We start from the raw sequence: 72,089 nt of genomic DNA, 5'->3' as shown, positions 1-72,089 counted from the left end.
CTATTTTAAGGTCTTGGGTTTTAATTGAAGCCGTGGTTTTCTCAGACAACATATCTATTTACCAAAAGAATTTTTAATATACCAATTCACCCTTCTCTTGGTGTGTGCCATAGCTTTTCTATTTTATCAATTGGTATCAGAGCCAAATTCTCATTTCTTTAAATAGGTCTAACAACCTGGGGACAAGATCCATCTATGGCTCATTTTGCTAGTTCATCCCATGCCGAGGGTAAAAGCATAGCTCATCCACCTTTATTTGATGATACTAACTATAATTATTGGAAAGCAAGAATGCAAATTTATCTTATGCAAGATTCTACTCTTATGCAAGCCATCAAGAAGGATATTAGATTGGCCGATATGGAAAAAATGGAAACTTGGACGGAAGAAGAAAGGAGAAACATGGAGATCAATGAAAAAGCAATGAATGCATTGATATGTGCCCTAAGTGTAGAAGAATTCAACCGTATATCAACTTGCAAGACTGCCAAAGAAATATGGGACAAGCTAGAGGTAACACATGAAGGTACAAAATAGGTAAAAGAAACAAAAATTAGTTTACTTGTTCATGATTATGAATTATTTTCCATGAAAGAAGATGAGTCTATAAAAGATATGTTTACTAGATTCAATGATATAGTTTTAGGTTTAGAATCTCTAGGAAAAACATAGCCAAATGCAGAAAGAGTTAGAAAAGTGTTAAGGAGTCTTCCGAGAATTTGGGATCCAAAAGTCACTGCCATAACGGAAGCCAAAGACCTAGATACCCTAACCTTTGATACCTTGTTAGGATCACTAATGACTCATGAAATTTTGATGAAAAGAAATGATGAAGATGATTCAAAGAAAAACAAAAATGTAGCTTTTAAGATAGAAACCGACAACCAAGATTCACAAGACAGTGAGGACAAACACTTTGCAATGTTTACTAGGAGATTTAATAGATTCATGAAAAATAAAAAATTTACTCAAAGAAGATGCCTTAAGAAAGATAATGAGCAAAAAGAATAAGGTACTAAAGAAATTAAATGTTATGAGTGCAAGAAAATAGGTCATGTAAGCTCCGCATGTCCTTCTTTGAAGAGAAAGGAATGGAAAGGGAAGAAAAAATCCTTAGCCGCATGGAGTGAGAATGACTTCTCCTCGGAAGATGAAGATAAAAATGAAGAAGTTGCCAATCTCTGTCTGATGGCCAATATTGAAGAGGTAAGTTCTTCTAAATCCCTGAATTTTACTCGTGAAGAATTACAAGATGCATTAAATGAAATCATGAATGAGTTTGAGGAAGTTAGTTTCAAATACAATGTTCTTAAAAAGAAATCAATATCATTAGTTAGTGAAGTAAAAATATTGCAAGAAGAAAAAGACTCTTGGATGGTTGAGAAAAATGACCTAGTAAGTAAAAATGAAATTCTCTCCAAACAAAATATTGACTTAAAGGAATCCTTAGAAAAACTTGTTGAAGGGAAAAAGAAACTTGAAATGATCTTAGGAGCTCAAAGAAACTTTGGAGATAAACAAGGATTAGGTTTTGATCCATGTCTAGATAATCAAAACAAAATCGTTTTTGTAAAAGCTTCCTATCAAAAATCGAAAGATCATTTTCGTAAACAATACTTTTCAAAGAAAAAGAACACATGTTATTATTGTGGGAGACATAATCACTCTATCAACAAATGTTTCATAAGAAACAACCCACATAGATATAAGAAAATTTGGGTACCAAAAAGAGAATTATATGCTAACATGGATGGACCCAAAAAGGGTTGGGTACCAAAGGAAGCAACTTGATTGTTTGTATGACAAGTTGCTCTTTCTACAAATGTTGTGAGAAGCAAGTGGTTTCTTGATAGTGGTTGTTCAAAACACATGACCGGAGATGAACGACTCTTCAACAACATCACCTATAAGCAAGGAGGTAACGTTATCTATGGTGACAACTCAAAAAGGTAAATTCGTGGTATTGGTTCTATATGTTTTCCAAATTTTGTTCTTGAAAATGTTGCTTTGGTAGATGGTCTTAAACACAATTTAATTAGTATAAGTTAATTATGTGACAATGGAAATAAACTGTGCTTTAATACCTTTGCATGTGAGGTGTCATGTTTGAAAACAAATGATATAAAAATTGTAGGAAATAGAATTGATAATGTATACATAATTTACCTAGACTTATCTCTATCTAGTATAGAAAGATGTCTAGTAAGCACCATATCTCAAAATGCTTGGTTATGGCATAATAGACTAGGTCATGCTAGTATGAATCTTGTAAACAAATTATCTAAACATGATATTGTTAAAGGGTTACCTAAGTTAAAATATGGAAGAGATCACATTTGTGATGCATGTATGAAAGGCAAGCAAAAAAGTATATCCTTTAAACCTTCAAATGTAGTCTCAACATCTAGACCTTTAATGTTGCTTCACTTAGATCTTTTTGGACCTATGAGAACCCAAAGCCTAGGAGGAAAACATTATACTCTTGTCATTGTAGATGATTTGTCTAGGTTTACTTGGGTAATATTTCTTGCTTCTAAAAATGAAACTTTCAAACAATTCGAAATTTTTTGCAAAAGAGTTCAAAAAGACAAAGGAATATGCATTTCAAAGATTAGGAATGATCATGGGGGAGAATTTGAAAATGAACACTTTAAATATTTTTGTGAAGATAGTGGTATTGAACATAATTTTTCTTGTGCTAGAACCCCTCAACAAAATGGAGTAGTTGAAAGGAAAAATAGATCTTTACAAGAAATGGTTCTATGATCATGGGGGAGAATTTGAAAATGAACACTTTAAATATTTTTGTGAAGATAATGGTATTGAACATAATTTTTCTTGTGCTAGAACCCCTCAACAAAATGGAGTAGTTGAAAGGAAAAATAGATCTTTACAAGAAATAGGTAGAACCATGTTGTGTGACAAAAATCTTCCTAAAAATCTTTGGGCTGAAGCAGTAAATACAGCTTGTTATATTCTAAATAGAGTATCCATAAGACCAATCTTAAAGAAAACCCCATATGAACTATATAAAGGAAGAAAACCTGATATTTCATACTTTCACATTTTTGGTAGTAAGTGCTTCATTCTAAATAATAAAGATGCCTTAGGTAAATTCGATTCAAAATGTGATGAGGGCATATTTTTAGGATATTCAGTACTAAGTAAGGCATATAGAGTATTCAATAAGAAGACATTAGCAATAGACTAATCTATTCAAGTAAAAGTTGATGATACAAACTCTATTGTTCAACAATCCCAAGAAGAAGATGAAGATGAATTAAGAAAACTTTCATTAGAACATCAAAATAATCAATCCTCTAGCAACAAATTTCAAAATGAAGAAATTGTTCCTCAAGAAGAAAAAGAACCATCATTCCCAAGAGAAAGAAAATATGTAGAAGATAAGAATATTATAGGTGATCCTTCTAAAGGAATTAGGACAAGAGCATCTATTGAAAATAAATGTCAATATGCTGCCTTTATATCTCAAATAGAACCTAAAAACATTAAAGATGCCTTGAATGATGAAAATTGGATCATGGCTATGCAAGAAGAATTAAATCAATTTAAAAGAAATGAAGTGTGGAAATTGGTTCCACGACCTAAAGATCACCCAACCATAGGAACCAAATGGGTTTTTAGGAACAAAATGGATGAAAATGGTATTGTTACAAGAAATAAAGCTAGATTAGTGGCTCAAGGATATAGCCAAGAAAAAGGAATAGATCATGATGAAACTTATGCTCCCGTAGCTAGACTTGAAGCCATAAGAATGCTATTATCATTCGCATGCTACAAAGATTTTAAATTATTTCAAACGGATGTAAAAAGTGCATTCCTAAATGGTTACATAAATGAGGAAGTATATGTAGAACAGCCCCCGGGTTTTGAGGATCCAAAATTTGAGGATCATGTATTCAAACTTTCTAAAGCTTTATATGGTTTAAAACAAGCCCCTAGGGCTTGGTATGAAAGACTTAGCAAATTTCTTATAGAAAAAGAGTTCAAAAGAGGACAAACAGATACAACATTATTTAGAAAAACTCAAGGTAAAGACATTCTATTAGTTCAAATATATGTTGATGATATTATTTTGGGGTCAACAAATAAATCCCTATGTGATGAATTTGCAAATATAATGCAAGAGGAGTTCGAAATGAGTATGATGGGTGAATTGAAATTTTTTCTAGGATTACAAATAAGATAAGAAGATGAAGGGATCTATATATCTTAACAAAAATACATTAAGGATCTTCTTAAGAAATTCAATGTTCAAGATAGCAAACCCATAGCTACTCTTATGAGTAATTCATTATTTGGACAAAGATGAGATAGGACAAAAGGTGGACAATAAACTGTTTAGAAGCATGATTGGATCATTATTATATCTAACAGTAAGCATGATATTATGTTTAGTGTTTACCTATGTGCTAGGTTTCAATCCGATCCTAAAGAGTCTCACCTAAAAGCAGTAAAACGGATTTTTAGATACTTAAAAGGATCATCTAATCTAGAACTATTTTATCCCAAATCAAATGAATTTCTTCTTGAAGCCTATACTGATGCTGACTATGATGGGTGCAAAATTGATAGAAAAAGCACTAGTGGCTCATGCCAATTTCTAGGAAACTCATTAGTATCTTGGTCTAGTAGAAAACAAAATACCGTCGCACTCTCTTCCACCGAAGCTGGATATGTAGCAGCTAGAAGTTGTTGTGCTCAAATCTTGTGGATGAAACATCAATTAGAAGATTATGGCATAAAACTTAAAAATGTACTAATAAAATGTGACAACAAAAGTGCACTAGCTTTAACAAAAAATCTCGTATTTCATGCTCGAACTAAGCACATTGAAGTCAAACATCACTTTATAAGAGATCATGTTCAAAGAGAAGATATAAAGGTAGAGTTCATTGATACAAACCATCAAATAGCTGACATCTTTACTAAACCTTTGGACAAAAATAAATTTGAATTTTTTTGCAGTGAACTAGGAATGATAATTTTTGTGGCATGATGTTTAATATGAAATGTATATTATTTTCTTTAGTTATTGATTTTATTTAAAAGCCTTCTTAAGAAACTATCGACATGTTGCCTCATAATGTCAACATATTTCTAACAAAATGTCAACAGTATGTTTAAAGCTGTCGATCGACCATCAAGGAAAAAATCTAAATCTTGTGAACTATAGGAAAACTGTCGACAGTTATATCAAAACTGTCGATCGATTTTCAAAAACTGTCGACATCCTCAATAATACTGTCGACAATTTCTATCGAGGGTTTTTAAAAACCCACGACCATCGATCTTCTCATTCAAAGAAATCCTCTCTCTCTCTCGTCTTCGACTCTCTCTACTCTCTATCTTCCTACTCACTCAATTTCTCCATTATTCTCTTATTTCTTCATCAATTTTCAGTTCCAATGGCTAGAACCAAGCGACCTCAAGCCCCGGCCAACGTCCAATCCACCGAACCCACCGATGTTCAACAATTAGTTCATATTTCTATAAATTTAGAAAGGTACTCTACTTCCTTTGCCACTCGCGACGTTCTTCTTTGTCGGGTTCTTACTTTTGAATTCCTCAACGATATTAGTTTTCCCTATGCATCAAATCTAGAAAATTTTGGGTGGACAAACTTTCTTACACTTCATAGAAATGTCTACGAAGATGCTGTCAGAGCCCTCTATTGCAATGCATCTAATGTATTTGATCACATTCCTTCTCACAATCAATTCAAAACAAATGTTTATGGAACTCCATTTGTTATCAATACCAATCTTATTCATAATCAGTTTGGTATTCCCACTGGTGGTGAAATTTATAACTCTAGTGATTTTAACTTTGATTTAGCCGCTAAAACCGTTTTTGAAGATGAATCCTTACCTTACTTCATTAACGCTTCCACAAAATTGTCTATGATGGGTCGCCTTCTCCATCTTATTGTTGTTCATAATATTTCTCCTCGTACTGACAACTTTTCTAAAGTCTCAAAAGAAGATTGTTGGATTATGTTTCACATCATGACTAGAAAAAGAATTGATTTATGTTCTCTTATCTACGAGAAATGATAGGTGCATTCACAACTAAGAAAAGATGCCTTCCATATGGCATGCTCCTTAGTGAAATTATTGACTCAAAAGTTGACAATCTAGGAAATGTTCGTCGTATATCTATGCTTCCTTCAAAAATTCTTAGCGAATCTTCTCTTAGGCGTGTCGGTTTTACCAAAACTAAATTTGGTTAATGGGTAAAATCCAAGAAGCATCAAAAGCCATCTATTGAGGATGATCTTCTTCCAAATGAGGATACCCCTTCTCCTCTTTCTGCTTCTCCACCTCATCACATAGCAGAATCCTCTCACTCCCAAGACGATGCTATTGTTCATGGTATCGCCTATCTCAAAGCTAAACTTGACTATCTTGAAGATGAGATGAAAGAGATAAGGCCTAATCAAGATAACACTGCTATTCAAATGAATCATATGATGTAGCTGGTAAAAGCTCTTCTTTCTTGCATGCCTCCACCTAGTCCATCATCACCGCAGCCTCAGCCTCCTCAAGAGCCTTAGTAGTCTTTCCATGATGTTCACACATATTTCTTCTACTGTGTAGTGCAATTTTATTTTTGTCTAAACTTTTGATGCAAGGATAAATATTTGTATTTTATCTTCTTTCTATTAATTGATGCCTTGCCTACTCTTATGGATATTTATTTCTCTCTAGTTGAATGCTCAAATTATGATAATATTTTTCTTAAGGGGGAGTCTTCTGTAATATGCTTCCTTTCCCATTCTTTCTTATTTTATCGGAGAGCATTTTTGTGTTCCTATATCTTTTTGATTTGTGTCAAAAAAGGGGGGAGAAGGGTAAATGATTTCAGTAAATGATTTTTATATAGTTTTTGTCATCATAAAAAAAGGGAAGATTGACAATTTGCTTCTTCGCTTTAAGTTTTGATGATGATCAATTTGAATGGTTTGCTTGGCAAAATATATTTACACTCATTTTGGTTTCAATCAAAATCATTATTTAAATATGTTTTCCCAAAAACTCCTTTTACTTGATATTATTTTCAATATTAATAAATCAAAAAGAATGAAGGTAGTCTTATAATTCAAAGAGTTCTTTTTAGAAAATGTTGACAGTTCTGAAAGAACATGTCGACAGTATCTATTGTTTGGGAGAAAATATTGATAGTATATCATAAACTGTCGACCAGTTCTTTAATTTTCAGCCCAAATTGTCGATATTCTTAATTAAACTGTCAACATGATAATTGCATGCTCTCGGTTTCTAAATGTCGACAGTCACTGCATCAACACTGTCAGCAGTTTTGTCAAAATGTCGACAGTATTTGTTTAACTGTCGACAGTTGTTTAAATTTGAATTAATATGTTAACAGCTTGTAAATAAGATGTCGACAGTCTCTAAGGCATACAGCTTTTAATGGCCAAAATTCCTTCCTCCATGATGGTGTCTCCATTTGCAACGGGATGATTTCAAGTTTTGTTTTTCAAACCTCTATAAATGCAAGTCAAGAAGAAGAATTTGATCTACCGAAGCAATCTATCAACTAGCTCCCAAGTGCTCATCAATCGTGCTTCAATTGTGCCCTAAGTCTCTTGCTCTCAAGGCTTGTATTTTATTTGTTTCAAAGCATAATTTGTAGCCTTGTATTTTTTCTTGATTACATTGTAACCAAGTGGACAAACTAATCTCTTGTATCATTTCTTATGTTCCTAGCTCGTATAGCTAGAGGACCTACTTGTCAAAGTAAGGGGTTTTGTTACCTAGGTTTGCTAGAGGATTTGCTTATTTAAGCAAGAGGTTTGTATCTTCCTAGCTTAAAAGCTAGAGGGCCTATCCTGCGTGATAGGAGAGTTATAGTGTTTTGCTTGAAAATCCTTAATGAGGAGCTAAGGTAGTGGATTAGGCTTAGTTAAACCGAACCACTATAAATCATTGTGTTCTTGTGTGCTTGTGGTCTTTTCATATTATCTTTTCAAGCATTTCTTTTATTTCTCTTTTGTTTCACATATTTATATCCCTCATTGTTCTATTTTAAGGTCTTGAGTTTTAATCGAAGCTGTGGTTTTCTCAGACAACATATCTATTTACTAAAAGAATTTTTAATATACCAATTCACCCTCCTCTTAGTGTGTGCCATAGCTTTTCTATTCTATGAAAGCGAAAGGAATGATGAAGCCTAGTGCCCACCTAGGGCATTTCTTGTTGAAACATAGTCCAACCCTTCGGTTAATGGTTTGTTGGGTGAGTAATCCAACCGATTATTCACCAGTGACATCCGCAAGTGGGAGAAGGTTGTTACACCTTGAGTGAAAAATTTAGTTTTTGAACCAGTGGCAAAATAGTAAATATTAAAGTTCAGGTAAAAGTGTAATTTACCTAAAACCTTGGGGTATTGGCGTAATAAGTCCATTTTTCGGGGACCAAAAAATGCAATTAAAAATGGCTCAGGGACCAAGTTACAAAGGGTCTAAGTGCAATTACGTGAAAAGTTTGGGCCAAAGCGTCATTTGTTGAAACCTAAAAATATCTCTTCAAAATATTCTAGATTTCAAACTCAAATCAAATGTAGTTTTGGGTTGTTTTGAAATCCAAGTCCAACGTCTTCTCCAAGTCTTCCCCAATGTCCTCTTCAAGTATTTTGCTTAGTCTCCAAGGTTACTTAACCTCCAAGGATAGGACACATGACATATTTTGATTGGATGCTCATGGATGGAATGATAACGCGACACGTGGCGCGATTTGGTTCGTCGGAGTTTCCTATAAATAAGGGCTTTGAGGTTATTCATTTTGGGGGCACCAAGCAAGGTGGAAAAGGAAGGGAGTTTGAGAGAGGAAACACTGCCAAAAGAAAGGGAAAAATCTGCCAAAGAACGAAGAAGAAAAGGTTTGTAGGAAATTTTGGGACACCACCGTAAAGCGTTCCAAACTTCAGCGAAACTATAAGGTAAGTCTGATTTCTTTCCATAATTAGGTATAGGGATGAAAAATGGGCAAGTAGGAAAAAATGGGGGTCTAATCGAAGTTAAAACGAGGGAGATAAGGCCGAAATACGGAAACTACGCGTGTGAGATTCGTGCGCTAGAAGGGGGCTGTCGTGGCAACGCGTGAGGCCCCTTCCCGGGGTGCATGAGGGCGCATGTAGCATTATTTTTCCATGAAATTTTTATGGCATACTCCATTTTTAATTCCATATAACTCTACATAAAAATATTTGGCAATTACTTTACGAAAACTTATATTTTGGCAATAAATAGTCTCGATTTGCGTGTAAATGGTACACCCAAAAAGTAAACAGACAAGGTGAGTGATTTATGCATGCTTCTTGATTCCTATTGATCACTCTTTGTAACACCCAGTAATCCTAGTGTTATGAGAATGAGAAATGAAGTAAGAAAACTTCCAAAAATGCCCTTGATAAGGTGTTAGATCCTTGAGAATATTGGTGCCCTATGAGAGGGGCATTTTGATAATTTGGATAGTGAAGTCCAATAAAAGGGTATTTTTGTAAATTGGAAATGATTCCTATGTGGAGTTAGGTGTGTAAGTGAATTAAATCCCAAATTTGTATTTATGTGGAGATATATAGGATTAATAATTTTCAAAGGGTATTTTGGGAATTTTGGAATTTATTTCCATAGAGAAATTTAATTATGGAAAATAGGAAAAATGGAGAATATGCAAATATTTGAGAAAATAATTATTTTCCCCTAAATTGGTGAATAAATGTGGTAATGCCACATGGATGGATGAGATTAGAACTTGAGAGCCAAGGTTGGTGTCTTGGAGTGACACATGGCTTAATGTGGTTCAAGTTAAAAGAGGGAATTAAATCAAGGCAAAAAGAAATGATATTGGTCATTCTTGCATTAATGAAAGACATGATTATATGGATTAAGGAAAATCCAAAAGAAAATGGGAAATTAGTCACCATTAATGCTTGATAAAAATGGTGATATAAATAAATGGAAAATGAAGGATTTATGTCTTTCAAAGTGGTTTCTCATGTGATGGGGTGAAAATAGTCCCATTAATTTAAATGGGAAAGAAATGAAAAATTGGAGGGATGAGATTGATTCTTGGAATTGGAAATAATCTAAGGGCCACCATTTAGTCTTGAAGGTTGGCAAGGATTGCTAACATATTAATGATTTAATTTAAAGACTAATTTTGGATGGCTAAGATTAATTCTTGGAAAGGCACATGGATTGTGTTTCCTTTTAAGGGTAGAGGTTAAGTCTTGTAAAGGCAAAGTAATCCAATGGTTGAGATTTAAAGAGAGGAAATGACATGGATTGTGTTTCCTTGTGTGGTTGGGATTTTCTCCCAAAAAGGAAATGGAAATCAAGGGCTAAGATGAAGTCTTGAAATTGAGATTTCAAGACAAGAGTAGTATAAAAAGGAATAGAGTGCTTTAGTCTCAAATTTTTGCCATTTGAAGAGTCTTTAAGGAAGAAAGAAGAGCGATAGGAAGAAGTCTCTCATAGAATAAAGAAATGAAGAAGGAAGGAAAGAATGGAGATGAAAGGAAGAATGCAAAGGTAAGGTTTCTACCTTATAGTATTTGAGAAAAATCCTTTTATCTTTCTTGTTTGGTGGCTTAGCTACCTTATTTTTTAAGGGGTTTCTTGAGAAAGAGCAAAGGTTGAAAGAAATGAAGGCCTTGAAGTTAAAGCATGTGAAAGCTTCAAAGAATGCTAAGGTAAGGGATAGCCCCATAGGATGGTGGCTTTGCAAGTTGTAAGTATGTATTTAAACTTTGAGTGTGTGCATTGGCATGTTGTTTGTGCTCAAGGACCTATGGCCATGAGGTTGTGTGGGGTAGGGTAGTTTAAAGCCTCAAACCAAGGTGGTGGTGAGGATGTGGAAGCCCTAACCATGTTGCATACATGCATTTAGCATCACATATTATGTTTTTGTTAATACTTATGTTCATTGCACCCTTATTGAGCTTTGTGGCTCATGAGGTTTTATCCTCTCCTTGTAGGTTGTTTTTATGTCCAAAGAGAAAAGGAAGAGTTGCAAGCTTGTGGTTGGAAGCTCATGGTGTTATTTATTTTGTTGTAAATTTATGGCTTAAAGAAACCTAGGCATGTGGTTATTTAATTTGTGGCTTTATGGCTTAGGGAAGCCTATTTATTGTATGTGTCTCATGTGATGTAATTTAAGGGTTGGTAATGGCTTGTGAAGGCCTAGAACCATTGATGTAATTTATTTGGAGTAAATCATGAGGTTGGAGTAAATGATTTTGTTTATGAAAATAGGCTTTGGGATGTGAAAAGTGGATATTTTAAATGCATTATTGGGGGGGAAATTTCTAGAAAATATGGGTTTAAAAGCCCAAGGAAAAAAAAAGAAAAAAAAAAAAGAAGGCGAAGTGGCAGCAGCTGGGTGCAGCCGGGGCCCGCATGTGGCCCGTAGGGGGCCATAGCGGGTGGCAGCAAGTGCTGGGCCGAGCGTGCGCGGGCGTGCAGCCCCGCGAGGGTGCGCAACCCGTGCAACAGGCGCACCGCGGGGCCCCGCGCGGGCCAGCAAGCCCGCCGGCCAATTTTTTTAAATTTCTGAAATTTTTGGGATTTTTGGGGGCCTTTCTTAATTGATTTTGAGCTCCGGAGGAATTTTCAAATTAAAGGGATTTTTCGGGCATTTTGGAGAATAATGCCGAATTTTGGAAAATTGAAAATTATGAGTTTTTCCTCCAAATTTGGTAAAATCAATGGGTTGATTGAAATGGTGAAATTTATGGAGCCCAGTAAAATTCTTGGATAGAAGAAGAATTTAAAATAAATAAGAAAATGACAATTGATCGTCTGAATGAGATTTCTTTTTAGCCAAGTGCGGTGTGGTTTAAGCCTAATTCTGTTAGTGAATCCTGGGGTTAAGGGAAGGGAATGACAAGCCTAGTTTCCACCTAGAGCGTTTCGTGTTGAAACCTAGTCCGCCATTCGCCAAAAGCGGGGCAGGTGGGCAATTCGGGTAATTGTTCACAAGTGACACCAGTAAGTGGGAACGGGGCGTCACACTCTTAGGTTTCATTTGTGGATGGTTTGTTGCTTACGTTTTTGTCTCCTTTGTTTCGAGCATATCCTTTCTATTTTATTGCATCGGGTTTGAACATGATGGCTTTCGTGCGTGGGAAATGGCTTGCATATCATATTCTTCTACTTTGTCACACAACATCACATGGTTGGTGGCTTACATCTCATATTTCCTTGCTTTGAGCATATCCCGCCTATATATATATATATATATATATGCATCTCTGTCTTGTATTTTGTGGTTAGTTAGTGGGACTAGAATTTGAACATAACGATTAGCGGCTTGTTGGTGGAACATCACGATGATCGAGGGGGGGCAATCCAGTGCCCAGAGGTGGGGCCGTGCCTAGAGGTGAGGCGTGAGGGGTTGGACCATGATCACGTGCCCAAATGTAGGGCTTAGCCTAGAAATGAGGCTGAGATGTTTGACATGAGTGCCGACAGGGATGATGGTGACTCAAGGAGGTTTTAAATTGACATGATATTCTGATATTTGTACTTATTTCTGCATATTTCCTGGCTTAATTGCTTAATGCTCTTGCATGCATGATTTTCTTTCTTGTACCACTTACTTAGATGTAACAATCTAACTCGGGTGTTTCATACTCCTGAGATATTCAACGTCCTTGGTATATTAGACATGACAGGTGATCCAAGTTCCAATTCAAGTAAGGGTAAAGAAGTGGTGCTTGGTTAGCTTTGAGTCTTGCAGTTAGCTCTGGATTTTATTCCATTATGTACCCTTGTAGTTCAAATTATGTATTGTAAATAGCAGCTAGGATACTCAAGGTTATAAGAGGTGTGTGTGAGTGTACTACGATTGTTGTACCTATAGTGACATGTTGTGTTTTTTTCTAGAGTATTGAAAGTCTTATACATTACTTGTACTTGTAAAGGAAATTCAGTGGAAACCCTTTTATTAAGTTTTAGTTAAGTTTGCAGATTCGATCTAGCGCTTTCGTAAATTAAGGGTTTCCAATAACGCCTGAGGTTATTATTAGCATATAACGAATATTTTATTGCTTCATTATGTATATGAAAAGTGGGGCGTTACAACTAGTGTACTGGTTACTTTGGAAGGACTCCCCATCGGAGGCTATGCCACAATAAAAAGAATTGATACTAGTGTATGCAAAAAAAAAAAAAGGAAAATGAAAAAGTAAAAAGCAACAAGTGCAATATTTTAAGTTATTCTAATATATTTAATAATAAAAAATATTACATTGGTTTGTCAATAGCGGGGCTGAGAGGCTAAAGAGACTATAACTAAGGGTAGGTTTCAAATTTGAATATATTTAATTTAAGTTTTTTTAATATATAATTAGATAAGAAAAGATAAGGTAATATCAAACATAAAGTGTAATAAATGTATCTTATTTTCAAATAAAATACATTTATTATACATTGTTTTCAGTCATAAAACACTTTCATTAATTGATAAAACTAGTGGATTACCCATGTGATGCATGGATATCGTAAAAAAAAAAACAAATCGTTAAAGCGAAAGTTGTATAATTTAGTAATTATAATAAATGAAAACCACAATAAATAAGTAAAAAATAAACAAAATAATCGTGTTACAATCATGAGAATACAACAAAATGATTATAAATTTTGAAAGATTTCCTTATATACATTCAAGGGTAGACAAATAATAAAAAGTACATAACTCTATCCCGAAACCATATAGAAAATAAACCTAAATTAACATGTAATACAATAAGTAATGCGTAAAAAAATACAAAAATTACACGATAACAGGAAAAAAAATAAATAAAAGATAACCAACCTCTTTATTCTAAAATATGCATTCAATGGTAGACATTTTTTTTTTAATTTTCACATGTATTTGTCTCATATGTGCGTGCCACACGAACCCTCAATGCCTAATTTTTTCTAGTTGTATTCATATCACTCACTTCATAGAATAGTGGTGCTATGTTACACCAGAAGACCAAACTGGATAAAAAAATACGGTTAAAATTTACTAAATAAAAGTAAAGAAGAAGAGAAAATTTAAGAAGAAGAATTGAGAAAGGAGAAGAGAAGAAATGAAAGTGTTGAACGGGAATGAAGAGGAAGAAGAAAGAGAGATATTTGTTTTATTCTATTAATTTTTCTTTCTTCAAATTCTTCAATTTCTCTCAATTTATCAAATCACATGTCACCATTAAGTTTCTCTTTTTTTCCCACGCTTTGCCACACAATCTGAATCTTACTTAACATAATTTTCAAAACACAAATTTAATTTGTATTTAATTTCTCCAAGTCCAACATATAGCACATCTTCGGAGTAGACCAATGGAAAAAAGGAGAATTAAATAAATGACAATAATCAATTAAGTTGAAAAATAAAATTATGACATTTAAAATTATAAAAAATAAATTTAAATTAATTAAATTGTATGTAAAATAAAGATAATTTAAATAATCAATTAATTATATAAATAATAATAATCAAATTTTCAAAATTGATTATTCAACCTTATATATTTCTCTTAATAATTAATTACCACATTGAAGATAGGTCAAATTATTAAAGAAGTAAAAAAAAAGTTAAAAAATAAGATTATAACATTTAAGTTATATTTAAAATTATACGAAAATAAATTTAAATTAATTAAACTATATATAAAATAAAGATAATTTAAATAATAAATTAATTATATAAATGGTAATAATCAAATTTTCAAAATTGATTATTCATGATTTTACATGTTTAACAATCAATTACCACATTTAAGACAGGTCAAATTTTAAGAAAATAATAAAAAAAAAGTTAAAAAGTAAAATTATAATATTTAAATTATATATAAAATTATAATATTTTAAATTATAAAAAATAAATTTAAATAATCAATTAATTATAAAAATAATAATAATCAAATTTTCAAAATTGATTATCCATATATGACTTTACATATTTTTCCTGACAATCAATTATCACATTTAAGACAGATCAAATTTTTAAGAAAGCAACAAAAAAATAAAGTTAAAAAATAAAATTATAATATTTAAGTTATATATAAAATATAACATTTAAAATTATAAGAAAATAAATTTAAATTAATTAAACTACATAAAATAAAGATAATTTAAATAAATAATTAATTATATAAATGATAGTAATCAAATTTTCAAAATTAATTATACATACATGACTTTACATATTTTTCCTAACAATCAATTAACACATTTAAGACATGTCACATTTTTAAGAAAACAACAAATAAAAATAAAGTTAAAAAATAAAATTATAACATTTAAGTTATATATAAAATTATAACATTTAAAAATATAAAAAAATAAATTTAAAATAATTAAACTATATATAAAATAAGAATAATTTAAATAATCAATTAATTATATAAATGATAATAATCAAATTTTCAAAATTGATTATCCATATATGACTTTACATATTTCTCCTAACAATCTATTACCACATTTAAGACAAATCAAATTTTTAAGAAAGCAACAAAAAAATAAAGTTAAAAAATAAAATTATAATATTTAAGTTATATATAAAATTATAACATTTAAAATTATAAGAAAATAAATTTAAATTAATTAAACTACATAAAATAAATATAATTTAAATAATTAATTAATTATATAAATGATAATAATCAAATTTTCAAAATTAATTATACATACATGACTTTACATATTTTTCCTACCAATCAATTACCACATTTAAGGCATGTCACATTTTTAAGAAAATAACAAATTAAACTATAAAAAAATAAAATTAAAAAGTAAAATTATAACATTTAGTTATATATAAAATTATAACATTTAAAATTATAAAAAAATAAATTTAAAATAGTTAAACTATATATAAAATAAAGATAATTTAAATAATCAATTAATTATATAAATAATAATAATCAAAATTTTAAAATTGATTATCCATACATGATTTTACATATTCCCTCTAGCAATTAATTATCACATTTAAGACATGTCACATTTTTAAGGAAGTAATAAAAAAAATAAAGTTAAAAAATAAAATTATAACATTTAAGTTATATATAAAATTATAACATTTAAAATTATAAAAAAATAAATTTAAATTAATTAAACTATATATAAAATAAAAAATTTACTTGGCAGTTGGTATTCGACGGTATTACCTGATATCTCAAGATTTCTCCCGATTTAAAAAAGTTTTATTTTTTTTAATTTATTTCAATTAATATTTTATATTAATATTTAAAAATTAATAATATAGATTAGATCTTGTCTCTTCATCTACCAGTATGCTTACACATTTTCCAAACTTTATTCAACCATAAAGAAATCATTTACGTGTTCCAAGAACTACATGTTTTTCACCAATTTAGACTTAATTAATGACCTATAAAAATTCTATTTCGGGTAAACAAAAAAAATTAAAAAATATAATAAAATATTAAAATAGTAATTGAAAATAGGAGGGAAAAATTTTGACGGCTGTTTTGTTATAATATATATATAGATTATACGAAAATAAATTTAAATTAATTAAACTATATATAAAATAAAGATAATTTAAATAATAAATTAATTATATAAATGGTAATAATCAAATTTTCAAAATTGATTATTCATGATTTTACATGTTTAACAATCAATTACCACATTTAAGACAGGTCAAATTTTAAGAAAATAATAAAAAAAAAGTTAAAAAGTAAAATTATAATATTTAAATTATATATAAAATTATAATATTTTAAATTATAAAAAATAAATTTAAATAATCAATTAATTATAAAAATAATAATAATCAAATTTTCAAAATTGATTATCCATATATGACTTTACATATTTTTCCTGACAATCAATTATCACATTTAAGACAGATCAAATTTTTAAGAAAGCAACAAAAAAATAAAGTTAAAAAATAAAATTATAATATTTAAGTTATATATAAAATATAACATTTAAAATTATAAGAAAATAAATTTAAATTAATTAAACTACATAAAATAAAGATAATTTAAATAAATAATTAATTATATAAATGATAGTAATCAAATTTTCAAAATTAATTATACATACATGACTTTACATATTTTTCCTAACAATCAATTAACACATTTAAGACATGTCACATTTTTAAGAAAACAACAAATAAAAATAAAGTTAAAAAATAAAATTATAACATTTAAGTTATATATAAAATTATAACATTTAAAAATATAAAAAAATAAATTTAAAATAATTAAACTATATATAAAATAAGAATAATTTAAATAATCAATTAATTATATAAATGATAATAATCAAATTTTCAAAATTGATTATCCATATATGACTTTACATATTTCTCCTAACAATCTATTACCACATTTAAGACAAATCAAATTTTTAAGAAAGCAACAAAAAAATAAAGTTAAAAAATAAAATTATAATATTTAAGTTATATATAAAATTATAACATTTAAAATTATAAGAAAATAAATTTAAATTAATTAAACTACATAAAATAAATATAATTTAAATAATTAATTAATTATATAAATGATAATAATCAAATTTTCAAAATTAATTATACATACATGACTTTACATATTTTTCCTACCAATCAATTACCACATTTAAGGCATGTCACATTTTTAAGAAAATAACAAATTAAACTATAAAAAAATAAAATTAAAAAGTAAAATTATAACATTTAGTTATATATAAAATTATAACATTTAAAATTATAAAAAAATAAATTTAAAATAGTTAAACTATATATAAAATAAAGATAATTTAAATAATCAATTAATTATATAAATAATAATAATCAAAATTTTAAAATTGATTATCCATACATGATTTTACATATTCCCTCTAGCAATTAATTATCACATTTAAGACATGTCACATTTTTAAGGAAGTAATAAAAAAAATAAAGTTAAAAAATAAAATTATAACATTTAAGTTATATATAAAATTATAACATTTAAAATTATAAAAAAATAAATTTAAATTAATTAAACTATATATAAAATAAAAAATTTACTTGGCAGTTGGTATTCGACGGTATTACCTGATATCTCAAGATTTCTCCCGATTTAAAAAAGTTTCATTTTTTTTAATTTATTTCAATTAATATTTTATATTAATATTTAAAAATTAATAATATAGATTAGATCTTGTCTCTTCATCTACCAGTATGCTTACACATTTTCCAAACTTTATTCAACCATAAAGAAATCATTTACGTGTTCCAAGAACTACATGTTTTTCACCAATTTAGACTTAATTAATGACCTATAAAAATTCTATTTCGGGTAAACAAAAAAAATTAAAAAATATAATAAAATATTAAAATAGTAATTGAAAATAGGAGGGAAAAATTTTGACGGCTGTTTTGTTATAATATATATATAGATATTACAAAATATAATATATTTATTATTGACTAATAAGAATGTCTTGTAGCTAAAATCAAACTTAGCATTTTCCAATACTATATTTAAAATTATATTATGATAAGATATGGGTAAGGGTGGGTAAGGGACTTTATCCTGGCTTGAAAGGTACCCAGAAGGCTCTAGAAAATACAAGAAGCGGCGCCGTTGAGTAATCATCCAGGCAGGTGAAGAAATTATATGAGGCCGAGCCAAGTGATAACACAATAAAATAAAATAAAAATGGCATTTCTCAGGTCAGTGGCATCCACAGTCACAACAGCCGTTGCGCTCACCGCTCTCCCAGCTGCCTTCTTGGCTCAAGCAGCTTCTTCTTCTTCTTCCTCTTCTTCTTCTTCTTCTTTGTCATCTCGCATCTCCAAAACCCTAGCTTTTCCCTCTCGGTCCTGCAATTCAATCATCGGACACAATCGATTGGTCCTTGTCAGTACCTTCACTGTCCCGCCCTCAGCCATCCATATGGACGCCCCCACGTCTCAGGTAATTTTCATCTCTGTCTGTCTGTCTGTCTCTCTCTCTCTCTCTCTCATATGCATATGTATACAGATTTCAATTGAACTAATGAGATTCGTTGATTTGATTAGCAAAACTATTCGGCGTTGCCGGAGTTACTGGTGAGTTCCAGTCTTCGCCCGTTTTACGTCTGTGGGGTGTCGTTCATCGAGGATTTCGGTTGTTATTTTGAGATTTTGATTTTGATTTGATGCAGACGGAGTATATGGTGGATATGAAGTGTGATGGTTGTGTTAACGCGGTGAGGAATAAGTTGGAGACCATTGATGGTGGGTGGATAGAGTACTTGGCAGATTAATTTGGTCATTTCTTACAGATAATGGCTATACTGTTCGTTATTTAATGCTTGTCAATGTTTTGTGTTCACTGGTATTATTACGTAGGAGTTAAGAATGTGGAAGTGGATTTGAGCAATCAAGTGGTTAGGATACTCGGGTCCTCACCTGTGAAGACCATGACTGAAGCTTTGGAGCAGACAGGTAGAAAGGCTCGATTGATTGGGCAAGGGGTTCCAGAAGGTTCGTTCTTTTCTCCTTCCTCTGGTCAGGACTAATGTTTTTCTATAGAATTCATTTTTCCATTGTACTAAGGTTTGTACGTGAAGTTCTTAGTTTCCATGCAATCAATTAGCTTGACATGTGATGTTAAAGTATTATCTAAAAGTTACATGTCCTGCTACGGATAAAGGGAAGAGAGTGGGGGCGGCAGTCCAATGAACAATTCTTTCAACTTCAAACTTTAACATTACACAGATTTCATGCAAGGAGAACTTGTTTGTATTCTGAAACTAGGTCAAAATGGAGCAACCTAATGGCTGGACCAAGACCTACTTTAAGGATATACAGCTGGGAGGTTATAATGATTCGCTACTATTCTAGTTGATAAGAGCAAGAGGAATGGTAGTTGTACTAGTGTGAATTACTCTTGCAATGGTACACTGAAGTGGGGTTTGACTAGCTTGAGAGATGTTTGCTGAATTTTCGAGAACATGTACATGCCTACGTTTTGTTTCTTATTGTTGTTGATAGAATTTCCTTTTGCGAAACTAAGCAGCAATTTAGAGTGGAAAACATTTTGATTTGTTTGTTTTTTTCATCAAAATCTTATTTCTCATTTATTGTGGTACTTGAGACTTAACTTTCTTTTAAACTAATTATTGAAAGAAACTATTGGTTGGAACTATATTTTATTTTTGACTTGTCCAAAACCTTATTCACATGTTGACTAATTCAGTAGTCTTGCTCTTCAACTTCTATTTCTGCTCAACGAGCTATCCCTTCATTTTTGCTAAGATTGGCTTTTAGTCAGATTCCAAAATTGAAATTTTATTCTGTAAATTGTATGGCTCCTTGATTATTTTTAGGCAACAAATTCTCAAATAGTTCACTGAACTCAATATAAAATTCCACCCTCTTTTACTTTGATTTTGATCTCTTCACCTTTCTCTTCCTACTTGTTTTTTCTCTCTCCTCTCTGTTGCTGGTTTAAGTTATTTTGCTGCTCCTGATGTCCCCATATTGAGTACACTTATGGGAAGTGTTGGTTGAATCTTGGGAGGTAGTCACCATAACCTGTTTCATCTATACACTATCTTTGAGGGGCAAAATCTACCTTTTATGACTGTCTTTGACAGAACTCAGGCAAAAATATTATGCTAATCTCTCCAAATTTTCCGACATTGGATATTGGGGTGCGGTGGGGGCGGGGGGGGCTATGAAACGGTGTCTCAACAATGAAGCACACTATAAAGAAATCAATCTTATCAACCAGCCAATTATGGTCCAATCAACAGTTGAGTAGTCCTTTTGATGCTCTACCTATCAACAATAACACAAACACTCATAATACGAAACTTCAGACCATCCATACAAGTGAATAACTTTTTAGGGAAAAAATGGTGTCAACTATGGGCATACACTTCAATAGTGATACTCTATCTCATTATAGATCTAATTTGTAGTTTTGTTGGAGAAATCGATTTGAATTGATTAGGACATCCCAATCAATCTCCTCTGAATGTGGGATTGGCTGTTAGAATCTTTCCATGTTTATTAGTTTCCTTTTGTATAGATTTGATTAGGTTTCCGTTCTTTATAGTTTCCTTCTTGTAATCTTTCCTATTTTGTAAATTTCTACGTGTAGGTATAGGGTGGTTTACCCTACAATGTAAGGATGAGAAAGATATTATAGCATTACAGCTTTGGTTACATGGTATCAGAGCCATCGTCCTAGGGAGTTATTACTAGTGTTCTAAAAGGCGCTAGGCGCTAATCAGGCACCAGGCTGGGGCCTAGCGCCTAGGGTGCCTAGGCGGGGCCTAGGCAAAGCCTAAAAAAATTTGATTTTTTTTTTAATTGAAGAAACTTGCAATAGAAACCTATATATATATAACCAATAACCTCACTTAATATTCAAAATAACAATAACATATCATGCCATAACTGCAAAATAATTACAAAATAATCAAATTAAAGCAATAAAATAGCAAAATAACTTTTATTTTATAATATAATGAAAACATAAATTATTTTCTGCAAAATAACCAATAACCTCATATAATTTTTTATTTTCAATCTTCTTCATCGTGTAAAAACACATATATTATATAATTAATAATAATTAAAACTAAATATATATCTAATACATAAATAGAACATAAAAATAAAATAAAATAAAAAATAAAAAACAGAAACAATGTAACAGAGAGAAAGAGAAACCAATAACTAGAGACTCAAAGAGAGAGAGAGGGGGGTTACGAAGGAGATGGAGCTCGCTGGTGGCGGAGATGGAGCTTGACGGCGAGGACATGGCGACGTTCAGGCAGCGAGGAGGACGCGAATGGCGTAGAGGCGGTGTTGATGAAACTTGACGGCGATAATGGAGCTGGAGGCAGCGATGGCGATGAGTACCGGCGAGCCGACGACATTGAGGCGGCAGCGGCCTTGGGGTGAGAGGGGGAGAGGCTGAGATACGAGATTAAGAAATAAAATACCCTAAAATTGGCTGATATATAAAGCAAAAACTTGGGTGGTCTAGGTGGTGTGGGCCGCTTAGGCGCCGCTACGGTCGATTAATCGGGCCGGCGCCTAGGAAGCCCGACTAGGGCATACTCGGGGCGGCCAGTGGCCACCTAGCGCCTAGGCGACGCCTAGAGCGAATTTTAGAACACTGGTTATTACCTCTAGCCTTCATTGCCGTCCATTTTTTCGGTCGGTCTCCTGCTGTCTTTGTCTCTCCTATCTTCATTGCCATAGCCTTCACACTGCTACCAATGTCCCTAGGGTTCCTGCCATTAAGCCTTTATCTTCGCATCATCTCTAGGTGTGTTTTTTTTGGTCGGCCTCAATCGCTAGTATGTCAGCGATTCCAAATCGAGAAGGTGTCCCCAACTGTCACCCTTGACCATTGCTCCTGACCAGTGTTCTAAAAGGCAGCCTAGGCGGCCGCCGAGGCGTTAGGCAGCCCCTGGCCGCCACGAATACAGGCAAATCGGCACCCTAGGTACCAGACGTGATCAATCGAGCCCAATCGACGCCTAGCAGCCTAGGCCGCCTGATTTTCGAGAACTTACAAACTTACCTTGGCCTTGATTTTTCTCTTGGCTCCAATTTCTGTGTTTGGATTTGTGTTCAGTATTTTCCCTTGGCCCCGATTTCTCACTCTCATCACTGCCGCCGCCGCTGCCGCCAATCGTCTCTTCGATTTCTCTCTCGTGGCGGCGGGTTTTTGTAGCCGGTCGGGTGGGGGCGACGGTGGTCTGAGCGGCGTTGGTGAGGTGGGCGACGGTGGTCCGCGGATGCAGGTTTGAGAGAGAGAGAGAGAGAGAGAGAGAATGAGTGAGAAGGTTGAAAATGGGGGCATCCGAGTACGCGCGAGGGGCGGGGGGGGAGGTATTTAGAAAAGAATGAAAAAAATAAATAAATAAATAAAAATTTTGATAAACCCTTCTCTAAGCTAATTTCTACAAGTAATATGTTATTATGTGTTTTTAAGTTATTCTCTACAATTACCCCAAGCATATTTTTTAGGCTCCGCCTAGGCGGCCTATGCACTAGGCCCCGGGTTGGCGCCCGACTAGCGTCTAGCGTCTTTTAGAACACTGCTCTTGACTGTTGACCATTGCTTGACCCTCGACCGTCGCCCGTTATCCTCAATCGATGACTGTCACTATCGTTTTGCTCTCTCGGGTTTCGGCGACCCAGATTGAGAAGGTGCCCTCAACAATTGCCCTCGATAGTGACTCTCAACCATTAATCGTTGCTTGACCCTTGCCCCCAGCTGTCGCTACTCATTCCATTCTCTTTGGTTTCGACGACTTGGTAAGTTCGGCCTCCTCTCCGGCGTTGCAGTGTCCCTGCTCTGGCAACCTCTTGATTCAGGCTTCCATCTTTGCTATTTGGACTCCTACAGTGTCGCAACTTCCTACTCCAGTTTGTTACAGTGTCCTTTCAATGAATCCATTCGTTTGGTGTTGATCTATTCATTGATCAATCACTTTCAGTTTTTGAAAGATGTTTTCAATCTTTGAAACTAGCAACCCTGGCCGCTCCTTGGTTGATCCTAACTTCGCTATGTTGACTGGAGTCACTCACAACATTGTAGCGAGCGACTTCTAGAATCTTAACCCATCCTATCGGTTAGATGGGAGAAACTACCTACAGTGGTCTCAAGTTGTAAGAACATTCTTGAAGGATAAAGGGAAGTTGAGTCATCTTGATGGAATGGGACCACCAAAAGAGGACCCGAGATTTGCAGCATGGGACGAGAACTCTGCAATTATGTCATGGTTGTTGTTGAATCTAGGACCGATTATTCACACAAGAACCATCACTTTCTCACAGCCAACCTTCACCTGATAGAAACAAAAGTAGAATAACAAAATTTAAAGTAAATCAAAGCAATAACAGAAAAGTAAAGAGGCAAGAACTTATCTTGGTTCAGGAATGAAATGCCCTACATCTAGATTGTTGGTGACCAAGACAGGATCCATTAGAAAGCCAATAGGATACAACACTCCTTCTCGCACGCTCTTAGCTATGAACAATAGCCTCCCTCCCGAGAATACAAGGACCGAGCAAAGCTCTCTCTCAATTCTCTCTAGAACTCGTGCAAGATAATCTGAAAAGAATGAATGCTGAATACCTACCCCTGAACTTATCTGCCTTTATTTATAACAGATAGAGACAGTTACAACCAAGGACTTAGATGCAAATAAGAAAATAACAAGGACTTCCGGAAATAACATAAAGGAGTTATTTTCGTTATATTTTAAACACATAAAATATAAACATGCAAATTATTTCCCAGTTACATACAATGCCCTCTATCGAGATTTGACAACTTAACTAATGCAAATCCTAATAGTTGTGGAACTCTATATAGCTTGAAATTAGCCGCAAATGCATGTTTAAATCTGTGAAAACTGGGTATATTTTTCATTACTTCATTCGTAAAATATAAGTCCTCTTATAGAGATGAGGAATGTACAACATAGCAAGGATTTATTAAGGCTAAACATAGGAAAGTGTCACGAGCTACTCTTAATACTTTTAAATTCTTGTTGAATTTCAAAGAATTGGTAGAGTAAGGAGTAACTAACTGCACATGTTGCGATAGTTGTAGTGGCAGGAGACAATAAGAGTGGGAAGCTCTCTTTTCATTTGAATTGTAAGGAGATTAGTATAAAAAGACTGATCTCACCTGATTGAAGGCATGAATACATTGATTCCAATTTGGAAATTCTCTCTCTCTCTCTCTCTAAATTCTCTATTCTTCCCTCTGAATCCTCTCTCTCTCTCTGTGTGTCTGTTAATTCTTTTCCCTATTTTAATTCTCGGAGAAAATTGAGAACTCCCCTTTGTCAGGCTTGCACCCTGACAATTTGGTATCAGAGCGATCTCAGGCCAATCGAGTTGCGAGCAGATCTGGTGATGGTAGATGACACAAGGATGAAGAATATGGAGGCGCAACTACACTAATTCGGGTCCACGGTCTCGGACTTGCAGGTGCGGGTAGATCAACTCGAATTAGGATCAAATCGTAATCACAAGGCGATCATTTCTATTGACCGTAAATTGGATGGGGTGGTCAATCAGATTAGAGAGAGGTAGGAGCGCAAATCAGAGAGCAGCTACAAGGATTCGTGGTTATGTTTGTGCGGCAACAACCGATAAACCTCTCTCTAGATTTTTCTTCTAGATAAAGGGTGGATTTGATTCTTCCCAGCCAGGGGATGAGTTGTAGGAGACTAGGAACCTCTAAGGTTGGTGAGGAGCCTGGGGAAATGGGAGAGAATGTGATCGGCCGAAGGCAAGGAGGGAAAGGAAGCCTTGGCCACCTGGGGATACCAATGCCAAAATTGGATATCCCCATGTTTGATGGGAATACACTTCAATGGTGGATTAGGAGATGTGAAAGGGCCTTCAGTGTTCTAAAAATTGGCCTAGGCGGTTGCCCCGAATATGGCCTGGTCGGCCTCTCTAGGGCGTTGGCCTGATTAATTAGGCGGCGGCAGCGCCTAGCTGCCTGGGCGCGTTGCCTGGGATGCCTAATTTTTGGGTTTAAATCTTACCCTTTGTCGATTCCGAAGCCTCTCTTACTCCTCTTAGCCATCTCGCCCTCTCAGCCCAACGCCGCCACTGCTTCAACGCCGTCGGTACCTCCTCGTTACCTCCAGCTCTATCGCGACCTCCTCATCGCCTCTACGCCATCAAGCTTTGTCCTTGCTGCCGCTTCCTCACTGGATCAACACTGTCGCCGTCGTTGTCAAGCTCCATCTCTGCTTTCGCTTCCAACCCCTCTATCTCTCTCTTTCCGTGTCTCTCAAGCGCGGGTTGCTAGTGTTAGCTGTTAGGGTTTGTTATGTATTTAATTTTTTTTATTTAGCTGTTAGCTATTAGATATGTTAAATATATTATATATATATTTTTCTATTTCTATTTATATATTAGATTAGATATATTTATATTTTCTTTTCTATTTATATGTTAGATATGTTAGAATTTGTATTAGTATAGCTGTTAGTTTCTGTAAAGGGCAGATTTATGTGTTAGAAAATGTTTTATATTCTTATGTTTTATGTGTTTAGAATATAACGGAAATATCTGTTAGGTTATTTCCGATTAAAGCCTTGTATTTCCTTTTATTTGCATTTCAGTCCTTTAAGTTGTAACCGCCCCTATCTTTTATAAATAAAGACGGATAGGTTCTGTTTAGGGAGAGATAGAATCCGTCTATTGTATTCGCACATAGGAGTTGGAGAATTGAGAGAGAGCTTATGCTCGGTCCTTTGTTTTCTTGAGAGAGGCTATAGATTATTAGCCTAAGTGTGTGCGAGGAAGAGATCAGAGAGAAAGAGCTATATTCTTGTTTCTTTGATAGTGGATTCTGTCGGCATCATCTGGCAGTCTGGATGTAGGGCAACTTCTTGCCCGAACTAGGATAAGTCTTCTTGTTCTTATCTGTTATTGTTTTCCATTCTGATCTGATTCATCTTTTCTTTTGTTTCTATTTCTATCGGGTAAGTATTTGGGTGTGAGAGAGTGTTTAATTGTGTGAGGAATCAGATCCAAGACTCAACAATTTGGTATCAGAGCCTAGGATTTCACATAATTTCTTTCAAGATTCATCCAAGAACCCGTTAGATCAGTCTTAGAAACCTTCAAGAAATGGCAATGTCCGGTTCTGCATCTAGATATGATATTGAAAAATTTAATGGCACAAACGATTTTTCTTTATGGAAAATCAAGATGCAAGCCTCCTCGGAAATCTGGGTTTAAAGGAGGTGTTGAGAGAGGAACCATGGGATAAAGAACAGATAGGGGATAGTGCTAAAACCCTCTCGGCAGAACAGAAAGAAGACATAGAAGAGAAGGCTTTTAATACTTTAATCCTTAGCTTAGGAGATAAGGTATTAAGGGAAGTGTCAAAAATGACCATTGCCTTAGGAATTTGGAAAAGATTGGACAATTTGTACTTAACAAAAACCTTGTCTAGCAGGTTATATCTAAAGACTAAATTCTTTACATTTAAGATGAAAGAAAAACAAAAGCTGCAAGACCATATAGATGAATTTAATAAACTATGCCTAGATCTAGAAAACATCAATGTTAAATATGATAATGAAGATAGGGCATTAGTTTTATTACATTCTTTGCCTCAGTCATATGAGCATTTTGTAGATATTCTGCAGCATGGCAGAGATAATTTGTCTTTAGAAGATGATATAGGAGTCCTAAATTCAAAAGATTTAAGGTATAACCAAGCAGAAAGACCCTCCAGTGGAGATGTTCTGACTGCAAGATCTAGGGGTACAAAAAAGGATTCCAAAGGGAAAAATAAATCTAGATCTAAGTCTAAGAATGGGAGGGGTCCAGTTAAGTGTTATCACTGTCAAGAAGAAGGGCATTTTAAGAGAGACTGTCCAAAAAGGAAGAAAGATTTCAAGGATAAAAAAGCCTCGGATGGTGGAGTTTCAGTGTGCGAGTTTGGGTATGATAGTTCTGATGCATTAACAGTATCTCAGAACTCAGTAAAAGATATGTGGATCTTGGATTTAGGCTGCTCCTTTCACATGTCACCCAATAGACACTAGTTTGAAAATTTTCAGGAAGTGGATGGGGGTAAGGTTCTTCTTGGAAATGATCATATGAGTGTAAGGTCCTAGGTATTGGAGATGTTAGGCTTAAAATGCCTAACAATACCTTCGGGACTCTTCAAGGGGTAAGATATATCCCAGAGTTAAAAAGGAATTTAATCTCTCTAGAAGCTTTAACTAAATCTGGCCATAGTTTTAAAGGAGAGGGAGAAATTCTTAAGGTATTTCGAGGATCCCTAGTATGTATGAAGGCAAACCAGTAGAATAGAATTTATATTCTGCAAGCATCTGTTTTAGATGGGGAAGCAGCTGTGACTGGCAGTAAGGATGTCTCAATCTCGAGATTATGGCACCTTAGGATGGCTCACATTAGTGAGCTTGGCCTTAAAGAATTAGCAAACCAAGGGATTTTACAAGGAAACCAAGTGGCAGGATTAGTTAAGTGTGAATCATGTATCTATGGAAAGACTACCAAGGTAAAATTCAATAAAACTGCTATTCACTCTTCTAAGGGTCCTTTAGATTACATTCATAGTGACTTATGGGGGCCAGCCCAAACTGTTACTTATGGTGGAGCTAGGTATTTTTTGTCCATAATAGATGATTTTTCTAGAATGGTATGGATCTATGTTTTGAAAACAAAAGAGCATACTTTTGAGGCATTTAAAACATGGAAGACCATGATAGAAAATCAAAAGGGAAGGAAGATAAAGACCATTAGGACTGACAATGGTCTTGAGTTCTGCATCAAGGAGTTTACCGATCTATGCAAATGAAGTGGGATAGTTAGGCATTTGACTGCCCCAGGAACTCCTAGGCAAAATGGGCTTGCCGAGGGGATGAATAGGACTCTCTTAGAGAGAGTTAGGTGTATGTCGTTTCATGCAAACCTCTCAAAGGCATTTTGGGGAGAAGCAGTGAATACTGCAGCCTATGTGTTAAATAGATCTCCCTCAGCTGCAATTGAATTTAAAACTCCTTATGAAAAATGGACAGGTCACAAACCTAGTCTAAAACACCTAAGGGTATTTGGGTGCATATCATATGCCCATGTAAAGCAAGGAAAGCTGGATCCTAGGGCTCAAAAATGCATTTTTATAGGATATCCAACTGGGGTCAAAGGGTACAAACTATGGAGTCTAGAACCTGAAAACCAAAAGATCTTAGTTACTAGGGATGTCATTTTTGATGAGAATTTAGTAGCTAAGGGTCTGCATGATAATGGAAGAGATGTGCCATCATCTTCAATAGAGAATGTAGAATTAGGATGGCATGGAGACTCTCCCAAGTGCAGAAACATCTGGCTCTCAAAACCAGGACTTGGAACATTAGGTAGACCTAGAAGAACCCATTGCTGACCAAGATTTTGACCCTCATGGAGAAAGGCAAGAGGGTTCAGATGCAGAAGATGAGCTTGACCAGCATAGATATAATGTTGCTAGGGATAGGCAGAAAAGAGAAACAAAACCCCCTAAGAGATATGGCTTTGCAGATTTGGTTTCATATGCTCTTATGAGTGCATTTGAGGTTGCAGGTGATGAACCTCAATCATATGAGGAAGCAATATCCTCTAAGGACTCAAGTAAGTGGATTAAGGCTATGGAATCAGAAATAAACTCTCTTAAGGAAAAATCAAACCTGGACTTTAGTTGATAGACCTAAGATGCAGAGAATAGTGGGCTGTAAATGGCTTTATAAAATAAAGGAAGGAGCAAGGAGTGATCTTAAGCCTAGATATAAAGCCAGGCTGGTTGCAAGAGGGTTTACTCAGGTTGAGGGAATTGATTATAATGAGGTATTTTCCCCTGTTGTAAGGCACATCTCAATAAGAATGCTTCTAGCCATAACTGCTCACATGGATTTGTGTTTAGAACAAATGGATGTTACTACTACTTTCTTACATGGAGATCTAGAAGAAAAGATTTTCATGGAGCAGCCAAAGGGGTTCAAATCAAAAGGAAAAATAGAGCAAGTATGCCTTCTTAAGAAATCCCTATATGGGCTTAAACAATCCCCTCGCCAATGGTATAAAAGATTTGATACTTTTATGATTGATCATGGGTTTGTAAGAAGTTCATATGATTGCTGTGTATATTTTAAGAAAATATCTAACAGTATATTCTTGTATCTTTTATTATATGTTGATGATATGTTGATTGCAAGTCAATCAAGGGAAGAAATCCAGCAGTTAAAATTGGAATTAAAATTAGTTTTTGAAATGAAAGATCTAGGAGAAGCAAGAAAGATATTGGGAATTGAAATTAAGAGGGATAGAAAGGTTAGAACCCTAGGTCTATCGCAAGAGAATTACTTAAGAAAATTAATTCAAAGGTTTGGTATGACAGAATCAAAGGCTGTTAGCACTTCGTTTGCTCAGCATATTAAGCTTTCAGCAAGTCAATCTCCTATAAATGAGGATGATGAGGCAGAAATGAGGAATGTCCCATACTCTAGTGCAGTAGGAAGCTTGATGTACAGCATGGTCTGTACTCGGCCAGATCTTGCTCATGCCATGAGTGTAGTTAGTCGATTTATGGCAAACCCAGGGAAGTCTCATTGGAGTGCTGTCAAGTGGATGTTTAAATACCTAAAAGGATCATTAGGTATTGGTTTAGTTTATGGTGGAGCAAGGAAAGAATTAGAAGCTAAGATCCTAGGATACTCCGATGCAGATTATGCAGTGGATCAGGATAGGAGGTCAACCACTGGCTATGTTTTCAAGATTTGGAATGCCACAATTAGCTGGAAGGCCAGTCTACAACATGTTGTAGCTTTATCCACTACTGAGGCAGAGTATATTGCCCTAGCAGAGGCAATAAAAGAGGCCATGTGGTTGAAAGGGCTTCTAGGGGAATTGCTAGGAAGGGAGATAGATACAACCCTAAGATGTGATAGCCAAAGTGCCATTCACCTAGCTAAAAACCAAGCTCATCATGAACGCACAAAACATATTGATGTTCGTTTGCATTTTATCAGGGAGATTCTTGACAGGAAACTGTTGAAGCTGGAAAAGGTAGCGGGAGAAGAAAATGCAGCGGATATGTTCACCAAGGCTGTACCTGCAGTCAAAATGAAGCACTGCATGAAGCTACTTAATGTAGCTTGAAGGAATCTAAGCTCTTAAGCTTAGGAGGAAGCTAGAAGATGGAAGAAAAGGAAGCTGTGGCAGAATCTGGAAGTTTGAAGTCTTAAAGCTAAACTAATCAAATTGGTGGAGAAATTGTTAGAATTTGTATTAGTATAGCTGTTAGTTTCTGTAAAGGGCAGATTTATGTGTTAGGAAATGTTTTATATTCTTATGTTTTATGTGTTTAGAATATAACGGAAATATCTCTTAGGTTATTTCCAATTAAAGCCTTGTATTTCCTTTTATTTGCATTTCAGTCCTTTAAGTTGTAATCGCCTCTATCTTTTATAAATAGAGGCGGATAGGTTCTGTTTAGGGAGAGATAGAATCCATCTATTGTATTCGCACATAGGAGTTGGAGAATTGAGAGAGAGCTTATGCTCGGTCCTTTGTTTTCTTGAGAGAGGCTATAGATTATTAGCCTAAGTGTGTGTGAGGAAGAGATCAGAGAAAGAGCTGTATTCTTGTTTCTTTGATAGTGGATTCTGTCGGCATCATTTGGCAGTCTGGATGTAAGGCAACTTCTTGCTCGAACCAGGATAAGTCTTCTTGTTCTTATCTGTTATTGCTTTCCATTCTGATCTGTTTCATCTTTTCTTTTGTTTCTATTTCTATCGGGTAAGTATTTGGGTGTGAGAGAGTGTTTAATTGTGTGAGGAATTAGATCCAAGACTCAACAAGATATATATCTAATATATAATGTTAGATATATATATATATATTTTCATGCCACTTTCAACTTTGATTTAATTGAAAATAACATCAAGTTACATCACAAAGTTAAAAAAAAATAAAAAAAAATCAACAGTTTTCCTAAGCCCGCCTAGGCGCCCTAGGCGCTAGGCCCTAGGCCCTAGCTTAGCGCTCGACTAGCGCCTAGCGTGGTTTAGAACACTAGGCCTTTGAGTGGATTGGAATTTCAGAGAACCAAAAGGTAGCCATGGCTGCATCCTACCTCAACGATGCTGGGGATGATTGGTATCAAGGATAGGCGAAGATGAGGAAGGAGTGTCCCTGGGTAGAGTTTGCGACAGAACTCTGCGAGAGGTTTGGAGAAAGGGGAATGACTGATGTGGTGGAAGAATTTAATAAGATCATGCAAAGTGGATCGATGGCTGAGTACCAGAGAAGGTTTGAAGAGCTAAAGACGCTGATGCTCAACCATAACTCCTACCTCACGGAGGCTTATTTTGTCTTCAGTTTTATTAGTGGGCTGAATGAGGAGTTAAAGCCTATGGTGAAAGTATTACAGCCACAAACTCTTAAGCATGCCACTAATAGTGCTCGATTGCATAAGCCGATAGTGGAAGCGCTCATGAAAAAGCAACAGTTGGTGAGCAGGGGAGGAACACACAATATGTTAACTCTCGTGGGGAAGGCTCAGGTCAGAGAAAATTGGAAGGGAGCATAAGGAATGCAGAGTTTACTACCACCAGCTTCTAAAACTCAAGGGGAGAGACTGATAGAACATAGGAGGCAGGCCAACCTTTGCTACAAGTGCGGGGATAGGTATTTTCCGAGACACCAATGTAAGAAATAGTTACTGTTGCTAGATGGAGAGAAGGAGTTCTTGGAGGAAGAAGAGGTACTGGAGGCCCTTAAAGAAGGAGAGGAAGACAATGGTGAGATTTTGCTGCATGCCCTAAGGGCCTAGCTAACAATAAGATCCTTAAAGTGGAAGGAAGAGTGGGGGATTGCAAGCTTATGATTCTTATAGACAGTGGGAGCACCCACTGTTTTATAGATGAAGAGATGGCTAAGAGGCTGAAGTGTTCACTAATTAACACCTAGCCCCTCACAGTGATAGTGGCAAAAGGGAGTAAAGTGGTTAGCAAATCAGCTTGTGCAGGCTTTTGTTGGACCATACAAGGAGAAAGCTTCGAGACAGATCTTAGGTTGCTTAAATTGGGAGGTTGCGATATAGTCTTGGGAGTAGACTGGATGAAGCACGTGAGCCCTATATGCTTTGATTTTAATAAGATGGAAGTAACTTTTGAGAATGAGGGTAGTAGAAGGTTGACACTAGTGGGAAGCAAGGAGGTGGGCATGTGTAAAATGATCACTGGCAAAAGGTTGCAGTACTCAAGTTGAAGATGAGTAAGGTGACCCAACTCTTCTCTATCCAAGCAGTAAAAGAAGAAGAGGAGCCAATGGAGCAAAGTGGATTGCTATTGGTGGTGAGTAGCCCGCACCAAACTACTTGGGAGGTAAGACAACTTGACTCATTAGATTTACAGTTGGTTGAATATGAGGATCTATTCAAAGAGTCTACAACCCTACCTCCACCCCGAACCCATGACCACACAATTAGCCTTAAACCCCAATCTGAACCTTGCAATTCCAAGGCCTATCATTATCCTCTAGCTCAGAAAACTGAAATAGAGAGAATCATCAAAGAAATGCTAAAAAACTCTCTAATCCAACATAGCCACAACCCCTTTGCATCCCCTGTGTTGGTTAAAAAGAAAGATGGTTCATGGCGCTTTTGTGTGAATTACTGACAGTTGAACGCCATGACTATCAAGGACAAATTCCCAATCCCACTTATTGAAGATCTCTTGGATGAATTGAGGGGGGCATCTATTTTTTCTAAACTAGACTTTCGAGCTGGCTATCACCAGATTAGGATGAACCCAAAAGATATCCACAAAACTGCCTTCCTTACCCATCAAGGCCATTACGAATTCTTGGTAATGCCCTTTGGCCTCACCAATGCACCCGTTACATTCCAATCCTTGATGAACCAAATATTCAAACCACACCTACATAACTTTATACTTGTGTTTTTTTAATGACATTCTGGTGTATAGCCGAGACTTTGATCAACACCTTACACACCTAAAGGCTACTTTTGAGATTCTTAGAGTTAACCAACTGTACATCAAAAAGTCGGAAGTGTTCATTTGCACAAAGACAAGTGGAATATGTGGGGTATGTTATTTTTGGTGATGGGGTTAGTACTGACCCTAGTAAGGTGGTAGCCATACAGGAGTGGCCAAGACCTACAAACATAAAGTCCTTAAGGGGCTTTCTCGGGTTGACAGGGTACTATCGATGATTTGTGAAGGGGTATGGTGTAATAAGTCGGCCACTATCACAATTGTTGAAGAAGGATGGATTCAGGTGGGGACCAAAGGCTGAGATAGCATTTGAGCACTTGAAGAAGGCCATGAGTGAGGTGCTGGTGTTGGGATTGCTGGATTTCAACAAAACGTTTGTGGTTGAAACAAATGCTTGTGATAATGGGGTGGGAGCTGTATTGATGCAAGAAGGCAGACCCATAGCCTTCCTCAGCCATGCAATGGCCCCAAGACATGAAGGGCTAAGTATTTACGAGAAAGAGTTCGTGGCAGTCCTATTGATAGTGGAAAAATGGAGGCACTATTTGGAGGGAGGACAGTTTGTGATCAAGATTGACCACCAGAGTCTTAAGTACCTATTGCAGCAGAGACTCCACACGTAATTACAAAAAAAAGGTATAGACAAGTTAATGGGGCTTGATTACACAATACAATATAAAAAAGGGAAAGATAATGTGGTGGCAGATGCTCTATCTCGCTATATGGGGAAGGGAGAAATAGGAGACATTTTGGCAGCCATACTCAAGTGGTATCAAGAAATAGCAAGTAGTTATGAGTCTGATGAGTCAGTTAAAGAGATATTGGAGCAGCTGGTGTTGGACCCTAATAGCAAGAAGGGGTACACATTGCAGAACGGGGTGCTAAGATATAAAGAAAGAATAGTGGTTGGAGATTGCCCATAGATTAAAGACAAGATCCTCCATACCTTACACAGATCCCCTTTGGGTGGACATTTAGGGATTCAAAACACATACCTCAAGGTAAAGCAACTTTTCTTGTGGCCAAAATTGAAGGAAGTAGTAGTTAAGTTTGTTATGGGGTGATGCTTGTAAATGATGCAAATATAAAACGGTGGCCACACCGGGGCTCTTACAGCCTTTGGACATTCTAGGGCAAGCATGGGAAAGCCTGTCCATGGACTTTGTGGAAGGGCTTCCTAAGTCAGAGGGCAAGAATTGTATACTGGTAGTGGTTGATCGACTCACAAAGTTTGCCCATTTCATAGGGTTGTCCCACCCCTATACCACTCAAGAGGTTGCGAGTGTCTTTTTAGTCCAGGTTATTACGTTGCCTGGGGTTCTTAAGACTATTATCTCTAACCGTGACAATGTCTTTACTAGCCTGTTTTGGCAGACTCTTTGGAAGAATATGGGAACCAAACTCAGCATGTCATCAGCTTACTATCCTCAAACGGATGGGCAGACTGAGAGGGTTAATCAATGCTTAGAAAACTACTTAAGGTGCCTAAGTTTTCAGCAGTCAAAGCAGTGGTACAAGTGGCTGGCATTAGCTCAGTGGTGGTACAATTCCAGCCACCACAACTCCATACAGAGGTCACCATTTGAAGCTCTTTTTGGATATAAACCCCCATTCCTCCCAGTACCCTCTGAGTTTATTAAGGTAGCTGTGGTGGATGACTATCTTTAGCAGAGGCAAGGGATTCTTCAGCAGTTAAAGAAAAACTTAGCTATGACACGTAACAGAATGAGGCAGCAAACAGACAAGGGGAGAAGTGAAAGGGAGTTTTCAGTGGGAGAATCAGTGTACCTAAAGTTGAGACCAATGCAGGTGAGGGCTGTGATTGGAGAGGCAACTACTAAAATTGAGCCCGAGGTACTATGGTCCATTCTCTATGGTAGCAAGATTGGGAAAGGTCGCTTATCAGCTCCAATTACTGGAAGGGTCTCTAATTCACCTGGTATTTCACGTGTCATTGCTTAAAAGATGTGTGGGAGACCAACCTACCAGTTCCCGCCTACCCACCAAAAGCCTAGGGAAAGAGTTAGCAAGTGAACCAGAAGCTATCTTAGACCGAAGAGTGATCCATCAGTAAGGGGTTGCCTTAATGCAAGTGTTAGTGAAGTGGAGCCGGCTACCTACCGAAGACAACACATGGGAATACCTCCTGGAATTGCTCAAGCAATTCCTGAGAGCTGCAAGGTTGCTTTGTATTTCTAGAGGACAAGAAAGTCTTCAAGGGGAGGGTAATTGTCACGAGCTACTCTTAGTACTTTTAAATTCTTGTTGTATTTCGAAGAATTGGTAAGAGTAAGGAGTAACTAACCGCACATGTAGCGGTAGTTGTAGTGGCGGGAGACAATAAGAGCGGGAAGCTCTCTTTTCATTTGAATTGTAGGGAGATCAGTATAAAAAGACTGATCTCACTTGATTGAAGACATGAATACATTGATTCCAATTCGAAAATTCTCTCTCTCTCTCTAAATTCTCTATTCTTCCCTCCGAATCCTCTCTCTCTCTCTCTCAATTCTCTTCCCTATTTGAATTATCGGAGAAAATTGAGAACTCCCTCTGTCAGGCTTGCACCCCGTTAAAAAGATTTGACTATACACAAATAGGAAGTTTCCTAAACAATATAGGAAAGATTCCTAAATACAGATTTAGAAATTCCCAAAAGCTAAAGATATAATTAACTTATAAATTAAGGATAACTTGACTAACAACTCTCTTTGAGATGCTAGCCAAGTTTTCTTATTTCTTTTTTCGGGAACCAACACTACCCCTCAAGGTGGTGAATGGATATCCACCATTCTCAGCTTACCTACCAGCTCTTCAAACCTTTTAGTGGGCAATCTCTTTGTCAAAAGATCAGCTAGCTATTTTCCTAAGGGGACATATGGTACATAGATCAAACTAGCTTCCAACTTCTCCTTTATGAAATATTTGTCTATCTCCACATGCTTGGTTCTATTGTGTTGCACGGGGTTATGTGTAATACTTATAGCTGATTTGTTATCACAACACAACTTAATTGCTCCATTGCTAACAATCTTTAGGTCTTCCAGAATAATTCTCAGCCACAACAATTCACACTGCCCTAGGGCCATGGCCCTAAATTCGGCCTCAGTACTAGATCTAGCCACTATACTTTGCTTCTTACTTCTCTAGGACACCAAGTTCCCCCCTAAGAACACACAATACCTTGTTGTGGAGCGCATATCAGTTAAAGACCCAACATAATCTACATTCGTATACCCTGTAATATCCAAGTCATTGCCCGATTTGAACAAAATCCCTTTGCTAGGTGTTGTTTTCAAGTAACATAGGATTCTCCTTACAACCTGCATATGTTCCTCCGTTAGACTATGCATGAATTGACTCACCAAGCTAATAACAAATGCAATATTTGGCTGAGTGTGTGACAAATAGATCAGTCGCCCCACCAATATTTGATATCTTCCTTTGTCCACCGGCTGATAATTAGAATTTTCCCCCAATTTGATGATAGGTTCTACTGGGATACTTGCACCTTAACCTCCCATCGGTCCTGTTTCCTCTAACAAATCCAAAAACTGACTTACTACACTCACAACAAATAAAATATCAGGACGTGTGACTGTGAGGTAATTAAGCTTGCCAACTAATCGACGGTAGCACCCAAGGTTAGAAAGAGGCTCCCTCTGTCTTGGTAACAATTTGACGTTCCGATCCATAGGGGTGTTTGTTGGCTTACTTCCAAGCAACCCTGTCTTCTGTAGCATATCCAAGGCATACTTTCATTGAGAAATATAGATGCCCTGCTTTGATCGAGCTACCTCAATACCCAAAAAATATTTCAAGGGACCCAAATCCTTAGTCTAAAATTGTTGGTGAAAATGTGCCTTCAATTCAGTGATACCAACATCATCATTCCTTGCAAGTACTATATCATCGACATATATCACTAGATGAATGTGGTGGTCAGATTGAGAGCGATAAAAATAGAATGATCAGCTCTACTATGAGTTAACTCTTAACTCAAGAACAGCTAAACTGAATCAATCAAACCAAGATCGAGGAGACCGTTTTAGTTTGTATAAGGATTTTCAAAGGTGACACACTAGCCCAGACTCCCCCGGAGCAACAAAGCTAGGAGGTTGCTTCATATATATCTCTTCTTGTAAATTGTTATAAAGGAAGGCATTCTTGATGTCTGGTTGATGAAGAGGCCAATGAAACATAGTAGTAAGGGAGAAAAAAAGGCGAACAGAGGAGATCTTAGCAACTTGAGAAAATGTATTGCCATAATCAAGGCCAAAAACTTGAGGCAACAAGACAAGCCTTAAGGCGATCAATCCAGCCATCAGGACCAACTTTAACAATGTAAACCCAACGACAACCAATAGAAGACTTACCTTTGGGAAGAGGTACCAAGTCCCAAGTCCCAAGTCCTAGTGGAATTAAGGTAGACATTTCTTCAACCATAAAAGCCTGCCACTTGAGATGGGAAAGAGCTTCCGGACAGTGTTCTAAAATGCACTAGGCGCTAGTCGGGTGCCAGACTAGGGCCTAGTGCCTAGGCTGCCTAAGCAGTGCACAGAAAAAATATTTCAAATTTAAATAAAATTCATATTTATATATATATATAAACAGATTATATAGAGGCTATATATATATAAATATTTCTCTATAACATTGAGAGGTAGTTGGGTATTGAATAACATGTATTATATTAAAAAAAATAATATTAAAGAGAAATGAAAGGCAACTGGAAATTGGGTGAGACTGCCGTTACTAATTTATATATATATTAAGATGTAATGTATGTATATATACATATATAATGTTAGCAACTACTATATTAATAACATAAATATATAAATATATATATTACTAACATAATATATTAATATCATATAATAGTAGGGGAATGAGAAGAGTAGAGCAGCTTGGTGGAAATTTCTAGCATATTGGACGCACAAAGGGCTTCCACCTCCACTGCCATTTTCTCTCTCCCTCCCATGTGCTTTCACTTGAATATATATATATATATATCTATATATAATATATGATATTAAAATAGGATGAATAAAAGGCAACAGTAAGAGCCTTCTTCGGAGTCTTGTCTTTTTGTTCCCCGAACCCTCCAAAATGCGTGAGTGTGCATTCTGCTTCTTTAGTGCTGCCTCGGTGCTCTGATTGTTTTCTTCCTCTTTTCTGTCCATTTGCTTAATCTGCTGGATTGGTTCTTCTGACCTCCATGGCAGCACCAGGCACAGTGAAATTGAGCTTCTAGCGTACAACTCAATATTAGCATACACGTACGCTGCATGCATGTCTGGGCGACCCAAGTGCTTAGGCGCCGCCGTGGCCGCCTAGGCGCTGATTGGTCCAGATTAATCGGCCTAGCGTCTAAGGGTGCCGATTAACAATTATTTGCGGCGGCCAGTGGCCGCCCAAGCCGCCTTTTAGAACACTACTTTCAAAACAGATTTAGGAAGATAAACATAAGATAAAGAAGAAACAAAAGCGGAATATCTAGGGGACAAAGCATTATAACTAACAAAATGTGAAATGGGATGGAGAGTGGTGCAATGACGAGTACTTTTATGAAGAGCAATAGGTAAATGAAGATTAGAAGCACGAGGGAGACAAACTAGAGGAGGAAGAACCAATGGGCATAGAAGACGAGTTAGTGGATGGCTCCCTTGGATTGGCGACGATAGGCGCTACTGGTGGGGCCACTAGTTGAGGACGCCGTTAATAGACTTGAAGATCGGGGCAATCAAGACGAGAAATAGAGTGTAGTGGAGAAGGGGAAGAGGAAAGGCCAAGAAAAGGAATAGGCAAAGGTATGCCAGTAGACACAGACTTGGAGAACTCAAACGAAGGGAGAAAATAAGGAGATGACTCAAAGAAGGTAACATGTTAAGGCAATATCATCCCAGTATTGAAGTGGTACATGCATTATGAAGAAGAAGCGTGCTGATAGTCTCAATTAAATGACAATTCTTTCGTTCAGCCACCTCATTTTGTTGTGGGGTTCTAGGACCTGAAGTTTGGCGAAAAATCCCATTGGATGCCATATAGGATTTAAATGGCGAGGACAAATATTCAAGAGTATTATCACTACGGAGAACATGGATAGGCACATTAAACTGAGTTCTAATTTCAACACAAAATGTAGTGAAGACAAAATATAATTCTGAACGCGTTTTCATTAAATATAGCCATGTAGTTGGAGAAAGATCATCAATAAATGTTAAAAAATAATGAAAACCTTCTTTTGAACTGACACGACTGGGACCCTATACATTCGAATGAACCATTGAAAAATGAGAACTAACATGTTTGTTGATTCTACTTGATAAAGAACTACGATTATGTTTCCCAAGTTGACAAGACTCATACTCTAAATGATCTTCAAGGCCATGTCTAAAAAACCAAAAATATCAATTGTTGATGACCAAGCAGAATAATTGTCCTTTCAATTTCTCCATGGTAATAACTAGTGTGCTTGAAAAATAGGGAATGGTTACAGTTGTGGACATGGTGGAGAGGCTTGTGGATGAAGAGTGTGTTGTAGATGAAGGCATGGTACAGAAAGAACAACCTGTTGTTCTGGATGATTGGATTTGGAGCAGGTCGGATTTGGGCAAGATTTGGGTGAGAAGCTGTCATGAGAAGTTCCCAGATTACTGAATTTTTAATTTCTTTTATGGCTGTAATTTTTTGCTATTTCTTTATTGTTGTAACTTGCTATTTCTTACTGTTGTAGTTAAACCTATAGGGGCCCACATGTAAGGGCTAAAATAGGATAAAAAGGTTGGTTACAAAAGAAGGGGGAGAATAGAATCTGCTATGGTAGCATCTATCATCCCAATTGATTGTATATTCTCTCCAAGGCTCTCTTGGGGGATTATCGAAGAATTGAATTTTGAGTTTTATTCCAAATTCTCTCAACTCTCTCTCATTTCTCCCTACTCTCTTTCGTCTCTTTTCTCTGTTCTTGTTCTATTCCTGCATCTTCCTAATTCACATTAGAATTAGGAGAGCAAATCAATCATGGTCAGACCATGACAAGTTTGGTATTAGAGCCACCATCTTCGGCTAGTACATTGGGATAAAGGCGATGACGGAGGGAACTCGCATGAAAACCTTAGTGTCGCAGTTGCAACAGTTCAACTCAACTATGGCCGATACCCATAATCGGATTGAGTAATTGGAGTAAGGAGCTACCCAGAGTCATGAAGCGATCGTGGCATTGGATCACAAGGTAGAGAGCTCCATGGAGGGTCTGGAGTGAAGATTGGAAGGCTCCATAGCGAGGGGAGAGAAGATCTGGGAGCCTAAATGTAGCAGTTTACGGTAATGTTTGCTTGCCAGAACAAGGTAAGTTTGTCTCCTGATTTCCCTCCTAGAGAGAGAACATATCCAATTCTACATGGGAATAGGAGGGATAGGGGACAGGGCACCTCGGAGATTGAGGTTGACCCAGAAGAAGAGTTGGAAGGATTACTAGACTGGGGATAGGATGGTCCAATTAATCCCCACCATCCAAGGTTTCCCATGCCTCGGATGGAAATCCCACATTCGAGGGAGTTAATCCTCGCTGGTGGCTTAGAAAATGTGAAAGAATTTTTGATTGGTATAACATTCCTGAGGGGTATAGGGTATCATTGGGGTCAACCTACTTCAATGAAGTGGTTGATGCCTGGTATCAAGGGTGTTTAAGCTTGAAGAGAAATTGCACTTGGGTGGAGCTTTTGGAGAAATTGTGTGAAAGATTTGGGGAGAGGAGCATGGTGGTTATTATAGAAGAGTTCAATGAACTCAAACAAACTGGGAGTGTAGAGTCCTATTGAATGCGTTTTGAGGAGCTACGATCTCTCATGATCCAACATAACCCTCATCTATCTGAAACCTATGTCATGTCTAGTTATTTGAGTGGACTCAATTATGAGCTTAGACTTATGGTGAAGGTGTTGAGACCTCATACTGTAGAACAAGCAGCAGAGAGTGCTCGTCTACAGGAATTGGTGGTGGAGGCTCTATTAAAAAAATAGAGACAACAAACAAGGGGAATGGTTGCAAGAGCTTATAACTTGGGGGGAGAGGGATATAGTTGGGAACCAGTGAAGGTAAACAGTGGGAATAAGAATGGCCTCTGTTTTTGTTGTGAGGACAAATACCACCCCGGTCATCAGTGCAAAAGGCAAATTCTATTGCTAGAAGGGAATGAAGAGAATGAATTAGGGGAGGTAGAGGAAGTGGACTGTGAGGATATGGAAGAGGAAGATAATGAAGAGAGATCCATTCACGCTTTGAAGGGAGTAGTTGTAACACCCTGTTTCACAAGACAATGCTACTAAGCAAAACTTAGAATTCGGGGCATTGGGGAAACTCATAATAATGGAGGCAAAGGATCGAAACTTGAAATGTTAAATGGATGGGGCTTCCATAAGCTAATACATCATGGATATGTCCCCATAGTACCTATTTTAAACAACCATACACACCCCATCTATAATACAACCGTAGGACACACACACCTTTTTACATGCCTTGACTCAAGCATCCTAACTGTTATTTACAATATAAATATCTAGATTACAATAACAACTTTAAGTAAAGCTAAACTAAGCGTCTACCACTTCATTGCCTTTGCTGGAACTTGGACTTGGGACACCTAGCACGTTTGAATATGTCATTGTAAGATATGAACATCTTAATGAGTGATTCAAGGAAAGAAATTAGTGCGTGCATATGCAATATGTAAAGATGTTATGAAACCTCCCTGTCTGGTCAAGATGTCGAGGTGTTGCAATCACCCCCGTTGATCCATCATGTTCTAACTCCTCACATACCGTTCCCCGGTCTCACATGATGGCCCTAACGTCAATTAACCACACACACCACGATAATGCATGACAAAACAAAGAGATATGTTCGAGTAAAGGAAAACATGATATGCAAGCCAACATTCACACACAAATGAAACCAAAGATGGCTGAGATGAAGTGAGATACATGCAAGAATCACTCACCTTTCTATTTTACCTTTCGAATACACTATTCACAGTTGTCGAGTTGGGTTTTCTACAGAAAACATGAATTTTCGTAAACCAAACACCAAATATTTTACATAGGGTTGTAGGAAATAATCTAATTAATTTTTTTGGAAAGTTGCAGGTGAAAAGAAGGCTGCATGCGCGATCACGCATCGTCAGGGGGACAGACGCGACTGTACGTGCAAGTAGGACTAGTATGTGCTGGTCATCTTTTCCAGCAACGGCTAACGTGATTACGACTAGCCTCAATTTTTTTGCTATTTTCTCACTCATTTTAACTCTGTTTTGACCCTCGTTTGATCCTACGGCTTCCTTTTTTCTTCCCTTAACTTGATTATAAGCTTAAATTGGACTTACCTTGTTGCTTTCTGGTGGTTCAAGCCCAACCTTCACTCTTTCTTTCAGAATACTCCCCACACCCTTAAGAATAGAATTCTCACCTCAAATCAGCCTACTCTCGCCTTAATCCTCTTGAGTTGCCTCAAAACCTTCCCCCAAGGCTTAATTTATAGAAAGCTCCGACCAATCACCACCTTCCACTTGCTATGCCTCCTAGCCACCTTGTTTTGTGTGCTCATGATTACCTCCAATCATCAGTTTGGTCGGTTCGTTTCTCCGGCGAGTTCGTTTCGGGTTTTAAAAAATTACACTTTGGCCTGGAGTTTCATATATTTGCACTTTGCCCCTTATTATTCAAACCCTTGAATTAGCCTTGATTCCTCCAATCACCCTTAGAATAATGGTTCTTTGTATCAATTCCTGAAGTTTTGGAAATTTACACTTGTTGCGTGAATTTTTCAAAAATTACACTTACACCCGAGACCCCTAATTCCAAGAAATGTTTTATTTCACCAAGAGCAATAATTTACAAAGATTTCGGGTATTACAATAGCCAACAACAAAATCATTAAGGTGGAGGGCAAGTCCAGCGTTGCAATCTCATGAATTCTAATAGACAGTGGAAGTACCCACAACTTTCTTGATGAAAGCACGGTCAGAAAGTTGAAGTGTCCACTTGCAGGACACCTCCCTTGAGTGTGATAGTGTCCAATGGCCAAAGTGTGTTAAGTCAATTAGCCTACAATGGCTTTTGTTGAGAGATGTAAGGGGAGAAATTTGAGGCAGACTTGAGATTGTTGCAGTTGGAAGGTTGTGATGTGGTTCTCGGAGTGGATTGGATGAAGGGGGTAAGCCTCATTAGCTTTGATTTTAATTGAATGGAGGTATCATTTGAGAAAAAAGGAAAGAGGATGACCTTATGTGGGGAAAATGAGACTGGAACATGTAAAATGATCTCTGGGAAAAGGCTGCAGAGAGTATTCAAAGGAAAGTGGAATTAGTTAGCACACCTCTTTTCAATTGTGGCCATGGAGGAAGGATAGGGCGATCAGATGATGCAGGGTGAGATTTGCCTAACAGTTAGCACACCCTAGGGAATTCCTGTAATACTCAAAATCTTTGTAAATTATTACTCGTAAAAAAAAAAATAAAGCATTTCTTAGAATTAGGGGTCCCGAGGCGTAAGTGCAATTTTTGAAAAGCCTAGAAACTAGTGTAAAGGAAAACAAATAGTGAAGGAAAAACATCATACGAGATAGGGCACCTTTTTGAAAAGTCTAGAAACTAGTGTAAAGGAAAAAAATGTTTGTTTGGCATAGCTTCTCTCGTTGAGATGGGTGAATCCGTTCTAGAAATTTCAAACATCATACAAGATTACAAAAAATAGTGAAGGAAAAACAACAGTATAATCGTGGCAACGAAGGCTCATAAAGAATGATTCGAGAGAATTGGCTCTAAACCTTTTCCGTCTCTATCACAATATGTCAACTGTTTCTCAAGATTCAACCTCTGCTACTATAGGTGAACTATCGGCCACACCTATAACTATCAACACTGCCAGCATTGGGAATGATTTCCAGAGCATAAATCCCTTTTACCGGCTTGATGGAACTAACTACCTGTAATGGAGCTAGGTAGTTTGCACATTTCTCAAGGGTTGAGGGAAGATAGGGCACCTTACCGATCCTAGCCCAAAGGAAGAAGATCTGGGTTTTAAGGCATGGGATGAAGAAGATTCAATGATCATGTCCTGGTTATGGAACTCCATGAAACTAAAGATGAGCAAGAATTTGATGTTTCTTACAAATGCAAAGGAAATATGGGAAAACTTGCAGCAGATCTACTCCAAGAAGAAGGATGTAGCATTGATCTATGAATTGAAGAACCAAGTTAGTTCTACCAAGCAAGGGGGCATGTTTATCACCAAGTATTACAATTGGATGACTGGACTTTGGCTAGAAATAGATCATAACTGGGATTTGAAACTGGAATGTAGCCTTGACATTCAAGTTGTTCAAGAATTACTCGAAACTAATCAGGTATTTGAATTTCTTGCAGGTCTAAATTTTGAATATGATCAAATCAGAATTCAAATCCTTGATAAGGTTCTTACACCAACTCTTCGTGAATGTTTCTCGATTATTCGTGCTGAAGAAAGTAGATGAGGCTTTATGTTGGAACCTCGTACATAGAAGGCTTTAGCAATGGTCTCTCGGAAACTTGGAGGAGGAAATAAAGGAAATACAAATCTGCGGTCTGCTAATTTAAGGAAATAGTCTAGTAAGGATTAACTGGCAAGTCATGGATTCCAGTTATGGAATTAACCTTTTCCCGAAGGGTAAAGTGGCATACAAAAATGACCTCCTCAACATTTGGAAAGCAGGGAACTTTGTGTAGTGGTGACGACCTTTAATCTTATAAAATTGGTTACACAACAAAAAAGTAATTATATATATTTTTAAGCAAAATAGAGAAACTGTGACACCCGTAACTTAAAAACATGCTTAATAATAATAATATTCATATGAACTTCAAGGTTTAGCGCAGACAAAAAAAACTTGAGAAACAGAACTTTTGTAAACTTAAAGTAAAGTTTCAAACATAATAAAATTCAGAGTATGTTTCGTGTAAATATAAAGTTTGACACTGAAAACATGGCTTCAATAGAAGAAGAAAAGACTTAGCAAATATGCCCTGTAACAATAGCATCCATACCGAGAAATCCAGACTTAAAATGAGACTCGGTCTTTTCATAAACTTATATAAGCTCTAAGGACATACAATGTAGCAATAGTGTACATATATCATAAGAGTTTAATACTGAAAATCTTTCTAAAACAAAAAGAGAGAAACAAGATTTCAATTATTGAAAATTCTTTTTAAAGAGCCACCACGCTCCACGTCCATGTCCTGATCTCCTCATTTATGATCACCTTGGGGGGGGGGGGGGTGCATAAGGGATGAGATTACGCAAATCTTAGTAAGTACAAGAGAACCATTAGGCGTATTTAAACATGTCATGACATGAACTTGAAACATGAACGTATAACATAAGGGGACACGGTAAGTTCTACCAACTTGTAGGGGTAAGCGCTACTAAACCCCGATCCCGTAACTTGCTTGAAACATGAAACTTGCTTGAAACATAACATGAGAGACCACATAAACATGATTTATGAGCGTGCTTAAACATCGTAGATAGTTCATAGCGTATTTACCTCAACTTGGTTGGATGAGATATAAATGTTTAAGGCTTCACACCTTACCAGGTCTGCTTTTCTGCAAAAAATACATATTTTCAAGAACTAAACCTAAAATAATTTTACATAAGATTGTAGGGAATTAAATAAGGGGTTGAAATTTCAGGGGAAAAGGGGTTGTCATGCGCCCTCACGCGCCGAAGGAAGGTGGCTCACGCGCAGCTCTTTCTCGGCGCATGAACTGCACACGCCGCTCTTAATTTTCGCAACAACTTTGCACCCTTTTCGTTTTTCGGCCATCTCTCCCTCGTTTTAACTCCGATTTGACCGTCATTTTTTCCTACATGCTCCTATTTCATCCCTTTATAGGAATATCAAAAAAAAAAAAACTAGACTTACCTCACTGTTTTCTGGCAATTCAAGCCTAGATTCTTGCAGCGCACAGTTTCTCCGATGAGGCTCATATCTCCTTCGTTCCTTCACCGATTTTCCTCGTTTTTCTTGCAACATCTCTCTCTCTCTCTCTCTCAAGAACACACTCTTCACCTTCACACTTCTCAATATGGCATAAACTTGCCTTCAAATGATTTGGAATGCCCAAAACTCAACCCAAAGGTCCTATTTATAGAACTACCCAGCAAATCATAACCTGCTATGTGTCATCGTAATTATTTGGGACTCATCATGACTTCCATGTGTTCCCATCCAAATGGTGCCATGTGTCCCATATAATCATTTATATCCATGTATTCTTATCAAATGGTGCCATGTGCATCCAATCAAATTTCACCAGTTGTCCCATCATTATAAGGCCTCATTATTGCCCTCCATGTGTGGCCAATAGTTTGAGGCCAAGTGTCCCAAACTTGGAGGCTAATAAATCTTGGTGGCTACGTAAAAGACTTGGACTTGGACTTGGACTTCAAAATGATCCAAAGTTAGATTTGAAATCCATTTTAAATCTAAAGTTATATTTAATAAGATTTGAAATCCAAATCTAGATTTGAAATCTATTTGAAATCCATTTAAAATATATTATTTTCTCAAGTATCTGAATCTAAAAATCACGAGTATTACATTATATTTAAGTCTAAAATTTCGGGTGTTACAGAAACAAATTGCATATCAATAACAACTAAACAATGGTATAGGGAAGAGGTACTTCTCGATAATGTAGAGATGCAAATATGACAAAGACAGAAGAGGAAGATGAACAAAGCAAGATTCAAAGAAAACCTATGAAAAATAACTTCCAAAATGGGAACGAAGAGTAATGAGAGATGATAAGAGGCGAGATCTATGGATTTCTTCGAGGTTGGGGATTTCAGGGGGGAGGGGATTTATGTGAGACTAGAACAAAAGCTGAAGTAGAATGGGAGTTTATTTAGGGATTCGAGTGGAACCTGTAGTCTAGTGGCTTTTAATGATAGCAGCCGATAATGATGTCAATTGGTATTTTAATCAAAAGGAAACTAGAGAATTTTTCTAACGAATTTCTTTTGATACAATATGCACTTGCCAGTGCTGATTCTTGTAGAGTAAAATTTATAATTACGGATGAAATACTTAGGTGATTGTTCTTTGCCTTGAGTCCTTGACCCTATTTGCAGTGGAGAGCTTAAGGTGGAATTATGATGTCCAGCAGTCTAAGGGACGTAAGTAGTTGTTTGTGTCTGATCATGGAGATAGTGGCAATCTTGACGATGGCATCATTTTTTCTGGTGTGAAAATTGGTTTGTGCAGGATGAGTTATGTTTTGGTTGGTCTCTCTTACAATCTAACAAACCCCCCCCCCCGGGGTGGTAATTGGTCAAGTTCCCTCGAGGAGGGAAGAGGTTGTAGATGTAGCCTCCGTTACACATGCCTTTGAGAATTTTGTCCATGGAGACCTAGGCTCCAGTAGTTTGGGATGGATGAATAGAGAACTTATATATAGAGAGTTCGATAGGCCAAGCCATAGATGTGCCTTGAGCCTCCTTGCGTTTGGATGAACAATGGGAGCTTTCAGGTGGAGAGTTTTGTTTGCTGAACTGATGATGCCCCCACAAAGTGTCCAATGGTTCAGGTGGAGGTTCCAATGGCTGGGTCAAAATGCTGTCATGAGAATTAGTATTATAGCAATTTTCTATTACCACGTTCATTATGTTGTTTGGTTGGCTCTTGATCCCCTAAGGCAGAGATGATTAAAAATTATGTGCCACCTCGTGAGGCTGGACCTGTGACAAGATAGTAGAGAGATATAGATTGATTCTCAGAGGATCATGGAGATTCTTGTGTGACCTCAATGAGGTTGTCACTTGGAGACTGTCATGGTAAACTCCACCTCTCCTGGGGGTGGGAATTGTGAATATCCATTTACCTTGCATGGAGGTGATTGTATTGTGTCCGCAACACGAGAAGTTTTTGGAGATGAACGAAGAGTGGTGCAATGTGTGGAACCATTAAAATTATTTTTGCTATTTAGCCTTTGAGACTCTTTAGGAAGTAGAGACCTTGCTTCGAGGGGACATCAAAGTGTAGACTGCGTGCGTCATAACGTTAATTAATTTGTCCCTGGTTTTTCCCTGCTGGGAAATGTAATTCAGTTCTTTTAGGTCCAGATTGCAATTCTAGACTTTTTCTTGCAGGAAATAGCCTATTCACTTTGGGTCTCACACCTTGTTCCAGATGCATTGATAATTAGAGTTATGGGAAATGATTTGCTTCTGTTTTGGCTCTGCAGATTTCTTAGTTTCGGCTGCTGTTGCGGAGTTCAAAGGTCCAGATATTTTTGGTTTGGTTCGCTTGGCTCAAGTAAATATGGAGTTGGCAAGGATTGAAGCCAACTTCAGTGGGTTGTCACCTGGAAAACACGGATGGTCAATAAATGAATTTGGTGACCTGACGAAGGGCCCAGCAAGCACAGGAAAAGTGTTCAATCCAAGTGACCAAGGAACTGATAAAGAGGTACGTATTGATAAATTTAGTTATTGTCATCTTTCAAATTTGTTTCTTCAGTTATTAAAAGGAGAAATTGAACTTAAACTTATCACATGCATGTGCAATGGTAGTAAATTAGTTGAAGCTGCCCTACCTGAAAGTTAGAATTTGGAATTCTTAAATTTATTTTTCAAAAAACCTCTGATGTGAGTGGCTAGGGTGGTGGCCTTTGCCCAGCTGTCTTAAAGAAAGTCGTTTAGTAATATATACCATATTTTTGTAGTATTCAATTCATTATGATTTTTAGTTATTCTGCAGATATATGTTCTTGGCCTCTCCCAATAGAAATGCTGGTTCTATCCATGTTTGTATCTTCATTTTCTCTGGATGATTCAATTCGCTCTGTACACCCATGTCCAATATTCATGCTCTTGCTTTTTAGATAGTCATAATGCTTGTTTGTTTCTGTCATGTACCTGGGGCATACTGTAATAAATAAAAATAGTGGGAACAAGACGCGCTATAAATCATTGTATAGGGGCAGTAGTGATGTGTACTTAGGCAGTTATTTTGGCGGGAGATGTAGCATGTGAAGGAAGGCTATAAATTGTGGCCGACCTTATTCTTTTGGCTATCGAGAATTTTGAATGAGAATCTGAATTTCCCTCTCAATCTACTTCTCCATTTCTCTCCCTATTCTTCTAATTCTTTCCCTCCCTTTTGCGAGATCCTTCTCGTTCTTGCTGTGATCTCTACCATTCGGAAGAGATCAGTTCTTAAAACATTGTCAGATCCTTGCGGATCTGACAGTTTCGAGGTGTCATGTTGTGGATACAACAACAACAACATATCCAGCCTTTATCCCACTATGTGTCATGTTGTGGATAATTTAATAAAAGGGGAATGCTTTCAACTTCGTGGCAACAAAGGGAAAAACGTAGATAATGTTTAGTCATTACTTCTTTAATTCGTTCGCCTAGTGCAGTTAGGTTAAAATTTCATTTGACATGATGAAACATAAAACAATCTCGATCAATATGGTACAATAGTTAACCTGATACCATCCTGATTTTACATATGGAAGAAAAGGAGTCAATAATTTTACACCCCCATCTTGAGGATATCATGGATCAGAGTTTCTCTACCTTCGTTTGAGAATCTTGTTATATGCTTGCCTTGAAGGTGAACCCTATTTTCCTATAGCCATAGGGGAACTCATCTTGACTGATATAAAGGCACCAGGATGTCATATCTGAACAGATTTTATTTATTTTCTTAGTACATGAGATGAAGAAACTTGACTTTCAGAAAGGGCTTTTACCCACTGACAACTGGAATACTAGTAGAATTTCACATTGAATAATATAACTTGAACAATGAAAAGAAAAATCTGAAGAAAACCCTTTATTGCTTGAGTTCTAGCAATGATTAAAAATGAGCACATGAAATGTGTGAAACAGGAAACAGATCCATATTAGTGCATGGAATTTGTTTGTTAGGGGCATCAACGATCACTTAAACTTAATATAATTATTTTTCCCAGTGTCATAAAATGCAGCTTGTAAATGTTTATCACACATGGGACTGTACCTTAAAATCTGAATATTATGGATTTGTGTCACATCAGTGAAAGGATCTTCACCTGTTAGACTACCCAAAAGCCACGTGAGAGCTATTGTAATGCATGTTCTTTTTAATGAGCTTAAAAAAAGAATGTCCCAGAAAATGGAGTATTAGGGAAATGATCTGTTCAGAGGGTTCTTAAACTACTGCATAGAGAGTCAAGGAGATATTACTGCTTTACTCGGGAATAAGAATTAGGTGTGTGGAGGAATGACAATGGGCTGGATATAGGGTGTGTTTTCCAATCTGCATACCACACTGCCTTACTCAGATCTAGTTAGGCTTATTATGATTGGAGCCCTATTACTTCCACCCTATATTGTTGTCATTTGAATGGAACAATATAACTTACTTGCTGGGGAAGAACCATCTTGAAGCTTCGAATATTATGCAAGGAAGAAAACTGCTAGGGGACACAGGAAATTCTTCGTGTAAACATTCTAATGCTTAGGTTAAATTTGCCGAAGTCAAGAGGGTCTCCCGAGGACCCTTTAGCTGAGAGGGTCTCCTGGGCCCTTTTGTGCAGGATTAACCCCTGTACTTTATTTTTAACTTTTGAGCTTATCCTTCGTGGGCTTTCGGAAATGAGCCTTAATCTCTATACGCATCACATATAAATTGGAGGGGGTTGCTGTTGTTCGAAGACATCAAATCAGTTGTCAATCATCAGCAATCAATCAAACGCCAGACCATTGCTCTAGTTATTTTGCATTATCCAAAGTGCACTTTAGAGCCTCTGCTGCTTTACATGTTCTATTAGGTTCTCAGGAACACATGTATCTGCCATCACGGTGTCAACAATAGTTTGAAATATATATTTTTTTTCTCCCCCACCTCTTTCTTTTGGCCATTGCATACTCTTTCAGCCACATCTCTCTCTCTTTCTCATCTTCCACAATTCTTCCTGATTACGGTGGATGCAAAAAGTGAATTTTGCTATTCATATTACCTTTATCATTAACCCACTTTTGTTACTGAGAACAAGGCATCAAGCTTTAATACCACTAAGTGGGGTCAGTTAAAAGGACTTTAGCTCTCCCATGATCATATGTTTGGTAAACTTATCATATTCTATGTCCTGCGTAAGGATGTCACCAAGTTTCCTTTGGTCACTCCACAGTCCACTCATTCTTCAGAGGTAGGTACATCTATTGATGTTCTTCTTACATGTCTAAATCATTTTAAGCATCTCCATTTTGTCATCAATAGGCACCATTCTAATCTTAATATGGATAGCCTTATTTTTAATTCTCTTTTTTTTTTTGTTTTAAATTGCCACCATATAACATCATCAATAACGTAGAGACCTGTTTGAGGTTGAGGATAAATATTACAGAATCTGGCTGAAAATAGTTTCGTTTTTGTGCACAACATTTTACTTATCATCCTAACCTTCTACAATTCATTTTGTGCACAATATTTTTCTTAATTCATGATTTTAATGATATTCCAGTATCATCCTAGCTAACTGCACATGGCCGGAATGCAACACTTTTTCTGTGATCTTAGGCCGTGTTTGGAGGATAGAGGGATTTGAAATGATATCATTTCAAACATTTAAAATACTTTGCATTTCGAATTCTGTCATCTAAAAAACAAATCTCTTGAAATGTTTCTCTGATTTGATGGTGATGAATGATGATGCAGATGCAGAAGGCAGTTGGTGACCTGGGAACATTAGATGCTGATGAGAAAGGGGAAGCCCTGTTCTCTGGCGCGAAAGAAAAGCTCAGAGTTGGGGATGTGATTGGGAGATCCATAGTGGTGTATGAAAGGGAAGACAGTAATAGTGGCCTCACAGCCGCAGTAATAGCGAGAAGCGCTGGAGTTGGAGAGAACTACAAGAAGATCTGCACCTGCGATGGCACCACCATTTGGGAAGCTACCAACCAGGATTTTGTCACCTCCAAGGTTTAATAATAACCGTTATATATGTAACACATTGTATACCCATTCAAATAATAAAAGTTTGTAGCTTATTCTGTAATCCATACGGTCTTGTCTTTGTACATCGTTCTACTTTGTTGGAGAATCCTGAGATGCAATCTCCATTTTATTTTTGCCCCACACACAATTTCACTCGTCTTTTATTTATTTAAATAAAGACGACTTGCCTTTGCATTTTTGGTGCGAGTACTGGTACCAATTTATAAACGATTTTTTTCTTCTTTCAAGTCAACATTAATTCCTATTGTCCAGGCTTGCAGGTCAGTTTTTAATGCTAATCTGGAAAAAAAAAAAATTAACATCTGATGCTAGTGTCACAAACAAAAAAGTTAATGTTAATTTTTAAAAAATTATTCATCTTTGTAATGAAAATATTGAGGGCAATGTTTGGCTCCCGGTGTTGTAGTTAAAATATAATAATTAAAATTTATAAAACATTACGGCGGAGTAAGGTGAACAATTGTTAGATGTCTACCCGTAGGTATTTTCGGGAGAAGTAGGTACACAAGAGGCTGGCCATTGAGTAGATTGAAGGGCTGGCTACAAAGGAAGTTTTTAGCTGAATTTCGGGTAGAATTAAGGGAACACTAGTTCTCTGGGTAACTGCATCCACAAATATAGGCTAAAAAGTATGCGGGGATTTTTCATTCAGGTATACCTTTTGACGGTTAAGTCGGTATATGGAAAGTGTGATTTCCCTAGTAAATCGAAAATGCAATGGTTTAACCAAATACACAGTTGAAAACAGTAGGCATAGAATGCAAATAGAATATTTGAGGTCAGAATGTCCAAAAAGTGAAGTTCATTTCCCAATGCATGAGGTGATAGTTGTAGGTGTTAATGCGAAAATTAGAGGTGCACACGTGCTGACTCGCCTCGCCGACAGTCGACGCCGACAGTCGATGCAACGACTGTCGGCGAGGCGGCGATGGTAGAGAGGCGAAGCGAGGCGTGGCGACGAGGCGATGCCAACGGCCATGGCAGGGGAGGCGAGAGAGTAGGGCGTAGGGGCAAAATTATCTTTTTGCCCCCTTTCTGTAAATCGCTCAGTAAGCCTATTAGGTCCTATAGAACAACTCACGATTTTGTGGGGGTAGCTGTGCGGCAAGCCTTCCAAGTGGCCTACGCGTGGCCTAGTAGCCTATTCTTCATCCATTTTGTTCTTTGAACCTTTATTTTTTCTTTGATTGATTATTATTTTATTATTATTTATTTATTTTTTTAAAAATGCCTAGGTGGACGCTTGAAAGATTTATGACACAACACCTAGAATTCTTCGTTTAAATAAATGTAATTTGAAAAAAATATGTTCTTATTAAATGTTTATTACATCATTCAATATACACACACTTTAACTGTATTTTTATTTGTAGTACTTGGTAAGAAACTTGGTCATTTAGCAAGAATACCCCATTCACTGCTTCAACCAAACATGGGATAATTAATAACATCAGTAATATTTTTTTTATAGAATATGAAATAATATTATATCATTATTTTATCTAATCCTTTTTAACTTTATCTCCTTATTATTCAATCTCGATACCAAACAAGTCATAAAGGCAAAATTTCAATTCAAAATAGGTCATGGTGGTGGGCTAAGTAAAAATTTAAAAGAAAAAAAATATCAAATAGAGATTTTTTTTTAAATGAAAGTAAATTAATAGATAAAGTACAAAATGTATAGCAACCATGTTAGGGCATATCCATAGCTAAATCATTTATCAACTAGAAAAGAATAAACGACAAACACTCGATACTAAAAGCATCCACTCAACACACAACATGTTTCCCCATTCTCGCTTAAGGTATTATGGAGGTGTGGTACCCTGTCTCCTTGAGAGGCCTCTCTCAGAGAGATCCTCTCGAGAAAAGGTCCCTCAGGGAAAGGTCTCTTGGCGAGATATCTCTCCGAGAGGATGCCACCTCTCGGAAAGACATATTCTTGAGATTGCACGAAGAGACCCACAGTAGGGTCTCCAAGAGACCCACGTGTCACCCTCGATCATCGAGACTTAGACTATTCAGAGAACGGGACATCTGGTAACCCAGCTATGTTCTCTTTATTTTTCTCTTTTCGAAGTGCTTACGTTTCTTTCCATGGCTCCTTCTTTCCTACCTGCTGACTTGATCGTCGGAGGGTCTTTGCGGGAGATTCTTCCTGCAAGCCTTCTGTTGACGTTTGGAATTGGTTGACGGTGATTCGTTGGCCAATTTTGGTGCGGTGGATTCGAGAGAGAGAAAACAGGATGCTTGGTTCAACTCCTTGACCCGCCAGCCCTTCCCTTGGCTCTCAGAAGAGCTGGCTGATATATATCCCAGGACATGCCTCTCTGCCCCTTCTGTACGTATATAGATGATGGGATGGAATAGTCGGTGTCGGCGGGGACGGCCATGCAGCAGCAAGGTGTCGACGAGACCCTCATTAATGTGGATGAGATCCGCCATTAATGAGGATGGGATCTGAGGTGAACGCGCGGAAATCTAGACGTGGCTGTAATGATGTGGTAAAAGAGGGGCCAAGATGGGACCGGCATGGGCCGAGAAAATAGGCCTGAATAGTCCAGCTGGGGTGGCCCCTGGCCAAATGATATCCGTGGCATACGCCCTTCCCATTACTCGAGCTGATCGACTACGCCAACGAACTGCAAGGATCGCTGGGAGCTCACTCAAAACGTAGCCGGGAGCTTGCCCGAGTACGTTGATAAGTTGGAGGCGTTACCGGGAGCTCGCTTAGTTCTGCCGTATAAGCATGGGCGCCAGCAGCATGCAAGCTCGCTTTGATGGGTTCAGCTCGAGGTCTCTTGAATCTTAAGCGGTTGGGCCGACCCATTAACTTAAGTCTGACCCACATAGTGTAGAGCGGGAAATACCCATAACATTAAGCCCCCCAGCTCGTAGTGCGATCTTCAGGGCTGGGAGTTGGCACGTACCGGGTACTCCAGCTATTAATACATCTTTTCAGTTTCCCGCCCAATCGTTTCATATCACGCCGTTTCATGCAGCACGCCCTGTCTGCAGCTCATTTAATGCGCACGTTCACCCATTACTGTGCATGATTATGCTTGTGGGACCCATAATCCGCCGTGAGGCCAATGGATGCGAAGCACCCCATAAGTCGTTTTGATCCGACAGTCAAGATCGATCGAGCTAAGGGTATAAGTAGCAGGGAAAAATCTTCACTGTTTCCTTCTTCATGCTATTTTGAATCTTCCTCGCATTTGTTTCTATCCTCGAGACTTCTATTGCGTCCTGGCTCTTTCGTCTTCAATCGGCCAGGCGCCGACCATCATTTTTTGGTGTTTGCTTCGAGTTCTCACACCGTCAAGGGACCCAGCGATTGGTAAGTTCCCCGTGACCCCTCTCTCTCCCCCCCTTTTTTTTGTGTGTAAGGTTGTCCATCGTTGGCTTGCCGTTGGTGGTCCTTCTGGTTTCCTCGATTTTGTAGGAGTCACTTCCGTTTTCTGGGGAATCGACTTGAATAGGTCTGGTTAGGTGTTTTTCGAGCCTTTAGGCTGGATGACTTTTAGGGTTAATCCTTCATGGAATACCGGGCTCATGGTCGCAGCCTCTCCGCCTTAGGTGACACCCTGTTGCACAGCGCGTGACCTAAAAAATAAGGGATATTTTTAGGGCTTTTGTAGTTTTTTTTTTTGTCTGGTTTGCGACTTGCGACCTGACTGTTCTTTCTTTCCCTTTGTAGATGTCCGACCATATCCACGAAAATTCAGGTCAAAAGCGCTGCAACCATATGGTAGGAGAAAATAATATCTTAAACTCCGAAGATTGCCTTGTGATGAAGGGTCAAGATTTTGAGGACACGGCCTCGCGATCACAGGAGGTCGTTGACGTGACTTCTTTCGAAACCGATCTGGTGGTCCAAGATCAGGTCGCTGAAGGAAGTACGGGGCGCGAGGTTTTCAAAAGATTCCCATCCAAAGTCAAACATCACGAGGTGGCATCTCGTATTCAAGAGTTTCGTCTCTCCAGGAAATGCCTTGTGTATATCCCTGCTTCGAGTTCCCACGCAGCCTACCCACCATCTAACTTCATAGCCATTAGCCCCTAGCACCTTGAGTCCGATTTTAGGTTTCCTGTTGCTCCATACCTTCTTGCCCTTTTGAACGATGTCAAACTCGCATCTTTTCAATTGACACCGAATTCATATGCCCAACTCACTTAGTTAACTGTTTTACTTCTTGGGAATGGTCTTCCCCTTCCATCACCAAAATTGGTTAGATTTCTCTTTTCTTTTAAGAATGCCAAGGACGGACTGTATTACTTTGCAGCTCGTCCTTCGCAATACAAGGCCATTCTTCCTCAAGGTAGGGCAAAGGAGAAATCCAACGTGGGCGACTATAAGTCCAATTGGTTCTTTGTCTCCTACCCTTCGCTTTCGTTGCTAAAAAACTTTAGCTTCGTGCTTAGTCCAGGTAAAGGCACGCTAGTTGGCCTACGTTGCTTTGTTTCGCCTTATGTTTCTAACATTTAGCTCTGCCATGCAGACCTTGGAGGTGGAAAACTACTCCTACCAGTCGCAGAGACCGACATTCTGGACAAGCTCGTTGCTGCGGGTTTGGGCTCGGAGAACTTTGAGATAACTGACGAGCTACTCAAGAATCACGAGCTCGCTCCTTCCCTTGACATCGAGGTTATAAAGAGGAACCATATCGAGGTCCTAGGCGCAAAGGTCCTCCCATCCGCCTTCCAAGTACCTGAGTCCAGCAGCTAAGCTGGCGGTATGGTGGATCTCGAGCTCGTCCAACCGAAAAGGTCTAGGGTCAGATCTGGTGCCACTCCATCTGCAACCTCGAGCTCTAGTTCGCAGGGAGGGAGGTCAGAGTAGTTGCCACCATAGTTGTAGTCTCAACAGCAACAACACCCACAACAACCCCAGCTTCAAAAACATAGCCAACAATAGCGAGAATCAAGGTAACGCCCCCATCTTCCGCAAACGCAACAACAATGCCCCCCACAACAGTCAGGTCAGTGAGCTACCGCCTCTTGGGATCATGGTTCGAGCAGAGGTCGCAGGAAAGAGGTCGTGGGGGAGGTTCAGAAGGTCCCTGCTATGGGCTCGAAAAGGAAACTCGACCAGCCTTTGCAGTAGGAGAATGATAAGAGGAAAAAGGCTAAGGTTCCTGAAGGGGAACCAGCCTTGGAAGACCTGCTGGGAGGGACCTTCGTCGGCCCTCTTCTGGACTCCCTACCTAGCCTCTTGGGTGCGGCTGCGAAGCCCCTGGATGATGCGAGGCTGAAAGGGGTCGCACTTTACGATTACATGGCTCTTCACAGCTTAGTGGTAAGTTACTCTTTTTCGTATCTCAATTTCTTGGATCTCCCTTTTCTTGAGCTAACTCTCCATTTTCCATAGCTTTCTCTCGCCTCCATGAAGCTCAAACAGCAGCACCTGGATTTTGATGCGCAGTTAGACGCGGTGAACATATCTTTCCAAGATGAACTCGCGAAGCTCGAGGGGGAGAAGAAAACTTTAGAGGCCAGGCTCCTTTTCGCCCGGAAGGAGGTCGAGAACTCAAAGATGTGTATGAGGGAGAGGATGCAGAGAAACAAAGACCTTGAGGAGGAGCTCCGTCGGTCGAAGAACATGTGAGAGTCTGCTAACTCAAAGCTCACCAGCGAGTTGAATAAAGCCAAGGAGGGTTTGCGAGAAACCCATGACAAGCTAAAAGCGGTCGAGGAAGAGTGGAAGCAGGCTGACGATCAAGCTGTTCGGTGCGAGGAGATCGCAAAAAGGACCATTGATGATATCAAGGCGGAGGTGGGAGCTCGGATGGACTCAGTACGCAAAGAAGTCAAGTCCGACACCTGTTCGACATTCCTGTACACTCTCTGGCTGAACCATCCTGAGATGGATTTCTCCTTCTTCGGTGCACAGGTCGTCGAGGAGGTGAGACGATATGCGGCTGAGGCCGTTGAGGATGTCGAGGCTGCCACCCTGCTTGATTCATTGGAGGTCGCTACACTAGCCGCTGACAGCGAGGTCTAGCCATTCAGTGCTACTGGGGTTCAGCCTGTGGATGCCATCGAGGCCCAACCTGTCGAGGCTTTTGCTCTCGCTCCTTCTATCTAGGCTTTGCTTCCTTTTTGTAATTCAAACATATTCTTCATATTTTGCAATAGAAGCATCTGTTTAATGAAATTCAGAGTTTTTTCCCGTATATAATTTGATATGAGTCTTCGAAAAAAGAGAAGACTTCTGCATATTGAAGTCGGCCTGAAAATATAACTTTGGAAGAAGCCTTCAGGAACATCACATGAGAATGAATCGTCCGAACATAAGTCCAGATAGACCCAGAGAATTCCTAGCTCACAGATTAACAAGCTTGAAGTAGTTCATCAATGATAATCGTAATAATCAATAATCAATATGTGTCATGTGGGTCGCGAGCAATCATACTTAGGCAAATTAAGGCGATCCTTAGCTGGCACGTCTTGACAAAGTAAAGAAAACATTGCCGAGATATATGTCCAGGAAGATCGCCTTGCGATCTCAGCTAACGTACCATGGCTCCTTGTATTGCAAAGTTATATGTCCAGGTGGATCATAGGGTGACCCCAACTAACATACCATGACTTTTAAAGGCTTTAGCAAGATCAAGATGAACACTCGGGTAGGTCACAACCCATGATCTTTGTCAAGATAAGGGGACCATCGCTGGTGAACCATGACTTAGAAATTTTTGAGGTGGTGACTTATTTAATGCCAAACCATGACACTTTGGTCATGATGAATGGCCTTGAGTTCGCCAATCATGACTTAGGGTGAAGACTAAGATGAATGCTTATATAAGCTGCAAACATGGCACGTTAGCCAAGTTGAATGAGCCTTAGCTCGCAAACCATAGTCTTCTAACCCCCAAATTATTTTGACTCTTATTCTTGACAACCAAAGTGTGGGTCTAAAAAGATTTATCAGAGATAAAAGACATATTAATATGGTTCAAACAGAATTTTGCTGCTCGATTCAATAAAGCAATATCAACGAGGTTGAGACATCAATTGATAATTGAGAATGCGAGAAAGGGAAAAAATGTTTGCTTATCGAAAATACGGTCTCAGATGCTCTGCGTTCCAAGCTTAGGGGAGAGCTGCTCCGTCCATGTCAGCTAAGTGGTATGCTCTGTTTGCCGAGGTTTTCCTTCACAGTATAGGGGCCTTCCCAGCTCGGGCCTAATGTCCCCTCGCTACTCTTGCGAGCTCCAGGGAGGACAAGGCGCAACACGAGGTCGCCAACGTTGTAGCATCGGACTCAGACCTTCCGATTATAGTATCTTACCATGTGCTATTGGTAAGTTGCCACTCTCAAGCGAGCTGTCTCCTTGGCTTCCTTAAGCAGATCAAGACTCGAGGCTAGTAGTCAGTCATTATTCTCTAGGTCGAAAGTGGCTCTTCGATGGCTTGTTACTTCATGTTTTGCCGAGATCATTGCCTTAGATCCATATACCATAGAAAATGGGGTTTCCCTCGTGGTTGTGCGAGTTGTAGTTCGTTAGGCCAAGAGCATAGTTTGTAGTTCATCCACCTAGGCTCCCTTTCTTGATTCCAACCTGGTCTTTAATATTTGCTTGATTATCTTGTTGACAGCTTCAACTTAACCGTTGGCTTGTGGGTGGTCCACGGCTGTGAAGCTTTTCTTGATCCCTAATGGCTCACAAAATTGTACGAACTACTCGCTGGTGAACTGGGTCCCGTTGTCAGTAATTATTTGTTGAGGGACTCCGAACCTGCAGATGATGTTATTCCATATGAAATTTTCTATCTTTGTGGTAGATATTTGTGCGAGCTCCTTTGACTTTGCCCACTTGGTGAAGTAGTCTACGGCCACGATAGCATGCTTACAGCTGCCGCGAGCTATTGGAAGTGGCCCGATCAGGCCCTATATGGCGAAAGGCCAAGGGCTGCTCATTTGTTGAAGATAGGCGAGGGGAGCTCGTGGCACTTTCGCGAATCTTTGGCATGCATTGCATTTCCTCACTAGGTCCGTAGCGTCTCGTTTCATGGTAAGCCAGTAAAAACCCTGGCGAAATGCCTTCTGAGCCAAGGATACTCCCCCAACATGATTGCCGCAATGGCCAACATGGATTTTAGTGAGAACCACTCGGCAATCAGGCTCATCTATGCATCTAAGTAATGGGACTGAGAACCCTCGCTTTTATAGCACATCATCACAAATACAATATCTGGCTGCCCGGGCTTGAGTACGCCGTGCCTCTAGCTTGTCGCTTGGCAACTTCCCTCCTTGCAAATAGTCAATGATCGGTTTAATCCAGGAATCTAGCCTTAGCTCAATTGTCAACATCTCAGTTTTCCCTCCATGCTAGGTGTTGCAAGGAACTCTATGGGGATGGCCCCCAATGAGTCTGCATCTCCAACTGATGCCAAACGAGCTATGGCATCGGCGTGAGAGTTCTGGCTCCGCAGGACCTGATTCACTTCGCACTCCTTGAAGAGCTGAAATAAATCCTAAACTCTCTAGAGGTACGCTGCCATCTTTAGGCCCTTTGCCTGATACTCCTCTTGTACCTGACAGACCACGAGTTGAGAATCGCTGAAAATTTTTAATCGCTCTGCCTTGACTTCTTTTGCCAAGCGGAGACCAGCCAGCAGTGCTTCGTACTCGGCTTCATTGTTGGTCACTCTGAACCCGAACCTCAGTGCATAGGGGATCTTATGTCCTTTCGGGCTTATTAAGAGTACGCCAGCGCCAGAACCATGTTCACTGGAAGAACAATCAACGAATAATTCCCAAATTGGAGAGATTGAGAAGGCGGGCTCTTCCATTGGTCCTGTGAATTCTGAAACGAAGTCTGCCAGTATTTGTCCCTTTATGGCCGTCCTTGGCTTGTACTCTATGTTGAATTGGGTGAGCTCAATAGCCCACTTGAGTTGGCGGCCGGATGAGTCAGGCTTCTGTAAGATTTGCTTTAGTGAATGTTTGGTCAGCACGCTACTCTAATGAGCTTGGAAATAGGGGCGTAGCTTTCTGGACGCGATCACTAGAGAAAAGGCGAGTTTCTCCATGGGGGAGTACCATGTTTCGGCGTCGAGTAGTCTATGGCTGACATAGTACACCGGGTATTGCACCCGGTCTTCTTCTCGCACTAGTGCAGCGCTAACTGCATATTCAGGCACTCCCAGGTAGACAATTAATTCCTCCCCTTCATTTGGCTTTGACATGAGGGGAGCTCGCCCCATATACTCTTTCAGCTGTTGGAAAGCGTCTTCACACTCCTCTGTCCATACGAAGCTTTTTGCTTGCTTCAAAACATTGAAGAATGGGATAGACTTATTAGAGGATTTGGAGACGAACCTGCTGAGGGCGGATACCTGTCCGTTAAGGCTTTGCACTTCCTTAGTCTTAGTGGGTGATTGCATGTCCAGTAGAGCTCGGATCTTCTTGGGGTTAGCCTCGATCCCCTTTTCGTTCACCATAAACCCTAAGAACTTTCCAAAAGCCACACTAAATGAGCATTTGAGTGGGTTTAACTTCATCTGGTACTTCCTCAGGACCTAGAATACTTCATTTAGGTCGTTGATGTGGTCAGCAGTCTATCTGGACTTCACCAGCATATTGTCAATGTATACCTCCATGGTTTTCTCGATCAGATCTCCGAACATCATGTTGACTAGCCGTTGGTACCTCGCTCCTGCATTCCTCAGTCCGAAGGGTATTACCTTGTAGTAGTATAGTCCCTGATCCGTCATGAACGATGTATGCTCTTCTTCATCAGGATTCATAGGGATCTGATTGTACCCTAAATAGGCATCCATGAAACTCAGAAGCTGGTGGCTAGCCGTTGCATCTACGAGTTGGTCAATTCTAGGCAGAGAGAAACTGTCTTTTTGGCAGGCTTTGTTTAGGTCCGTGAAGTCGATGCAAGTTCTCCACTTTCCACTCTTCTTCTTCACCAGGACTAGGTTAGCCACCTAGGTCGGGTAATGGGCCTCCCTGATAAACCCGCTGGCCAGAAGCTTGTCTATTTCTTCTTTCAGGGCCATATAACGCTCAGCTGTCATTGGTCTCCTCTTCTGATGAATCGGCTCATAGTTGGGATTAATATTGAGTCGATGTTGCATTACATTTAGGTCTATTCCCACCATGTCTTCATGGTTCCATGCAAACACATCCAAATTCGATTTAAGGAAATCAATCATAGTAGCGTGGTTATTGACTGCAACATCTTCTAGTTAGTCTACCGGGCTGGAAGCTCGATCGCAATCCACGTCGCACAGGTCCAGGTCGTGGCTAACTCCCTAGCTATTAATGACGTGGGCCTCCTGTAACGACCCATTAGAGGGTTTAGATTTCATTTAGAAATTATTGAATTTCTTAATTAGTTTTGTTTGGAGGATTTTTGCCAATTAATTGTTAATATGGCAATCTAGAGACTTTAGTTGAGAAAATAACGTTTAAATAGCATTTAATTATTTAATTATTGTGAAGATTAAATGCAAGGACATGTTGGTCATTTAAGGATTTGATATTAGCATTTAATTATTAAATAGAATTATTGTGATTAAGGGATTGAAGAATCCATCCGTGAGACGATTGGGTTAGAAGACTCCTAATTATAATAGGAGAATGAGTTATGGCGTTAGGGCTTCTTAGATCAGTGTATATATAGTTTCATAAGTCATATGTTCTTCACGCCGCAAGAACAGAGAGCCAAGAAGCAGTCAGTGAGTTCAAGTTTTGCATAGGAGGCTCTCGTGAGATCATTAAGTCGATCAAGAAGATCATAAGGCAACTATCCTTCCCCTGTAATCCTTTCTTACAGGTCTTGATTGAATTGATATTAGATTTCCAGAATTGAATCAGTTCCAGTGCATGTATATGTATATATATGTGCCTTACAATGAGTTATATCAGTTCAGTGCATGTTATAAATATATATCTTCATGCGTACAGTGAGTTCACAGCAGGCATGCATAATTTCTTTCAGCGATTCTCATCAATATTGTTGTTGAATCATTCTCAAGTTTGTTTGGAATCAGTTGGGATTTGTTTTCTCAAGTTTTCTTTCAGAATGGTGTAGTAATGTTAAGTTTGTAATTCAAGATATCATCTCTGTTCGTGAGTTTTATGTCTGATAAGATTCCAGTCATTCGAATGAGTCTTGTGTCATTCGAATGAGTTCCAAAGCATCCGAATAAGTTTCAGTGTTATCGTAAGCTTTTCCCTTATAATATTCCAGTCATTCGAATGAGTTTTTGGTCATTCGAATGAGTCATGTGTTATCATATCATTCGTATGTGTTTTTGGTCTGTCATTCGAATGAGCTTCCTTGTCATTCGAATGAGCCCTTGAAGATGTGACTAAGCTGTTGCTTTGTATAGTCTAGCATTCGAATGAGCCTTCTTGTCATTCGAATGATCCATAAATTGATTCGAATAAAGTTACTGTTGCATTCGAATGAGTCGCATTTTGCCAGTTCAAAAGTTGCAAATTTTCAAAATTCATTCGAATGAATTTGTTAGTCATTCGAATGAGTCCCAGATCAGATCCGAATAGCCTTTGAATAGCATCTATCATTCGAATAAGCCTTTTGTCATTCGAATGAGTCTCTGTCATTCGAATGAGTTTTCTGCCATTCGAATGAGCTTGCTGAAATCCTTTTTTTTCATTCGAATGGGCTGCTTTTTCATTCAAATTGCTTCCTTTTGCTTCCTCAATCATCCAAATAGTATCAAATGGCATCCGAATGGCTTCCAATAAATTCTTGATTTAAGTCTTAAATTTAATATAAATATTCAATTATTCAAATATTGAATTTTTATGCCAAGATATGATAAAATCCAATATGCCATGCCTATACTCAGAAATTTCAGAATATTTAAATCTTAATATTTCTAGTAAAAATCATATACCATGTTTAGCAGTTCATTATGACATGGTCAACATTATTTTGTGAGATTATGTGCATACACATTGTATGAGCATTGAGCATGACTTTATGTGGAGCACTACATATCGTGTGCCAGCATTTATATGAGCATTGCATTATGCGCGCCAGGTGGCTTGTCCACGGGGATTCCACTAGTATCAGTTCAATTATATCTCAGTTATGAGTTGCTCGCTTGATGTCGACCAGGGAGCTAGGGGCATATTGCCCAAAGTATGTGCTTACAATTTTTATGTTTGCAGAACTCAGATCAGTCAGGTATGTGTTACAGTTATGTGGGCCTACGTGCCAAAGTTGTATACCTGCATTTAGTTACAGTTTATGTGCATTACATCTTATAATGCCATCCAGTGATTATTATATCTCTCAGTTCAAGTTCAGTAAGTTTTAATCAGTATCGATATTCTTCGATTCAGCTTCAGTTATTCTTTCCAGTTTATTACTTGCTGAGCTTTGTAGCTCACCTTGTACTCTTCACCATTCCAGGTCCTAGTGGGGGAGTACCAGATGTGGAGCCTAGCAGCAGTGTCCAGTAGTGTGTGTACGTGGAGCTGCTCAAGACCAAAGATGTCTGGGAGTTGTTAGTCTATTAGTTAGTGATTGATCAGCTTAGATTTATTTTATAATCCAGTTTAGGGATTTTCCATTAGATGTAATTTATGGATTTCAGTTTATTGGCTAAGAGTTTTATTTCAGATGATGGAGATATTCATTTGGTATCAGATTTCAGTTATCAGTCAGTTTATTTTATTATCCCAGTAGCACCTCTTCTCGGGAAGTTCCAAGAGAGGGGGTGTTACACCTCCTCTCCAGAGAATAGCTAGGGAGTCAGCCAGTGAATCCATATAGTGGATCTGGAGAGGCTATCAGCTAGTCTGGCCCCAGTCCCATCTGGTCATAACACCCCCTGTACATGACGTTCACCGAGCTACCCGTGTCCACCATGATCCTCTGCACCTCCATATTTCCAATTCGAGCTCGGACCACAAGGGCATCATTGTTCGACCAGTGCACTTTTTTGGAATCATTCTTGGTGAAAAAGATGTCATATGGAGCCATTTTGGCTTTCTTCGAAGTTTCTTCTTGGCTGCCATCTGTAACACCCAGTAATCCTAGTGTTACAAGAATGGGAAAGGAAGTAAGGAAACTTCCAAAAATGCCCTTGAGAAGGTGTTAGATCCTTGAAAATATTGTTGCCCTATGAGAGGGGCATTTTGATAATTTGGATAGTGAAGTCCAATAAAAAGGTATTTTGGTGAATTGGAAATAATTCCTATGTGGAGTTAGGTGTGTAAGTGAATTAAATCCCAATTTGGTATTTATGTGGAGATATATGGGATTAATAAATTCACAAAGGGTATTTTGGAAATTTTGAAATAAATTCCATAGAGGAATTTAATTATGGAAAATAGGGAAAATGGAGAATATGCAATTATTGGAGAAAATAATTAATTTTCCCTAAAATGGTGAATTAATGTGGTAATGCCACATGGATGGAGGAGATTAGAACTTGGAAGCCAAGATTAGTGTCTAGGGATGACACTTGGCAAAGTCTTGTTCAAGTATAAATGGAGGGAATTAATTAAATGCAAAAGGAAATGATATTGGTCTTTCAAGCATTTAATGAAGAGAATGATTATGGTGAATTAAATAAATCCAAAGGAAAATGGGAAATTAGTCACCCATTAATGATTGAAATTGTGGGATTTATTTAAATGGGAAAGAAATGTTTTATGTCTCTCAAAGTAGTCTCTCATGTGATGGTTGAAAATAGTCTCATTTAAATAAATGAGAAAAAATGGCTAATTTTGGGAAATTCCAAGACTTGATCCAAAGGTGGATATTTGGTTTTGAAATTGGAAATGGATCCAATGGCTAAGAATGAGTCTTGGAAGTGGGCAAGGATTGCCAAATGGGATTCAAGAATCCAAAGGAAAATGAATGAATGGTAGAGATTGTTTGGTTTAAGGAAATCAAAGGCTAGGATTAAATCCTAGCAAAGCACTTGGATTATGCTTGTTCCAAGGGTGAGATCTTCTCTTGAAAGGTAAGTGAATAAAATCCAATGGATGAGATTAATCAAGGCAAAAACACATGGATTGTGCTTTCTTGGGTGGTTAGGATTTTCTCTCAAAAAGCAAAAGGAAAATCAAGGGCTAAGATGAAGTCTTGAAATTGAGATTTCAAGACAAGAGAAGTATAAAAAGGGAAATAGAGCTTTTGTCTCAAATTTTTTCCATTTGAAGAGCCTTGAAGAAAGAAAGAAAGAAAGAGAGAAGATGAAAGAAAATAAAAGAAAGGGATAAGCTTTCCAATGAAAGGGAAAGAGAAGAAGAAAGGTATGGTTTCTACCTAAAGGTGGTGTAAGTTCTTTTATTTCTCTTGTTGGTGGCTTAGTTCTTTAAATTTTTCTTTAAGGGTCTCTTGGGAAGAATGGATGGAAGGAAGCTAGGAAGGGTTTTAAGGCTTCAAAGAATGCTAAGGTAAGGGATAACCCCATGGGATGGTGGCTTTGCAAGTTGTAAGTATGTATTTAAACTTTAAATGTGTGCATTGGCATGTTGTTTTGTGTTCAAGGACCTATGGCCATGAGGTTGTGTGGGGTAGGGTAGTTTAAAGCCTCAAACCAAGGTGGTTGTGAGGATGTGGAAGCCCTAACCATGTTGCATACATGCATTTGGCATCACATATTATGTTTTTGTTCATACTTATGTTCACTGCACCCTTATTGAGCTTTGTGGCTCATGAGGTTTTATCCTCCATTTGTAGGTTGTTCTTATGTCAAAAGAGAAAAGGAAAAGTTGCAAGCATGTGGTTGAAAGCTCATGGGAGTTATTTATTTTTGTTGTAAATTTATGGCTTATGGAAGCATATGTTGTTGTGTTGATTTATGAGATGTAAATTATTTGGTTGGTAATGGCTTGTTAAAGCCTAAGACTATGGGTGTATTTTCTTTTTGAGGTGTTTGATTTTAAATTGAAATGAGATATTGGCTTATGGCATGTTGAAGCCTAAGTTGGGTGAAAGTCTCATTTTTGGTGTGTGTTCTGGAAAGCACCAAGAAGTTAAATCATATGATTTTTGTTGGAAATGTGGAGGTTTTGATGCAATTTAGAGGTGTGCAATTTTCTAGAAAAATGTGGGTTTAAAGCCCAAAAGAAAAAAAAAAAAAGAAGAAAATTTCGGAAGCAGCATGCGTGGCCAACACACACGGCGCTCGGCCAACCCGCGCGGCCAGCGCGCAGTTAGGCCCTGCGTGGGCCCTGGGGCACGCTGCAGGCCCCGCTAGCCAATTTTTTTTTAAAAATTCCAAAAATTTGGGAATTTTGGGGGCAATTCTTAATTGATTTTGGGCCTCGGAGGAATTTTCAAAGTAAAGGGATTTTTCGGGCATTTTGCAGAATAATGCCGAAATTTTGGAAAATTAAAAATTATGAGTTTTTTCTCCAAAATTGTTAATTAAATCAATGGATTGATTTAAATGGTGATTTTATGGAGCTCGACAAAATTCTTGGATGGAAAAAGAATTAAATATAAATAAGAAAATGGCGATTGGGCGTCTGAATGAGATTTCTTTTTAGCCAAGTGCGGTGTGGTTTAAGACCAATTCTGCTAGTGAATCCTGGGGTTGAGGGAAGGGAAGGACGAGCCTAGTTCCCACCTTGGGCATTTCATGTTGAAACCTAGTTCGCCCTTCGCCAAAGGCCGGGTAGGTGGGCAATTTAGGTAATTGTTCACGAGTGGCACCCGTAAGTGGGAACGGGCGTCACACCATCCCCGACGAATAGAAGGTGGTCAGCTTCCCAAACGTACCGTTTGTACGATCTGTTAGAAGTCCCTGCGATATGAGGCCCTCCACAAATAGTAAAGATGGTTCTCACCGTGGGTGTTTGGTCTGGCCCGGGAGCTCAGTGAGGACTCGGTTGGGCTGGCTCTTTGGACTGTTGATCCCTAGGACGCACCACATAGTCACGTAGTCGACCTCTCCTGATTAGTTCTTCAATTGCATCTTTCAGAGCCCAGCACTCGGAGGTGGTGTGCCCCACCTCATTGTGATAGGCACAAAATTTGCTCTTGGTTCTGTATTTGTCGGGAGTCTTTAGAGGGTTAGGCCTTCCAAAGTTTTCCTTATTACGTTCCGTGGCGAAGATCCTGTCCTGGGAGTCAGACAGGATGCTATAATAGTCATACCGACCTTGGCGTGCAGGTCGTTCCACTCCCTGCTCATATCTTGCCTTCTTGGCAGTCTGATCATTGGGGCTCCGCCTCGACCTTCCTTGAGCGCATTATCGTCACCTCTCCATATCATACTCCACGCCAAAAATGTGGTAGCATGGCAGGAGAAACCATCAAATCACTTGTGAACAAGTGATTGTATTTCTAAAAATATAAAACTGATTACAAGCAAATAAATAAAGTCCATAGAGAGTGGGTGATCATTCTTTTAGTACAGTTAAGATTAGGATAGTTTTAAGTTTGTTAGATTTGAAGAGTCTATGGCAAGTACTAAGAGGGGGGTGAATTGGTATATTAAAAAAAAATTCTTTTTATAAGAGGAGATGTCGTCTATGAAGACTACAGTTTCGTTAAATCTCAAGACCTTGAAATGACATTATGAGGTATCAACTGTATTTAAGACAATCTCTTTTTGATAATGAAGAACACAAGATGAAAATAAAATAATGCTTAAAAGAAAGAAGAGGTAAAATATCACTAGTACAAGAGAACACAAGGAATTATAGTGGTTCGACTTAACTAAACCTAATCCACTACCTTAACTTCTCACTAAGGATTTTTAAGCAAAATACTATAACTCTCATATCACACTGGATAGGTCCTTTATCACTAAGCTAGGAAGATACAAATTTCTTGCTTAAACAAGCAAGCCTTCTAGGCAAAGCTAGGTATCAAAGAAAAACAACCTTTTACAAACAAAGTAGGACTTCTAGCAAGACACGCTAGGATAATGTAAATTGTTACCATGTACGAGAAGATTTGAGAAACAATATTCTCAGTTATAAGTTCTCTCAAAGATTAAGATAGGGCATGAAAAAGAATTACACAAGATAAATACAATGCCTTGAAAAGAGAACAACTTTACCAATGAAGCACAACAACGATTTTAGCACTTGGGAGCTTGTAGATAGATTGCTTAGGGTAATTTGAAACCTTCAAATGACTTGTATGTATAGCCTCTTGAAAGCCCATGTTTGAATTAGTCAATTGTTAGTGGAGAGAGCATTTGAGTGCAAAAGATGAACTAGTCGTTATGTGTCTTTCGAAGAAAACAGTCAATAGATGCAAGGCATCGGTCGATAGATTAGTAAAAATTCAAAATCCGGTCGACAAATCATTTGAGACTGTTGATAGTTCCTTGTGCAAGTATTATGCCAGTCGATAGATGCATAGGCATCAATCGACAAATGGCTTGCTCATATTAGAAGCATCAAGGATTGACATTCTGCTGGTTGACAGATGCAAAAGCATCAGTCGACAGTTCATTGAGAAGATATAAGATCGGTTGACAAATGTTTGAACATCGGTTGACAGATGAAGCCATCCTTCAAAAGACCTATACTGCCAGTCGACAGATGCATAAGCATCGGTTGACAGATGAAGGTCAGAACAAAGGACCGATTGACAGATGACAAGTAGTCTGTCGACAGATGAAGGTCTTTTCATTGCTAAACATTCTGCCGGTCGACAGATATAAAACCATCGGTCAACAGATGATCCAATAATTAAAAAATGGTTGACAAGTCATATTGACCAGTCGACAGATGGCCTACTAAATTTTTTTTAAAAAATGCATGCTTCTTTTTGGAACGAAATGCCTAACGGCTTTTATAACCTTTTGGTTGAAGATATTTTGATTTTGATAATGATAAATCACTTTTAATAGATGAAATTTTGCAAAAGGAAGAGATGGTTTTCATTATTAAAACTAAAATCTTTATATTTGAATCATAGATCTATCATGTGATTCATCATTCTCCCCATTTTTGATGATGACAAAATTTTTACTTGGATTTTGAAAATTTTCATAGTGATTTTTATGATTTTATTTATCTAAGATTTTCTCCTCCTTTTTGTCAGAAGTCAAAAACAAAAGAAAACATACAACATTTTAGGCTAGGCTCCCCCTTAAACCAAAAATTTGGAAATGCCAAACAACAAAAAATAAGCCATTCATTCACCATTAGCAATTAGATAATCTCAAAACCCTCATAAAGGAATAAGACATGTATTTAAGAGAAAATAACCATACATAAACCATCATGGCCACCAACATAAAACAATTTAACAATAGAAAATAGCACGAAACAAATGTGTGATATATAAGAGAAACATTTTAAATGTCTTCGGATGATGAAAATGATGATGAATTGGAGGTTTGAGGATGAGATGATGAAGCGGCTGGGAGACGAGATGAAATGAGATCAAAAAGGTCGTCATGGCAACGATGAAGCTCCCTTAACTCATTGCGAACTTCTTCTCTAAAGCTTGAAAATTCTGACTTGAGTTCGGCTAAGCTATGAATAAGATCATCAGGAATGGCTGACGATGAGGATGGTTCGGCTGGAGTGGTAGTCTTCCTTTTCTTGCTCGCTTTTCCTCGGACCCATGTCCCTCCTTCTTGAGCCACAAACCCTATCCTTATGGATGTATTGCTATTTATGTGTTGTGCGGGGTTCAAGTAAATTTTTCTTACACCTTCAAGACCTCCCACTTCTTTTTCGAGAAGATCACTTAGGGCCATCCCATAAGGTAGTGATCGCTTACTTCCTCGAAAGGATTCTATCATGTGATTCACAATAAGGAGTGAGAGATTTGGGTTTGTCTTAGCCATAATGAACTGCATGAGCCATAGATCCATCCTAGTAACTTTCGAAAAATTTCCACTTCTAGGAATTAGGATTTGACAACAGATTAAATGCAGTATCCTAGTGTGCAAATTCATTCTAGTGGTTTCATTTATATGGGAGTCTATGGAGTCATCTTCGTATACTTCTCTACAGGCTTGAATAGATTTTGAGTCCAAGAAGTATAGTCCTCTCCTCCTTGAGGTATTCCAAAACGATTTTGAACTAAGGCTAGGTTTACTTCAAAATGGGTTTCGCCTATATTTGTTCTAAACTGTACATCCGATCTTCGGCCATTGAATAAGTTATCAGCATTAACATAAAAGGCTCGTATGACATCCTCTAAAATATCCCTATGTGTAGTCAAAAAATTCCACCATCCAAAATCTTTGAAAGTGGTGAGGTAGGGAAACTTAAAGCCTACCAAAAAATCAATTTCCAAATAACGTCCAAGGAATACCTCTCTAGATTCAAACTTTTGGAGATACCTTTCATTTTGACGATTGCTTTCAAAGAGTTGGGGCCGAGGGAGAGAACGTGGAGGATGACTTGAAGAGGCCTTCTCCTTTGCCTTTTCTGGATTCTTTGTGCGCTTTATGATGATGAATGAGAGAGTGATTGATGAATGGAAGAAGAAATCTGGAGGAAAAGACGATTTGCAGAGAGAAATCGAGAGAGAGGGAATCGATT

General features: G+C 37.9%; 1 protein-coding gene across 2 annotated transcripts; it reads left to right on the top strand.

Annotated features, from left to right (window-relative positions):
- The first annotated feature begins 18,655 nt into the window (after positions 1-18,655).
- LOC127812951 (copper chaperone for superoxide dismutase, chloroplastic/cytosolic) lies at positions 18,656-52,798 on the top strand. 2 transcript variants are annotated; one of them, XM_052353569.1, is made up of 7 exons: positions 18,656-18,960; positions 19,065-19,094; positions 19,190-19,262; positions 19,377-19,511; positions 42,706-42,759; positions 48,846-49,069; positions 52,313-52,798. In XM_052353569.1, exons 1-7 carry the CDS (start codon positions 18,703-18,705, stop codon positions 52,580-52,582), a joined length of 1,044 nt encoding a protein of 347 aa, XP_052209529.1. In that variant the 5' UTR covers positions 18,656-18,702; the 3' UTR covers positions 52,583-52,798. The 2 variants fall into 2 exon arrangements, with proteins under 2 accessions (XP_052209529.1, XP_052209530.1); XM_052353570.1 differs by lacking the exon at positions 42,706-42,759 and having other exon boundaries at positions 18,662-18,960.
- The last annotated feature ends 19,291 nt before the right edge of the window (positions 52,799-72,089 follow it).

Source organism: Diospyros lotus, chromosome 11, assembly GCF_014633365.1.
Source record: "Diospyros lotus cultivar Yz01 chromosome 11, ASM1463336v1, whole genome shotgun sequence".
In the NCBI taxonomy this organism is placed as follows: domain Eukaryota; kingdom Viridiplantae; phylum Streptophyta; class Magnoliopsida; order Ericales; family Ebenaceae; genus Diospyros; species Diospyros lotus.
This window is presented reverse-complemented; position numbering and strand designations above follow the sequence as displayed.

Bases quoted from the DNA above. Each gene is read 5' to 3' on its own strand.
- LOC127812951 (XM_052353569.1), top strand. From the start codon at position 18,703: ATGGCATTTCTCAGGTCAGTGGCATCCACAGTCACAACAGCCGTTGCG. The intron at 19,263-19,376 runs GTGGGTGGATAG...ATTATTACGTAG, and splicing joins TAAGTTGGAGACCATTGATG to GAGTTAAGAATGTGGAAGTG. The intron at 42,760-48,845 runs GTACGTGCAAGT...TTGGCTCTGCAG, and splicing joins TCAGGGGGACAGACGCGACT to ATTTCTTAGTTTCGGCTGCT.